Genomic DNA, 72,089 nt, shown 5'->3' with positions numbered 1-72,089 from the left:
TTTCACTGAAACTAAGGGGCCATGCCCAACTCCTGCAAAACAACTCCACACCACAATTCCTCTTCCATCAAATTCCACACCCAGCACAATGCAGTCCGAAATGTACCGTTCTCCTGGCAACCTCCAAACCCAGACTGGTGCATCAGATTTTCAGAAGGAAAAGCGTGATTCATCACTCCGGAGAACAAGTCTCCACTGCATCCGACGCTTTGCATTGGACTTGGTGATGTATGGCTTAGATGCAGCTGCTCGGCCATGGAAACCCATTCCATGAAGTTCTCTGCGTACTGTACGTGGGTTAATTGGAAGGTCACATGACGTTTGGAGCTCTGTAGCAACTGACTGTGCAGAAAGTCGGCGACCTCTTTGCACTATGCGCTTCAGCATCCGCTGACCCCTCTCTGTCAGTTTATGTGGACTACCACTTTGTGGCTGAGTTGCTGTTGTTCCCAAACTCTTCCATTTTCTTATACTAAAGCCGAAAGTTGACTTTGGAATATTTAGGAGTGAGGACATTTCACGACTGGATTTGTTGCACAGGTGGCATCCTATGACAGTTCCACGCTGGAAATCACTGAGCTCCTGAGAGCGGCCCATTCTTTCACAAATGTTTGTAGAAACAGTCTAAATGCCTAAGTGCTTGATTTTATACACCTGTGGCCGGGCCAAGTGATGAGAACACCTGATTCTGATCATTTGGATGGGTGGCCAAATACTTTTGGCAATATAGTGTATGCTCTTTCAGACTGTAGTATTGTTCATTTAAGGACACTTGTGTGCTATTGGGCGCTGAGCTGTTGTGTAGCAGCTCGCTCCTAGTAGCCTATTGACCAAGGGTGTCAAACTCATTTTTACCTAGGGGCCACATAGAGGTACAGTAAATCTATTCCCAAGTGGGCGGGACTGGTAAAATCATGGCATGATAACTTAAAAATAAAGAAAACTTAAAAATGTTGTCTTTGTTTAAAAAAAGACCAAACACATTCTGGAAATGTACAAACCATGATGTTATTAATTTTTTACACTTACATCAATCAATCAATCAATCAATGTTTACTTATATAGCCCTAAATCACAAGAGTCTCAAAGGGCTGCACAAGCCACAACTACAACCTCGGCTCAGATCCCATGCCAATACCATGTTTCGGTTAATAGTATTATATATATATATATATATATATATATATATATATATATATATATATATATATATATATATATATATATATATATATATATATATATATATATATATATATATATATACTTTCTGAATAAATGATGTGATAATAATTGGTGGATTTGAGTCCGACAGAGTTTTAAAATTCTCCCATTGGAGTTATGTTTTTAATCTAACAAAAAATTAAATGAATTCTAATATCATAATGAAATGACAAGATTTTACTAATGTAATTTACTCATTTTCATCAACTGATGTACTAACATCATATGGTTATTCTGTACATACGGAGCATCAACCTACAACAAAACTTGTGAATTTGGACTCATATCATTAATCTCACATGAAGTTAGAAGGGGATACATATCATTCAAGCATATTCATGTGCGCACAGTAAAACACGAAATGTACAGATTATCAAAGCATTTTTGGGGTTTTAAATGTCACAGGTTACATTATCAACAACGTCTTTGACAATCAGGGCATGAATGTAACGATCCACATCTGTAAACTATCACTAATAAGCAGCGTAAGTATGTAGTGTCCAAACACAGAAGTGTTGCCTCTATCTTAACACGGCACAAGGAATTAACAAATAATTGCTGTTGCGACTACCAGTGGACACATTTCCAGCTCATTTTTAAATATTTGGCAAACTCATCTCGCGGGCCGGAAAAAAACCTGTGCGTGGGCCTGATCCGGCCCCCGGGCTGTACGTTTGACACCCCTGCTATAGACTTTTGTGTTTGCCTTTTGTCAATGACTCGCATAACATACAAGAAAAGACCAACTCTGTGTGCTTGTTGGACGACATTTAAATGCTAGCAGCTTTGTTTTATTGGAGCTTACATTGGGCATTTCACATGCAAGCTCATATTAACCGATACATGTTGTTATTGCTAACATTGAACTGATATCAATGTGGGATCGGGAGAAAAATAAGATATCCATTTTTACTTAAAATCAGCCAATTTTCTGTGTGGCAAATGCTGAACATGCACGATCCATTCATACCTGGCAACATTTGCATTTGAAAAAATAATACTTTTGTTCCGTAAAATGGGGGGAATTCTGTTCTTTCCACCAACATTTCTATTTTCACAAGCCAGCCCCAGTTAATAGGAGTTGAAATACAATACATGTAATTAGTGTTACGGCGGGGTCCCATGTTAATGCGCGGATCGTTTTCCCAGGATGCAGACAGAACTCCGGAGGCAGTGTGCAGGTAGGATAATGATTTATTCTCCAAAATACAAAAGCACAGGAAAGCGTGCCAATAGCACGGGAAGCTAAGGAAAAAGCTAGCGCGAAAGCTTAGCATAGAAACAGGCAAACAAATAGCAAAGCTTAGCTCAGGGATCAAAAATGTATTCAACATAACTGTTGCTTGAAGCAAACAAGACAGCCAGACTGAATGTGGCAAAAAGCAGGGATAAATAGCTATCTGATTAGTGCCCGGGAGCAGGTGAGCGTCCCGAAAACTAATCAGAGGCAGGTGAAAATAATCAGCACCCATGGCAACCAAGAAAACACAAACCCAGGGGTGCTGAAAGAGAACTAAGGGAGTCTTTAACTAAACAAAACATGATCCAGACAACGGATCATGACAATTAGAGCTGAACGAGAGAGCGTAGGGAAAGGCAAAAAATAAAAACAAAGCTGAGGGTTGAGAGGTATGTGTATTAGCTAAATTGGGGCCCTAATCATAATTTTATTTGGAGGCCCCTCCACTACCATTAGAATTTGTTTCACAATTGTTTTATTCATGTTAAACTATTGTTATACTTTTTAAATCAAACTAGGATTTAAAATGAATGTATTGCAGCTGAGATAGGCTCCAGCACCCCCCGCGACCCCGAAAGGGATAAGCGGTAGAAAATGGATGGATGGATATTAAACTATAACTATTTTTATACTTTTTAAATCAAACTACGATTTAAAATGAATGTATTGCAGCTGAGATAGGCTCCAACACCCCCCCCCCCCCCCCCCCCCTTATTTTCACAAAAAATCTTATGGTACATTAAACATGTTTCTTATTGCAGTTAAGTCCTTAAATAAAATAGTGAACATAAAAGACAACTTGTCTTTTAGTAGTAAGTAAACAAACAAATGCTCCTAATTAGTCTGCTGACATATGCAGTAACATATCGTGTCATTTATCATTCTATTATTTTGTCAAAATTATTATGGACAAGTTGTAGAAAATGCATTATTAATCTACTCGTTCATTTACTGTTAATATCTGCTCACTTTCTCTTTTAACATGTTCTATCTACACTTCTGTTAAAATGGAATAATCACTTATTCTTCTGTTGTTTGAATACTTTATATTAGTTTTGGATGATACCACAAATTTGGGTATCAATTCGATACCAAGTAGTTACAGGATCATAAATTGGTCATATTCAAAGTCCTCATGTGTCCAGGGACATATATCCTAAATGTATAAACATAATATACACTTTTTTTTAAATGAAAGAAGATGTTATGATGCCAAAAAATATTGACGTAACCACAGTAGTATCGACTAGATACGTGCCTGTACTTGATATCATTATGGTGGATGTCAGATGTAGATCCACCCATGGCAATTGTTTACATTCCAGGTTAGCGGTGAGCTATTGTTTCCTCCTACGGTGTGTAGTATAGCATGTTTAGTTATTCCTCGTCCTACAGAGAGGATACTTGTAAGAAACGTACTTTATTTGTCGCCATGGAGGCCAGGATTAGTGATTTAGAAGTAGCTAAAACACTGCAGATGGCGGATGGACGTTAGCCGCTAGCTAGCTAGCCATGTCTTAAAGCACCTCTTTTTGAGGGTGTTTCAGTGTTATACCTTCACCTATATATTTAGTTTTTAAGCCAAAATGCATCCATTCTCCCTTTTCTGTCTACAGACTGTGTCTGCTTGTAAGTACTCCGTGAGTGTGCGCTGCCGGACATGCTCATCTGCTCGTAAAAGCGACGGGGGTGCAGGACCGGTACGTTTCAGAGGTGGTATAGTACCGAAAATTATTCATTAGTATCTCGGTACTATACTAATACCAGTATACCGTACAACCCTAATTGGCACAGAAAGAAGTTCCGGCATTAAATAATATAAACATTGCAAAAATACTATTATTTTGCACACTTTTATTGTTGTTGTGTGTTTCACTGTTTTTTATTTTCAACTTTTTTTTCACATTTCTCGGTTTCATTTCTTTTTTTCCCCCCGTTTTGCTTATCTCTTTTACACCTTTAAATTAATTTCACCTTGGGGCGCAGTTACCTGTCGGCGGGGCTTACAACAAGTTTACCCGCAAGCAGTTTTACTAGACATGTGCACCGTAGAAGAAGACAGGAGGATCCAGGTGGTCTAAATCAAGTTTAAAGAAACTTAAAAATTTTAAATGATGGTGCAAAAGTAAATACGACAACGGAGACCCGGACAACTTAAGCTGTACATCAAGCAAGAATGGGAAATAATTCCACCTGAAAAGCTTCAAAAATTGGTCTCCTCAGTTCCCAAACATTCATTGAGTGTTGTTAAAAGGAAAGGCCATGTAACACAGTGGTAAAAATTGCTTGCTGCCATTAAATTCTAAGTTAATGATTATTTGCAAAAAAAAATTTGTTTCCCAGTTCGAACATTAAATATATTATCTTTGCAGTATATTCAACTGAATATAAGTTGAAAAGGATTTGCAAATCATTGTATTCTGTTTTATATGTACGATTTACACAATGTGCCAACTTCACTGGTTTTGGGTTTTGTACATGTCTGGTGTTAAATGTTTTACATGAATAAATACATATGCTATACATATTTTTAAGTCGATTGTTTGGCTCTGTGAAGAAATGTAACAAAGCATTGTTTCATATGGAGTTTCGCCAAATATCATGAATATATAGAAACAAACATGGATAATTTACAAGTGCACATTCAATGTATGTATCACTATAGGTTAACACAAGTCATATCACATCATAAAACTTAAACTTGATGTAGAGTCCCTCTGTCTTCTTCTGCGGTGTTTTACCTGCAAGCCCAAGTCTAGTAAAACTGCTTCAGGGTAAACGTGTTGTAAGCCCCGCCCACAGGCACCCGCCTTCCATGTAAAACACTGCCATTAATTTGAAACCGTAAAAAAAGAGAAGCAAATGTGAAAAAGGAAAATTCAAAAATAAAAACCCTGCACATGTGAAACACACAAAAATAATAAAAGTGTACAGAAATATGAATAATGGCATCGAAAACATGTCATGACACAAAAAAATATCCACCAGAAATATATATTTTTTTCAACGTTTGTATTTATTTGTTGCCAAAACTTGTTTTAGTGCCATTACAACTTTTTCTACAATGTCAATTTTTGGCAATGTTTTGGTTCCATAAACGGGGCCCCTCACAAAACGTGCTGCCCAACGCATAGCGCGTGATCTGCATTATTCGTTGAACAGCTTTTCATTGGTAATTCACTTCAATTAATATTACTACGCTAACAATGTTTAACTCTTTACTAGGATTGCACGGTATACCGGCATTAGTATAGTACCGCGATACTAATAAATTGTATTCGGTACTATACTGCCTTTAAAAAAATACCGGTCCCCCACCCGTCGTCGTCACTTCATGTCATGCAGAGGAGCATGTTCGGCAGTGCACAATCACAGAGTACTTACAAGCAGACACAGTGTGTAGACAACAAAGGGAGAACGGACGAATTTTGGCTTAATAACTAACGATAAATATGAAGCTAAAACACTGAAACGCCCTCAGGAAGAGGTGTTTTAAAACATGGCTAGCTAGCTAGTGGCTAATATCTATCCGCAGTCAGCAGTGTAGCAACTGCTTCTGAATCACTAATCCTTGTCTCCATGGCGATTACTGAAGTACATTTATTTTTTTATTAGACGAGTGATGGGCTATACATGTTTCACTACACACACAGCACCCCGGACTCATAACATTGGATGTGTTAAAACTGCTTTATAGTTACTAAATTCAAGTCAAGACTTCACTACGTCCGATCATTATCCATTAAGTCGATCATCTTAACTTTAAACACATTACATATGAGTGAAAGAAGTGCATACTTAGTCAAAAGCTATACATTTCACACTAAGGGTGGCCATATGAAAAACGGCGACACTGTCATAAATATGTGCCATATAGTAAAATCACACTAAACAACAATGACAAACACATTTTGGAAGAATATTTGCACCGCAACACAACCAACGTTCCCTCTAAGGTGCGCGCCTGTGCAATTGCGCACTGCTCAAGCGTCCTCTGCGCACGGCAAATCTATGCTGCGCACAAAATCAAATACAAAAATAAGAGCATAACAATTTTCGACACACGGACACGACAGAGAAAACAGTTTTCGTCATCATTGTTCAAGTATTGTAACGTCTGTCGAGACGCTTTGAGGACATGAATTCCATCGATCACTTTACGAAGCAAAACTCTTTGTCGGCCATAAACACATCACCAAAACATTAGTAAAACAATTATATCTAGCAAAAGTGGTCATTTTCTGCAGTACAAACCAGACCAAAAGCAACTTTGTTATATCAACAGCAGCCGCTCGCTCTTTCTCACTTGCGCCAACACATGCACATATGGCACTTAGCCAGTGATGCGTTTACAGCCACACAAAAAGTCGGACAACTCCAACACCACACATAAAGTGTCATTCCAGGTCGTTACACTATGATTTACCAATAAAATGTGTGCTTATTCTATTGTCATTTATTAGGAATCTTAATTTATAAATATTAATCATGAAATGCTGTTAGTATATTAAAATAAATACAAATAAAAATATATTTTTTACAAACAGGAAGTTGCAGAAATGTACAATTGATCCCCTGCTTACATCTCATTGTGCAACATGTGAATGTTTTAATGGGAACTAAATGCAATGTCTGAAAGGGGTACAAATTATTTCCAAAGCAGGACCTCCACCCAGACAAACAATACAAGTACACAGTTCATGAAAAACAATATTTTTTGTTATTGTCATTGTAAGTGGGCCTAAACACTTATATTAGAAAAGGAAATGACTGCTGTTATTTGATTATAATAATAAGAAAATGTTGTTTGTCTATCTGTGTTGGCCCTGCGATGAGGTGGGGACTTGTCCAGGGTGTACTCCGCCTTCCGCCCGAATGCAGCTAAGATAGGCTCCAGCGACCCCGAAAGGGACAAGCGGTAGAAAATGGATGGATGGATGAAGATTGAACTTGTTATTTAGTCAGGTTTGGGACAGGTGTACTGCTGGTGTAGCCACAGTGTGCACGTCTGATGTTGCTCACATGGGCTCCACTGAATGCTCAGGGAGTTTTTGCGTTTGCTCACACACATGAAAAATTAGAGGGAACATTGAACACAACATAAACACTACAGAACAAATTCCAAGAATTCCCTGCAGCACCAACTCTTCCGGGACGCTACAATGTAAACGAACGCCTCTGGTGGATCTACACCTAACATCCACAGTAATGATACCAAGTATTTAGTCGATACTAATATGACATTGATTCTGCTATTGCAACTGTTTTGCGACGTTGATCGAATATTCATTCTTTAAAAGATAAACAGAGAACGGTTTTGAAAGCATTTATTGGTGGCAAGGATGTTTTGGCTCTTCTTCCGACCGGGTTTGGATTTCCCAGCGCCGCTCTCATCAGCGTCACAGGTTGATTTCGATGTGAGTGGTTGAAGTAGCACGTCATTCAAGATAACGGACAAGTGGTTTATCCAACCACATACAATTATTTTTTTACAAACCCCACCTTCTGAAATCCATCTCCTATTGAGTAGTCCCAGATTCTTGTGTGGAGCTCAGCGAACGACAACGATCTGACGAGAGTCAGCTTACAAATGTGTGGTATTGTCCGAAACTAATGTAAAGCATTTTGTACCACCTGTCCTTAATAATTTTGAGAAAATAATAGAATGATAAATGACCCAATATGTTACTGCATACGTCAGCAGCTAAATTAGGAGTCTTTCTTTGTTTACTTACTAATAAAAGACAAGTTGTCTTATATGTTCACTATATTATTTAAGGACGAACTTGCAATAAGAAACATATGTTTAATGTACTCGAAGATCTTTGGTTAAAATAAAGCCAATAATGACATTTTTTGTGGTCCCCTTTATTTACAAAAGTACCGAAAAGTACCAAAATACATTTTGGTACCGGTACCAAAATATTGGTATCGGGACAACACTACTCTTTACTTTCCTCTAACTTACTTGTACACTTCCCACACAATTGGAGCACAGACAGTTGTGGCAGATGACCTTTATCCTCCACTGACCTGCTCTCTCGAACACAAACACAAACAAACACTGTATGACACACACGCGAATAGGGATTGATCTTGCGCTCTGTCCTTCTCCCTCTTCCTCTCTCTCTCACACACACACACACACACACACACACACACACACACACACACACACACACACACACACACACACACACACACACACACACACACACACACACACACATGCAGACACACACACTGGGCTCCAAAGGGACCCATGGAGATGCACAGGGTCTGCAGAATGTGGCGCAATCCATCTCCACTAAGACCACCTCTTCATTTCATTACACTCCATCCATCCATCATTCTCTCCGCCTCACCCACCCTCCGCTCACCCTGTGTCATATCTTCAACCTCCCTCTTTTATGCTTTCATTCTTGTCTTCCTCTTCAACCTTTAAGCCAACCTCTGACTGGTGGTGTCACTAAGTTGTGCACCCTCCATCCATCTTAGCCCTGCCTCTCCTGTCCACTATCCTCGCCGTCGTCCATGTCGACCTAAAGAGTCCTTCTGCACGTTTGCCCGCTCGCATCAATTTATCTTCCTTCTCATCTTCCATGTAGTGCTCAGGACTTTCCCTTTTCAATGGTTTAATGAACGCCTCCTCGTGTGCGTCATCCCCCCTACCCCTCCTTAGTTATTTTGAGCCGACGTCTCATAACGTTCTTCTTCAGCATGCGTAGCGGAGATAAATCCCAGGCTGCTGTCAACATTAATATTGAGCTCATGGTTGTTAGTGCTTCAAAATTGAAAAACTGCATTGAGCTCCAAACTTCATTGATTGTTAAACGGAATCAGCATATGATTGAAATGTGATATCATCAGTTTCAATTGAAGAACTTTACCTGAATCTTCCAGACTGGTGTATAAACTGCACCTACAATGTTTAGAAGAAAACAATTTATATAAATGTAATGAATATAATACATGGACTATAAGCCGAGATACAGGATATACATTGTGAAATCAGTTGTTTACACAGAACGGTTTTGTAAATGTTTATTTACATACCTTAATTGTTTCCAAGCGGTGTCTGTAACGCGGCAGTAAAACGGCTGATCAAACAAAACAGATGTCATTGTCATGGACCCACAAGCTGTGTAAACTAGCTCTCCAGTCAGCTAAACCAGCGGTGTCAAAGTCCAGGCCCTGTGGCCCAAATCTGGCCCCGCGAATGAATTATATTTGGCCCCCGGGATGATATTTAATTAGTATTAGAACCGGCCAGCAGGCCACAGCCGCCCGCTGATATTTTGCACACACCAATACTCCATCAGTGTTGGCGCTAGGAATTTTCAAAATGGGGTCCCTAGCCAATAAGTCATAAAAATAGGGTCCCACAGTACATTTTTGGGGTCCCATTTTTTTGTAACTGTTTTGAAAACAAATGATAAATGTATGCATTATCCTGTTATATCTCACATTCTATATTGTGTTTTGGAAATGGTATTATTTTCTTCATTTTTATTGTAATATTTTCAGTGTTTGTTGTATTTTTGGCCAAAGTAAGGCAAATAAGTTGTCTTTATTTTTTAGTATTAATGCCATGATTTAAAAAGTTTGGCCCGCGTGTGCACAGATGTTCCTCCATGCGGCCCCTGAGCTAAAATTAGTTTGACACCCCTGAGCTAAACAGACTCAATAACTCCACGGTGAAGTCTTGGTGAATTTACTGAAGAATTTGCGAAACTGAAACAATACAAACAGAACGCCATTGTAAGTTAATAATACTGCCATACGCACTTGTACATAGGTTAACATATTAGCTAATGCTAACGACACTACTATCAAACATGTGACGGTTTAGTACTATAAGTGTGTATTGTTTTTCGTTGTATTGTAAAACTTACAAACGTTGCTTGGAGTGATGAATGAAGAATCCATACAAGTAGTAACGCTGTGGATGACTAGAATATGTAATAGCACTAAACAGAAGGAAATACTGTCAATGTCAACCCAACAGTAAGCAAACTCGTCCAAAAATTAGCGCCATAGCACAAACAATAACACAGCTTTTCAGTGTTTCTCTGTCTTATGTACAAAACTACTTGTTGAATACAAAACATTATGGCCGTTAGCGAAGACAAATCCATTAAACAGCCGCACCATTTTATTAGCCGCAGCGTACAAAGGGTAGGAAAAATGTAGCGGCTTATAGTTTGTTCCGATCAGGGTATTATTGTTATGTGCACAGGAGGAGGAGACGGCACAGACAGGAGTCTGTTGTTTTAGCTCTATTTATTTATATTTATATACTATATATATATAAATAATAAATGACGTGTGTGTACAAATCCAAAATGTGTGTGTGGTGTGTGAACTAACTAGAGAGTGTTACCGGGAGTGTTGAGCGAGGCGTGCGGAAGTCCAAGGGGGCGAGGCAGGCTCGTAGGTCCGTGAGCACAGGCAAGAAGTCGGGGGCGATAGCGAGTCGTCAAAAGTCTGTGTCCAGGCGGGAGGTTGAAATCCAAGATGCAGCCAGGGAACCAGAGGGAACGTGGGGAGATGAAACACATAGCTTGTGACGTGGAAACGAAGGTAGGCTGCAGAGAGGCGACAAGGAGAAACACGAGACAATTGATCACAAAGGGGGAGAAAACACAGAGAGAGCAAAAGTGCATAGTGCTAGATTTTCGGCTTACTGTGCTGGAACAGATGACTACGTTCTGGCGCGGGATAGCAGGTTGTGCTGGCTTATGAAGGCAGGTCTCATCATCAGCTTCAGGTGTGCAGATTGCTGGTCATTGAATGCAGCTGTGCACCGGCGCAGTATGTGCAGGAGTGCTCTTGGAGGTGCGCTCAGATGAATGCCCATTGGAATGCATCCGGGCCGTGACAATTATACTGCTGATTACGATCACATTGAATGTGTTCTGTTTTCATAATTGTGGATTTCTAAAATTAATTCATTGGATTTACATTATTTCTTCTGGGAAAAAAAATCGGTTCGGTTTTCGTACGATTTTGGTCGAACATTTTGGAACGGAATAGTGACAAAAACCAAAGCACTGCTGTATTTATGGCGGCGCTTTTTGTGGTGTTTTATTTTTTATGTTTGTGGGTGTTGTGAGGTCGGACGTGTGTGTTTGGTTTAATATTGTAGTCCTCCCTCGTGTGCACGCCTCCACACACACACAGTCTGATTTCATTGAGGCCTGCAGCGGTCGGAACACAGGCCAAATAATCGATGTGAAATGAAGAAAGTGGCCGAAGACAAGGGCCAAGGTGAAACTCGCAGCAGGCTGCTGATATTTCACCAGGATCAGGCTGATTGGACGCCACCTAGTGTTTTCACACACCACTATAACACATGCATGGGCATGTCTGCCCTAAATGAATCCCATTCTTGGAACTAAAAGAGGTTTTGCTTCTGAGCTCCGCCCTCATCCCATCTCACTATCTTCCTCTCACGCAGCAAGAGCGATAAGAGGCGTTGATTAATCCCCAAGTTTGTCCCCTGGAGTAAGCGCCACTTTGCTATGTCGAACACGGACCAGGGTTCCGTGTTGAGGACGGAGATGAAGGGTGCATTTACTTTAAGCTGATGGAGTTTAGAGGAGATGACAACAAATGAGCAATGAAAAAAAAAAAAGAGTCATTAAAGTGAAACATGCTGAGAAGGCTCGTATTTCAGAAACTGGAAAGGTGGAGCAGTCGTTGGCTGTATTTCCCTTCAGATGTCCAATCAAATAACGCGGCCATGTTCTTATTGTCTTTATTACTTGATTGCAATGGTTGCACAACATTATACAAATTATTGTCCTTTGATATTGCTTTTTTTTTTTTTTTTTTAAAGCAAAATCAATATTTACAGGGATTGTCATTTATTTTAAAATGTATAGTTGTTTTTTTTAATATATAAATAACGGGAGAACAGAAACAATAAATTAATAAATAACAACAAAAACATTCCCATCTCTACATACTCATATGTATAGGAGCCGATCTACATTTCTGCCAGCGAGTGCTCGGTGTGTGTGTATTAGTGTTGTCCTGATACTAATATTTTGGGACCGGTACCAAAAGTATTTCAGTACTTTTCGGTACTTTTCCAAATAAAGGGAACCACGAAAAATGTCATTATTGGCTTTATTTTAACAAAAATCTTATGGTACATATGTTTCTCATTGCAATTTTGTCCTTAAATAAAATAGTGAACATATCAGACAACTTGTCTTTTAGTAGTAAGTAAACAAACAAAGACTCCTAATTAGTCTGCTGACACATGCAGTGTGTCATTTATCGTTCTATTATTTTGTCAACATTATGAGGGACAAACTGTAAAAATTAATTATTAATCTACTTGTTCATTTATTGTTAATATCTGCTTATTTTCTATTTCAACATGTTCTATCTACACTTCTGTTAAAATGTAATAATCACTTATTCTTCTGTTGTTTGATACTTTACATTAGTTTTGGATGATACCACAAATTTGGGTATCAATTCGATACCCAGTAGTTACAGGATCATACATTGGTCCTATTTAAAGTCATCATGTGTCCAGGGACATATTTCCTGAGTTTATAAACATACTATAAATTAAAAAAAACGAAAGAAGATTTTGTGATGTTAAAAAATATCGATGTAATCATAGTATCATCGACTAGATACGCTATTGTACGTGGTATCATTACAGTGGATGTTAGGTGTACATCCACCAATGCCGTTTGTTTATATCGTAGCGTCCCGAAAGAGTTGGTGCTGCAGGGAATTCTGGGAATTTGTTCTGTAGTGTTTATGTTGTGTTGCGGTGCAATTATTCTTCCAAAATGTGTTTGTCGTTGTTGTTTAGTGTGGTTCACTATATGGCACATGTTTATGACAGTGTCGGCGTTGTTCATACTGCCACCCTTAGTGTGACATGTATGGCTGTTGAGTAAGTATGCCCTTCATGCATTCGTTGGCAGTGTGTTCAAAGTCAAAATGATCGTATTATTAGCAAGTTATCGGACACAATAAAGCCTTGGTTAGATTTTGTTGGTTAGAAAGTAATTGATTTGTGACTCTTTTATTATGTGAAACAAACCAAATACGCCTCTAAATTAACAATAGGGCTATTTTTTTTTTAAATTTGTAAAATAATTAAAGTTGCCATCAATCCCTTGTGGGTGCTTGGCATTGTCCGTGGGTGCTCGGGCACCGAACCTCCACGGGATGGGCGACTATGCTCATATGCATACATATACATAAAGTCATACCTGTCTTAATTGTACAACATATTAGCCTTAGACAAACTTTAATGATCCACAAGGGAAATTGTTCCACACAGGAGCTCAGTTTCAAAGGATGGAAAGGGTAAGGCTGGAAAGGATAATGCAGGTATAAAGTAGACTAAAAATGTACTGTAGTAGCAATGTAAAATATAACATATATGTAATATTTACATATTATATATACAGTATATAACATATACTGACATATTATATTATATTATATTTGTATATATTACAATATAACAAATCCGGTTTACCATGTACAATATTACAGTATATATAACAGCTGCAGCAAAAGAAAGGGCAGCATAAAATAAAGAGTAGATCCAGCAGAAAGTATACATTATAGTAGAGATGGCGTGTTCACCTAAACTTATCATATATGTTAGTGCTGTCAAATGATACATTTTTAAAATCAGATTAATCACAGGTTATTATTACCTGCCTGCATATTTTAAAACAATTAGAAAAAGACACTAATATTTTGACACTATTTTATTGCCAGAATATCATAAAGGAACACGTTTTAAATGGTTTACTTGAACGCACTACATTTATTTGCTCAAAACTTGCCAACAGTTTTATTTTAAGTCCAATCTGTTTGTTTTGTTTTAAGTACAATTTGCAGCCCGAGTCTCCTCACTCTTCTTTGCACCAACGAACGTATTGACCTGACACTGACCGTATAACGCACACCTTTCAGGTAACCATCCACGGTTAAGGTAAAGGAGCATGTATGTTTAAAATAAATGGTGTTATTAATCTGCGTACGTATATAATTATTGCCAAAAAAATGAGTGATTAATCTCAAGAGTTAACTTGTTATTTTTGACAGCCCTAATATATATATATATATATATATATATATATATATATATATATATATATATATATATATATATATATATATATATATATATATATATATATATATATACACTACCGTTCAAAAGTTTCGGGTCACATTGAAATGTCCTTATTTTTTTAAGGAAAAGCACTGTACTTTTCAATGAAGATAACTTTAAACTAGTCTTAACTTTAAAGAAATACACTCTATACATTGCTAATGTGGTAAATGACTGTTCTAGCTGTAAATGTCTGGTTTTTGGTGCAATATCTACATAGGTGTATAGAGGCCCATTTCCAGCAACTATCACTCTAGTGTTCTAATGGTACAATGTGTTTGCTCATTGGCTCAGAAGGCTAATTGATGATTAGAAAACCCTTGTGCAATCATGTTCACACATCGGTAAACAGTTTAGCTCGTTACAGAAGCTACAAAACTGACCTTCCTTTGAACAGAATGAGTTTCTGGAGCATCATATTTGTGGGGTCAATTAAACGCTCAAAATGGCCAGAAAAAGAGAACTTTCATCTGAAACTCGACAGTCTATTCTTGTTCTTAGAAATGAAGGCTATTCCACAAAATTGTTTGGGTGACCCCAAACTTTTGAACGGAAGTGTATATATATATATATATATATATATATATATATATATATATATGTGTATGTATATATATATATATATATACATGTATATATATATATATATATATATATATATATATATATATATATATATATATATATATATATATATATATATAGTCTAGGTATCTGTGTTTTGTACCGTTATACAGTGCTCAATACCGGGGTAGAGCGGAATATGCGTTAGGTCAGGAAAAAACACAGAGGCTATTTCATCCCTACAAGCCTGTTTTCCCCTGAAGAGCAGGGAAACCTGCGAAACAGGCTTGTAGGGATGAAATAGCCTCTGTTTTTTCCTGACCTAACGTATATATATATATATATATATATATATATATATATATATATATATATATATATATATATATATATATATATATATATATATATATATACATATTTAAATATACAGTAAGAGTACAAATATATATATATATATATATATATATATATATATATATATATATATATATATATATATATATATATATATAAAAATATATATATATATATATATATATATATATATATATATATATATATATATTTGTACTCTTTCTGTATATTGTAATATGTATATATATATATATATATATATATATATATATATATATATATATATATATATATATATAAATATATATATATATATATATATATATATATATATATATATATATATATATATATATATGTATATATATATATATATATATATTTGTACTCTTTCTGTATATTGTAATATATATATATATATATATATATATATATATATATATATATATATATATATATATATATATATATATATATATATATATATATATATATATATATATATATATATATATATATTTGTACTCTTTCTGTATATTGTAATATGTATATATATATATATATATATATATATATATATATATATATATATATATATATATATATATATATATATATATATATATATATATATTCCACTGAAACAATTATTTTTATGTTAATCACAGCTAAGAAATGCTTTAAGCTGATTGCTGAATATTTGATCTGTACTAAGAACAGAACCTCATCCAACTTTATTTTCATAATTTTGAAAACACGACACGTTTTTTTCGCTGTCCTCTGAAGGGATGCGTTTAAATCCATCTGCTATTAAAATGGTCTTATCTTTATTGAGTGATGCAGACAGGATGGTGTCATGGAAATAAGGGCAAGGACACCCTCGTCGCCTCTGAGCAAGTCATTATCTGGGCTTTAAAGCCATTGATAAGTTCTTTTGTGAACAAATCCCTGACTTTGTGCACATAATCCGGTTTGTGTTGTGTCCCACCTCTCATTTAGTCTCATTCCTGCCAGACAAGGAGGGAGTGTGATGGCATTTGTCTGCCTTAACTTGTCAGTGAGGGAGACGATCTTGGTTAGTTCATACAAATGGAACATTTTTGGTTGGATGCTTTCTGTTACATTTCTTGATTGCTTTTACTAATTTTCGACCATTTTCTAATGTACAGTTGTGCTGCAACGATTAGTCGACATTGTCGACGATAAAATTTGATGCCTACAATTATATTTGTCAACAATAGTGGTGATGTCATCAAAAATCGCCAGTGATAACATGTACAGTTTGAGGATATTTCCTCTTATTGTTGTTAAAAACATGAATACCTTGCTCATTTTGCAAAGTGGACCTGGTTATTATGGCAGTATATCTGTGATACGCCAACATTTAAAGCAAAGATGTGATGCCGGACATTTGGAGGGAGGAGCGTACACAACCACAAAACTGTTAACTATCATTTTAGCCAAAGTCAGCTAAACTTTGTCTAAATCAATTCAAATAATTTTTAAAGCAGCACACACACGCACACACACAATCTTGTATTTGTTACCTTCTTGAGACCTCCGAAAAATGCCTACCTCTTTAGGGCCACCCTTTCTAGATATATGAAGATTTGTGTTTACATTATTAATACATACATACTATGCAAATATAAAAAAAGGTAAACTTTAAGTACATTTTTTGTAATCGGTTTTTAATCTTCATTATTTACTTAAAGTTATTACAGTATGTCTCTACATGCATATGTATTTTTTTTTTAATCAATTTTGGCCAAAGGGGGGCATTTTAATTTCTTACACACACTTGTTATTACATATGTTGGCCAGAAGGGGGAGCACTTCAAATTTTTACACACAGTTGTTATTTCATATGTTGACCAGAGGGGAAGCACTTTTAAAACCGACACACAGTCATTTTGTAAAATCCCTCCTTTTTGGGACCACCCTAATTTTGATAGATTTCACCACCAGGGGTGCAAATGAGACATTCTCTATTAGATGCATTGGTTTTTCGTATTGGGACCATGATTTCGGTCCTAGCATGTTCACCGGTCCTCACATGGAAGGTACTTTTCCTTGATTCCCGAACGTGGCCACCTCTGCTGCTCACTGCTCCCCTCACCTCCCAGGGGGTGGAACAAAGGGATGGGTCAAATGCAGGGGGTAATTTCACCACACCTAGTGTGTGTGTGTGTGTGTGTGTGTGTGTGTGTGTGTGTGTGTGTGTGTGTGTGTGTGTGTGTGTGTGTGTGTGTGTGTGTGTGTGTGTGACTATCAGTGGTACTTTAACTTAACTTTAACTTTGTTGATTTCCCAAGAAGGGTAAAAATACAATAACACACACACACACACACACACACACACACACACACACACACACACACACACACACACACACACGCACACCCACACACACGCACAGACAGGCACCAACGCGGAGGTATCATAAGATTAAACACACAATCTATTAATAATTTTAAGAATTAATCAAAGATACATTAGAGTGCAAAAACTGCCAAGAGTTAATCAATAGTCAATATACCAGTGTGCAGCTTTTTAAACATCACAAAATGCTTTATTTCTTTTTGAAGAAATTAGATTTTGTGTTTTGTAGTTTGTTTTCATTGCTGCTATTTTAACTGGGTTTTTTTTAATACATAAACAAGGTTAATTGTTGGGTTTTTTTAGCACTTTGCTTTTCCTTTCTTTTAAAAGGACAACTTGTATTAGTCATTTAAATTTTTGTAACAGCAAAGTTACAGTATAAATAAATATGTATGAATGAATTAGTCATCTTTGTTGTCACATGCCAACACATGCCAAATACCTTAAGCTGCATTTAGAAGTTGATGGAAAAGAGCCATTAAATATGTGTATGCTTTATTATCCAATTAGTCGACTATCAAAACAATGGTTTGTTGCAGCCCTAATGTATAGTAAGTCCACTAAGGTCTTCAACTCAGCATTTTCCTAATAAAATATGATTTGTTAGTTATTAATTTTTATTTTTTTTATTTTTATGCTAGCATTTACGTTACACGTATGCCAGGAAGAGCACAGCTAATGAAGATGCTCAGAAATATACAAATATCATCGGTGACTTTATATACCTCAAAAAAGGTTCCATGTTTGCTAGCAAGGTTAAAATGGCAATGCAAGGATCAGCCAATGTGTTTACTGTGGTCCAAGTTTCTCGACACAACAGGAGCATTCTAATGTTTTTATGAGTTTACTGCAAAAAATTTTGTCTCCCAAGTTTTGAAATGAAGTCGAGGTATGGTATCATTCCTTGGCCCCTAAGTAGCCAATTGAATAGATACTCAGGATCCTGACGTTGATTGGGATGGTTCACGGTATACCGGTATTAGTATAGTACCACGATACTAATGAATCATATTCGGTACTATACCACCTCTAAAAAGTACGGGCCCTCCATACCCCCGTTTCCCCGTCGTCGTCACGTCGTGACATTGCTGGTTTTACGAGCTGAGGAGCATGTTCAACAGCGCACAGTCACAGAGTACTTAGGAGCAGACACAGTGTGTAGACAGAAAAGGGAGAACGAACGCATTTTGGCTTAAAAACTAACAATAAAGGTGACGTTAAAACACTGAAACACCCTCAGGAAGAGGTGCTTTAAGACATGGCTAGCTAGCTAGCGGCTAATGTCCATCCGCAGTCTGCAGTGTTTTAGCTACTTCTAAATCACTAATCCTGGTGTCCATGACGACAAATAAAGTATGTTTCTTACAAGTATCATCCCTGCAGGACGAGGAATAGCTAAACATGCTTCATTACACACCGTAGCTCACCGGTGTCAAAATGTAAACAAACGCCCTTGGTGGATCCGACATCCACTGTAATGATATAAAGTACAGGAGCGTATCTAGTCAATGATGACATCAGTATTTTTTAGCATCACAAAATATTATTATTATTTTATTTTTTTAATATATTATGTTTATAAACTCAGGAAATATGTCCCTGGACACATTTGGACTTTGAATATGACCAATGTATGATACTGTAACGACTTGGTATCAGATTGATACCCAAATTGGTGGTATCATCCAAAACTAAAGTAAAGCATCCAAATAACAGAAGAATAAATGATTATTACATTTTAACAGAAGTGTAGATAGAACATGTTAAAAGAGAAAGTAAGCAGATATTAACAGTAAAGGGACAAGTGGATTAATAATAAATGTTCTACCACTTGTCCTTAATAATGTTGACAAAATAATATAATGATAAATGACACAATATGTTACTACATATGTCAGTAGACTAAATTAGGAGCCTTTGTTTGTTTACTTACTAATAAAAGACAAGTTGACTTGTATGTTCACTATTTTATTTAAGGACAAACTTGCAATAAGAAACATGTGTTTAATGTACCTGTGGAAGTCGCTTCCTAGCAGGTTCCGCTGATCACACACGCCCACAGGAGTCCGGCGTTCAGAGTTGAACAAGGTTTTATTCACCATCAGTGATCTCAATATTCGACTTTTCAGTCCGTGTCATTCCTCTCCAAACACTCCAAGCCCTCCTTCTCCTGCTGTTCCCGACCGCTACTGTTAAAGACAACAGGTGATTAGACAACTCGTACCACTTGGGAAATCTAATCACGCCCCTGTCTGCCAGCACGCTGTCTTCAGCACCTTGGACAGCGATGGCGACCTTCACTCCCGTAGGCAGCGCTGGCCACGCCTCCCTCCACAGTACCCTAAGATTTTTTTGTTAAAATAAAGCCAATAATGGTATTTTTTGTGGTACCATTTATTTAGAAAAGTATCGAAAAGTATCGAAAAGTATCGAAATCTATTTTTGTACCGGTTTCCGGTACCAAAATATTGGTATCGGGACAACACTATGCCCTCGTGTTGCAACATCTTCCCAACACTCCTGCCGTTTGCGGGATGCCTCAGGTACTGAACTCCACAGAGAAGGGGAGGTTTGATGACTCCGCGAGGTTGATAGTGTCTTCCGGATGCGATCGATGAATAGTTGCCTATTTTAAGACATCCATGAAGTCCACATAACTTGTCAGGGACATTCTTTCATTTTCTGCAGGACAATATATCTGCCAATTAAAGAAATGTGAGGGCAACTGGAGCGTAGAGGGTACAGGACGGAGAGCAAACGTTATATTTACGACATTGTGACACGTCATCATTGTGTGTCTGCGTGTGTGTGTGTCTGTGTGTTTTGACAGTGGGGATTGGTGAGTTTAGTCCATCTGTCAGAAAGCCCCCAGCCCAAGGCTAAAGGTGCTATCTGTCAAAGCAGATGACACTGAGACTGGGAGTCCATGACAGGGTGGTAGAAAGTGGAGGTTATCACACCACAGCAGCTATGAGGTAAATGAAGACAGCTCTAATGACGACAAGGAGGCGAGGATTTCAAAATGAGAGAAACTTAGGGATGGAGGTATCGTAGTGCAGTGCAGGAGCGTTGCATTTAGTTTGTGACACGGGTGTAAAAGAAATGGAAAGAATACACTCAAAGAGAAAGAAGCAATACTGAATTTAAACCGCAGAATGAGAAGCAGTTACGGCGTGGAGACGACGGCTGCGACTGGAGCGGCATTAAAATCAGAGATTTGTTTCACGGTGCTTTCAAATGGCGCATAGGTGTAACTCTCTTTTCAATTACGCGCGACAGCCGCTGTCCCCCCGATCCGTGCACTTACTGTGACAAGAATGATGGCGGCGCTGACAGCCGGGAGAGAGAGACGGTGAGGGAGGGAGAGGGAGAGGGAGAGAGAGAAGGGGGGAGAGGATGGTGAAGGCTGAGCTGAAGATGCTCGTGCTGGAAAGATTGTGCCGGAAATAATCGAACATGTATATTTGCACTACTCACAAAAAGTTAGGGAGGTTTTGTTTCCAAAATATCAAAATGCACATAAAATACTAAAAAAAACTTAATTTGACTTCTTTTGTACCAAACATTTTAGAATTTTTGTTCAATTTGTGACAGGCAGGAAATAGTTTGGTAACACTTTAGTATGGGGAACACATATTCACCATTAATTAGTTGCTTATTAACATGCAAATTAGTAACATACTGGCTCTTAATTAGTCATTATTAAGCATTTAATAATGCCTTATTCTGCATGGCCTTTTTATACAACCAGTAAGCCATTAACTAAGAGTATTCCCTCAATAACCTCAAAATTATTGCTGATAAGTAACCCTAACCCTAACCCTAACCCTTATATGTTACCCTAGTGTCCAAATAACTCTAAATTAAGTCTTTGTTACTTTAATAAGAAACTAATTAATGGTGAATATGTTCCCCATACTAAAGTGTTACCAAGAGTTTTTATTATACTCAAACAAGGAAGAAGCAGTCATGCATGCAGAGGTCCTAAACATAATCAATCCTCGAGCACTGAGGAACAGGCGAGGCAGGCATAAATCAGAATCAGAATCATAGCAGCCAGCTGATTGACACCAGGTGTGGCCAGGCTGCCGATCAGCCGCAGGTGAGGGGAAACAGCGCTCAGGGAGACAATCAAGAAATGGAACCAAAAAAGGAGCACTGACAGGAAACAAACACCAAACCCAAGAAACACAACCCAACGTGAACGTGACAGATCGTCATAGTTTTACAACTGTTTACCAAAATTATCAAAGTAAACGCATGTAATTAATCACAGAAATATATTGCATTTATCATGTATTAATCATGCATAAATGCAGATTAATCATCCAATAATGTACCGTAAACTGCAGACTATAAGCTGCTACTTTTTTTCCACACTTTGAACCTTGTGTCATGTCTGTGATTATGTTTTGTTTTAGTCATGTTCGGAATTGGTTTTGGACTTTTTGTGCACTTTATTTGTCACCATAGCAACCATTAGTTTCACCTGGTTCACATTGTCATGTCACGCACCTGTTCACCTGTCTTGTCACGCACCTGTTTTCACTGATCACGTCACCATTTAAATCTGTCTGTTTCTGTTGTTCGTCCTGGCGTCCTCGCACTTTTTGATCCCTCCACTTCATGTCATGTCACAGTTCTTTGCCAAGTAAGTTTTGTTCATTTATGCCACAGTTAGTGTTTTTGTTTTATTGTTCATAGTTTCTGCCTTTGTGCAAGTTTTGTGTTTCTACCCAAGTTTTGTATTTCCGCCCTCGTGCAAGTCTTTTGTTTTGTATAGCCAAGTTTTCTACCTCCACTGTGAGCGCCTTTTGTTTATTCCTTTTTTATTGTTAAATAAACATGTATTTAAATTCACGCCTCGCACGGGCCAATTTTCCTTTGCCTTCCGGAGAAGCAAAACCCAAGAACCCAGTCGTGACAGTAGGACGCCAGCAGAAGAGTTTCTCCGCAAAAAAATTGGACAATTTTGACGAGGCAACGTGGGAGGTCCTCCGCGCGATGGAGGAAGAGACGCTGCGTTATTCCTCCGGTAAGCGCAGAGACCTGATGTGGGGGCCAGATGGAAATCTGGTGCCATTGAGCTCCAGTTGGTCCGAGGACGGCGCTGCGTCACCGCAGTCCCGGAAGCGCCGCTCCAGACCAAGGACATCAGGGAAGGCGAGCGGACAGCATGCGGCGCTGCCGCAGGCTCCTCCCACCCCGGGCGGAAGCAGGTTGCTGCCAGCTCCACAGCTCCAAAATGACATCACAGACCAGGATTTTTTTTCTGAACTCTTTTTCTTTTCATCATCCGCCTCCAACCAAAGACTCTAAAAACATGATAAGACATTACCAAGACATGTTTTTAGAAATAAGAGCATGTCAAGCCAAGCCACCCAAATTGCATGCCCCGCCCCCCAAGACTCAAGCCATGCCCATGTCACAACAGGTTTCTTTTTTTTCACCCACTCAATCACATGTAGAAAAAAAATGACATTTTTGGACAGTTTGGAGGGGAAGATTCTGCCCCCCCCCCCCCCCTGACCTCCCTCCACCCACCCCAAAAGACGGTTCCAGACCGCAGGGAGCGCGTCTGGGATCCGCTCCTTGAGGGGGGGGCTAGGGCTGGGGACTGTTCAGGTGGGGTCGCTTTTCGTCACGCCAAGCCACAGCCTCCAGCACGACCACCACCACCACCAGTATTTCGTCACGCCAAGCCACAGCCTCCAGCACGACCACCACCACCAGTCTTTCGGCCTGCTAAGCCGCAACCTCCGGTTCGGTCACCACCACCACCGACCGGTGGTGGTGGTGACCGAACCGGCCTGCCAAGCCACATCCTCCAGCTAGGCCACCTCCACCTGCTCCACGCCCAGCTCCACGCCAAGCTCCAGCACGCCAAGCGCCACCAGTACCTGCTCCACGCCAGGCACCTGTCGCAGCTTCACGACGCCAAGTGCCGCCAGTCGCAGCTTCACGACGCCAAGTGCCGCCAGTCGCAGCTTCACGACGCCAAGTGCCGCCAGTCGCAGCTTCACGACACCAAGCGCCGCCAGTCGCAGCTTCACGACGCCAAGAGCCGCCAGTCGCAGCTTCACGACGCCAAGCGCCGCCAGTCGCAGCTTCACGACGCCAAGCGCCGCCAGTCGCAGCTTCACGACGCCAAGCGCCGCCAGTCGCAGCTTCACGACGCCAAGCGCCGCCAGTCGCGGCTTCACGACGCCAAGCGCCGCCAGTCGCAGCTTCACGACGCCAAGCGCCGCCAGTCGCAGCTTCACGACGCCAAGCGCCGCCAGTCGCAGGTTCACGACGCCAAGCGCCGGCAGTCGCAGCTTCACGACGCCTAGCGCCGCCAGTCGCAGCTCCACGACGCCTAGCGCCGCCAGTCGCAGCTCCACGACGCCTAGCGCCGCCAGTCACAGCTCCACGACGCCTAGTGCCGCCAGTCGCAGCTCCATGCCAAGACCAAGAACCGCCATGCCAAGACCAAGAACCGCCATGCCAAGACCAAGACCCTCCAAGTGACCAAGACCCTCCAAGTGACCATGTCCAAGACACACCATGCCAAGACCAAGTCCAAGACCCCTCAAGCCAAGACCAAGTCCAAGACCCCTCAAGCCAAGACCAAGTCCAAGACCCCTCACGCCAAGTCCAAGACCCCTCACGCCAAGTCCAAGACACACCACGCCAAGTCCAAGACACACCACGCCAAGTCCAAGACACACCACGCCAAGTCCAAGACACACCACCCAAAGACCAAGACTGCCAAGACCAACACCAAGACTACCAAGACCAACACCAAGACTGCCAAGACCAAGACTGCCAAAACCAACACCAAGACCCACGCTGCCAAGACCAAGACCCACGCTGCCAGGACACGCCACGCCAAGCTTTGCTGCCCGACGCACCACGCCAAGCTTCGTCATCTGCGACTGCCACGTCGACGAAACGCCTGCCTTCTCGTCGGCCATGGATGTGGCCAGTCCATGGGCGTCCGCCACGCCAGGTACGCCGACCTCCTCGTCGGCCACAGATGTGGCCACTACCTGGTCGGCCGCCACGCCAAGTGCGCCCACCTCCCCGTCGGCCATGGATATGGCCATTCCCGGGTCGCCCACCTCGTCAGGTACAGCGGCGGTCTACGCGTCGCCGCCACCTGATCCTGCCCCGGTGGATTCGGGGACACCTGGTCTGGCGACCTACCGCCATGTCCCCCTCCCGCCCTCCCATGACTCTCGATCCTGCCTTGTTTTGTTTGTTTTGGACATCTGGGATCTGTCCGTAAGGGTGGGGGGGGGGGGCTCTGTCATGTCTGTGATTATGTTTTGTTTTAGTCATGTTCGGAATTGGTTTTGGACTTTTTGTGCACTTTATTTGTCACCATAGCAACCATTAGTTTCACCTGGTTCACATTGTCATGTCACGCACCTGTTCACCTGTCTTGTCATGCACCTGTTTTCACTGATCACGTCACTATTTAAATCTGTCTGTTTCTGTTGTTCGTCCTGGCGTCCTCGCACTTTTTGATCCCTCCACTTCATGTCATGTCACAGTTCTTTGCCAAGTAAGTTTTGTTCATTTATGCCACAGTTAGTGTTTTTGTTTTATTGTTCATAGTTTCTGCCTTTGTGCAAGTTTTGTGTTTCTACCCAAGTTTTGTATTTCCGCCCTCGTGCAAGTCTTTTGTTTTGTATAGCCAAGTTTTCTACCTCCACTGTGAGCGCCTTTTGTTTATTCCTTTTTTATTGTTAAATAAACATGTATTTAAATTCACGCCTCGCACGGGCCAATTTTCCTTTGCCTTCCGGAGAAGCAAAACCCAAGAACCCAGTCGTGACACCTTGCTGCTTATAAAACGGTACGTCTAATTTATGGACGTTTCTTCGCTGTCGGCCATAATAAAAAAAAGTGTTTCTCCTGGTATGGATACTTCATTCACAAGTCCAAGCATGATTTGTTAGTTTTACAGTGTAACAAACTGTTTATACTCACTAAACTGTCCCATGTGTGATGTCTGTAGGAGTGTTTCTCATGCATATTTGTTATCATAATGTAATAACTCTCGCATTGATAACATGAGCTAATGATAACATGTTTACGAGTGTCTGTGTTAGTATTATTAACTTACAACGGCATTATTTTTGTATCGTTTCGGTTCCACAAATTACGCAGTAAATTCACCAAGACGTCACCGTAAAGTTATTGAGTCTGTTTAGCTGATTGGAAAGCTTGATTAATCAGATTTAAAAAAATGAATCTTGACAGCAATGCTTTTTATTAGAGCTGTCGAATTTTTAACTTGCAATGACTCGCAATAAATTATCGCATTAATCAATTCACATATTTTTTAAATTCAATTTAAATTCGGCAAGCAGATAACCAACTGAGATTATTCACAATTAATCAAAATTCAAAAGTGTAATTAATCTGATTGTTTTAAAAAAATCTTTAGAGAGCACTACTTTTTACCAGGGCTGTCAAATATAGTGCATTTACTTTCACGATTAATTAAAATTATCAGATTAAACATATATGAAATCAAATGTATTGTGCAATTTTAAAGTTCATTTAAATTAGGCAGGCAAATTATCAACTGTGATTATTTAAGATTAATAAAATTGTAAAAGTCTGATTAATCTGGTTCTGAACAATAATCTTTTGACATCTTTATATTTTAGTGGAGCTGCCAAATTTAATGGATTAACTCATGCGATTAATCATACGAAAATACTGTATAGATGCAGATTAAACACGCAGTTATTGGTGTCTTTTTTGAAGTTATTTCAAATAATACAGGCAAGTAATCAACTGATAATCTAAACTGCAGTTCTTGAACAGGGAACTGAACAGAAAAATTCAGCTGAATTTTATTACAGACATGCTGTAAACTTTTATGTGACTCTTCTGTTTTAACCTGCGGTGACACATAAACTCAGTAGCCACTTCCCTCAACCCAATCCCCTCTGTGTCCTAATAGTAGATTGTTTTTATTATTATAGCTAGTTAATCATCCAAAAGCCGAATATCCCTAACTTTTTGTAAATTGTTTACGACAGGGCTATTTAACTACCACCCACGGGCCACATCCGGCCGGCTACAGCTTCTCATTTGGCCCGCCAAACATCACCCAAATAGGCTTGATGAAACCAGTCAACCTTGGGTTAGTAATGTATGCAGAACTCCCGCCACCCCACAGGGGGCAACAGCAAGCTCAGTGAAGCAGCAGTGGGTTGAGTAGATGGAGACTACTCATTCGAACCAAAAATGGCACTCTCAACCCTGAAAAATGAATAAATAAATTACAAAAATCAGATTTTTAACAGCAAATGTATCAAATTTGCCGACTTCGTGATGTCTTTTGTATTCGGGGTTGTGTTATATGTCTGAGTAACTTTGGCGATCAAAGCTTGTTTAATTTTAATTTGACCAGTAGATGGCGAAAACGCTACCCTGTAGGTTTATTGTGTTCAGCCACATTAATTGTGTGCAATGTTTGCTGTGGGTGTTGTTTAAGGGTGGCCCCTGAAGAGGTTCCACGCCATTGTCTGCTGGGGTGGAGGAGCATGGCCAGAGACAGGAGCAGACCCAACAAAGCAACCAAGAGAGCCGACTCCACCCTCGGCCGCCAACTAACTCTCGGCCAGTGTCTAGTCCGCATGGATGAGCGAGGATGCGTCCAAGGAGACTGAGATGTCCGATACCTGCTCATTCAGCCAAGACACTGTGAAGCTTGTCCGTCCCGCCGCTCAGCGCCAGCTCCGCAGCCCTGTCTCTTCATCCGCATCTCCTCCAGTCTCTCCAAACGGAGACCCAGCAGCTGATCTCCATGGCCAAAAGGCTCCCGGGAAGCTGATCCAGAAGTTCACAAAAAGCACCACAGAAGTCACGAAAGTGCCACCCCTTGTCACCCAGTCCCGAAGGGTCCCGAACCAAAAGGCAAAAAAAACCACATGAAAACGAGAGGGAAACATCAGGAATACAAAGGGATGATACAAGAGCACAGAGCTCTTGCCAACAGCAGCCACTACAGCGGCGCCATCTTGGAAAAAAATAAATAATAATAATAATAAAACATTTTCTTCATGCTGTTAAATATCTGTCTTGCTGCACACGCTGGAAAAGAGAAGGGAGGGCAGAATAATGAATTATTTGACAGTGCAGTGTGAAAGCCGATGTGTTTAAGGAATCTAACCTTGTGGAGACACTTTCTGACAAAACATCCACACTTCGATGTCTGACCCCGGAGCCCTTGTCTTGAAACTGTGGCCCTCTTCATTATGTAGTCAACCCTTGTGTGGTGTTCGGGTCTGTGGGACCCGTTTTCGATTTTTATTAAAAGAAAAATGATACAATTAATACATTTTTCAAACTGGGACTTGGCTCTGGCTCATTTTCTGTGAAGAACATATATCAGAATACATATTTAATGAACACACACCATACACCCCCCCTACACATTTCTATTACATATAAGATGTCCGGGTCCACTGGACCTGGGGCTAATAGAAGTGTGGAAATTGATGTTCTGTGTACCACACGCACAAGAATCTTTGTAGGGATGCAGAAACTGGCAGAGAAATTTCCATGCACCGTTCATATTGTTGTTACTCAGTCAGTGTTTGTGGGTCTTAAACTTAGACTTAGACTTACTTTTTATTGTCATTCAAATTTGAACTTTACAGTACAGATAAGAACAACATTTTGTTACATTAGCTCATGGTAGTGCAGGATAAAAAAGCAATAAGGTGCAGATATAAATAAATAGATTACTGTACAGATAAATATATTGCACTTTTGCATATGCATCCACGTTTATGTATGTATGTTACATTAGACTTAGACTTAGACTTAGACTTAGACTTCCTTTTTATTGTCATTCCAATTTGAACTTTACAGCAAAGATAAGAACAACATTTCGTTACATAAGCTCATGGTAGTGCAGGATAAAAAAGCAACACGGTGCATATGTAAATAAATAATATTTATGAATAAATATATTGTCTTTATATTCCAGCGAGTTAATCCATTTTTGGGGGGAATTGAGGGGATTATAATGATGCGTTCAAGAGTCTTACGGCCTGAGGGAAGAAGCTGTTACAGAACCTGGAGGTTCTGCTACGGAGGCTGCGGAACCTTTTTCTAGAGTCCAGCAGTGAAAACAGTCCTTGGTGGGGGTGGGAGGAGTCTCTGCAGATTTCCTGAGCCCTGGTCAGGCAGCGGCTTTTTGCCATCTCCTGGATAGGAGGAAGAGGAGTCCTGATGATCTTTTCCGCCGTCCTCACCACTCTCTGGAGAGACTTCCGGTCTGAGGCACTGCAGGCTCAAGTCCAGACAGAGATGCTGTTGTGTCAGTAGGCTCTCTATAGTGCCTCTGTAGAATGTGGTGAGAATGGTGGGAGGGAGCTGTGCTCTTTTCATCCGCCGCAAAAAGTGCATGCGCTGCTGAGCTCTTTTTACAAGACTGGGACCAGGTCATATTGTCAGTTATCTGCACCCCCAGGAACTTGGTGCTGCTTACCATCTCCACCGCTGTGCCGTTGATGAAGAGTGGAGTGTGGCTGGACTGGTGCTTCTGAAGTCGACGATGATCTTCTTGGTCTTGTCGACGTTCAGGACCAGGTTGTTGGTTCTGCACCAGTCAACCAGATGTTCCACCTCCTCCCTGTAGTCCATGTCGTTGTTGTCACGGATGAGGCCCACTACTATCGTGTTGTCCGCATACTTCACAATGTGGTTAGTAGTGGACCTGGCGCAGCAGTCATGGGTCATCAACGTGAACAGCAGCGGACTCAGGACGCAGCCGTGGGGGGAGCGGGTGCTCAGGGAGATGGCACTGGAGGTGTTGTTGCCCACTCTCACAGACTGGGGTCTGTCTGTGAGGAAGTCAAGCAGCCAGTTGCATAGGGGGGTACTGAATCCAAGGGGGGCCAGTTTGCTCACCAAGTGCTGCGGGATGATGGTGTTGAATGCCGAGCTGAAGTCCAGAAACAACATCTGCACGTGTGTGTCCTTTCCTTCCCGATATTCTGAGCTCAGGTGGAGTGCAGAGGAGATGGAGTCCTCTGTGGAGCGGTTAGGGCGATAAGCAAACTGGTATGGGTCGAATGTGGGTGGGAGTCTGGAGACAATGTATTCCTTTACCAGCCTCTCTAAGCACTTCATTACAGATGTTTTTTGGGATAAGGCAAACATCGGTTCAGTATTTTAACATAAAAGTGTTTGATTGTGAGGCATTAAAAGCCACAAAATGCAACGGGTCCATCAGACCCACAAACACTGGCTGAGTAACAACAATATGAACACCACACAAGGGTTAAATAGCCCTGGTTTACAATAAGGGTGACTTCGAACAGTCGACTTGGAGAAGTTTGACAAGTAACATTTATCCAAAATGTTACTCATGTGAATGTAACACAGTGATGTAGTGCGTTACTACCGACCTCTGATGATAACTGAGATGGTATGCGGCAACCAGGGCAACATTTTGGGAAATAACTTTGGTCGAAAGTCAAATCATACGAAAAGTGGGGTGTACAAAAGCTGAGGTATCAATGGTACTTGTGTGTGTTTAGAGACAAGAGCTGTCTCATGGCTAATTGTTATGCTTTAAGTTGCAATCAAAAGCTACAAGCGTCCCTGCGAACCCATTAAGAGCAAAATATCCAGTCTTCCTGGCTTGCATTATAGTTGAAGACAGACATAACTCTGTTTTTCCAAGCATAGGAAAAAAGAAAATAAGTGTGAAGGACAGTGCTGGGAAGAATAAGTGGATGATATTCATTGAATTAAAGAAAGAAATCATCCAAACGTGACTAGCTAGCTAACTTGTTAGAGCGTATCACGTGTCGATAACGTCAGCCAAGGGCGTTAAAATAACATCCAAACGGTAGACATGTATCCATGAAAATATGGAGACGCTGCTATGTTTGACAGAAAAGCAGCTGGGAGGAGATACCGTGGAAGTGTGCTCTCCAATGTTGTACATTATTACTACTGTACTTCAAAAAATTACAATAGTTGTTTTTACTCCATTCTATAGTCTTGTTTTCATACAATATTGTTTGTTTATCATTTGAAAAGCCACATTACATGTTAAAATTGTGGCGGTTTGGTGGGGCCAATTGATTCAATTTAACTCAATGGGATCCCCAAGTGTTTTGTGTTATTAGCTCTGTCACAGAACCAATTAAACTCATAAGATTAGGTACTACTGTGTTTAAAACCTGTGGGTACCTTAGATAGCTTCAATAATCCTAACTTTTTGTACAAGGTAAGCCACATTACACAAGTACTTGCTTTGAGGGGTATAGTACTAAAATAAATACATGTACTTTTGTTCATAATCAATTAGCTTCTAAAGATGTTTCTGCAGTTAACATTTTTTTTCATCAAGTATAATTTCCTGCAGATTTACATATCCAGTATAGTAATGACGTCACGGTGAGCTCTGCACTGTTCGCGTGACATTTTGTGCTTGTGCTCTGCACTGTTGCCTACTTGTTTGTTCCCGAGGGCATCTTCGCCCTTTTACCGCTCGCATATTGAATATTAAAAGCCTGCATTACCTGAACAGGAAGTCTCCTTCATCACATAAAACCCGAAGTACATGCAGGAACATGTTCTCCTCTGCTTGGCAAATAGAATGCAAGCAGTCCGGAAAATACATTATAGGGCTGATCTACTAAAGGTTTGTGTGTAAAAAAATGGTGAATGGATTTTACTGGCATTGCTGAAGGATACTTCGACATGGTCCCAAGGGTTTATTGTTCTATGTTCTCAATAAAACATCAAAAGTGTGTCTTCTTGTGCTAGTACATTTAACAAAATGCCAAGGCACACACTTTTTCTACTCCTGTTGTCAACCTGCAGTCCACATGTACAGTATATCTTATGTGAGTGCTATCTACAGGTAGATTACATAACAAGGGGGACTGAGGTTGTCTCCCCAACCTGAGGTTGGGAGACAGCCACTCTATCACCTGAGCCATGCTGCCCTAGACCATGTGTACTGTGTACTAAGACACATGCAAACTTGATAGCACACGCAAAGCAGATCTACTCAACTTGTGCGCACAGGATTGTGTCTCTTAAATGAGCAAACTTAGGAGTTCAATCGGTTTAGTGTGTATGTCGTCATGGATATGCAGAACATCTGAACGCCCACAATAATGGGAGAATACAATGCAAATATAATCATTTAGCATGCGCAGTGTGATTTATCAAGACTAAAACTGTTTTGCGGTCGCTGTTTTGCATCTTTAGTTAGTACGTTTAGAAAGGACGTGCAAACTGCAGCACTACTTCTAAAATGCCTAGAAAAAAAGGTTTGAAAACGTAGCAAAATGCCACAGGTAAGAGCATGATAAGATAAATGTGCAGTAAATGAGTGTATCCATGGTGAAAGATGCATAGTACACTCAAAACTTCATTTAAATAAGGCACCACTTAGTAGATCATATGCAACACGCCCACTAACAGTACACATACTAAAACACATGCAAACGAACAGGGTTGTGTCTTTTAAATGAGCAAAATTAGGAGTACAATCCGTTTAGCGTGTATGTCTTCATGGATATGCAGAATACGTGCTGATCATCTGAACGCCCACAATAATGGGAGAATAAAATGCAAATATAATCATTTAGCACGCGCAGTGTGATTTATCAAGACCAAAACTGTTCTGCGGTCGCCGTTTTGCGTCTTTAGTTAGTACGTCTAGAAAGGACGTGCAAACTGGCAGTTGCGCTGAAAAGACTGTGAGAAAGGAGGTCATCTCGCTGCAAAAGAAGTGGGTTCCATTGTAGATGCCCTGCTTCTAAAATGCCTCGAAAAAGAGGTTTGAAAACGTAGCAAAATGCCACAGGTAGGAGCATGATCAATCAATAAAATAAATTAGATTTTAAAGTACCTCTGCATTTGACACATCTCCTTGTTCCACCCCCTGTGAGGTGAGAGGAGCAGTGAGCAGCAGCTGTGGCCGCGCTCTGTAATCATTTTGGTGATTTAACCCCCAATTCCAACCCTTGATGATGAGAGCCAAGCAGGGAGGTAATGGGTCCCATTTTTATAGTCCTTGGTATGACTCGGCCGGGGTTTGAACTCACGACCTACCGATCTCAGGGCTAACCACAAGGCCACTGAGCAGGCTATGTGCAGTAAAATGTGCAGTAAATGAGTGTATCCATGGTGAAAGACGCATAGTACACTCACAACTTCATTTAAATAAGGCGCTCTGCACCACTTTTCAAATTGTACATGCAGTCTTAGTAGATCACATGCAACACGCCCATTGACAGTACACACAAGTTTTTTAGTTTGCCCACGCTGTTTAGCACGTGGTATTTGGATCTTAATAGACCAGGCCCTGTATGTTGTAATATTATTTGTTGAACATAATTTGTGTATCAATGTTTGTATTTTGTCTTATTACATCAAAGTGGATTCGTTTATGTTGTTTTTCCAGTAGGAAGGAGGGCCAACATACAAGAAAGGGAACAAGACACCACAGATGTGTCCACATGGACCCAAGCTTGTTTAGTTCCACACAAGTTTTCATGTTCAAGAAGAAAAAAAAAACAATGTTGTGTAGTCACCGCCGCCTTTGTTTTCTGATGGCTGCAGAACAAATCGACAGCAGCGGGGACCGTTGGAGCTGGAAACTGAACGCAGGGTTAAAAGCACAGGGGATGGACACATGCAGAGGCTTTGTGTCTTAGTTGTGTTACAGTGCTGCAGGAACTCTGATGTTTGGAACAACACAGTGCTGTCATGGCGTGCAGAGGGTGGATGGCAGAAGAAGCATTTGTATATTCATTAGCGTACCACCAGTGATGCCCGTAACGTGTTTTTCAGTAAGGAGTAATCTAGCTACTATTTCCAAACCAGTAATCAGATTAAAGTTACTTATCCAAGTCACTGTACAATACTACAGTATCTGTGTGATTTTCCTAGGCACAAAATATATATATTTACTTTTTTCTTAGGTATCGGGGGCTGATATCAAGTCAGGTTTTCAGCACAAAAACAAGTGACGTGTAACAAACTAAGCACGTAAGCAGCAAGTGTGGAGGAAGGAGAGAAATTGGAATTTTCTTTCTATAAACACAGCCATTATTTTAAGTCCTTGTCAGCCTATGACAACAATCTAAAGCACAGGTGTCAAAATCAAGGCCCGGGGGTCAAATCTGGCCCGCCAAATTATTTTATGTGGCCTGGAAATAATATGCGTTAATAAAATGGTTAATCTTTTCTTACTAAATATATTTGTTCTTTCCCTTTTTACATTAAAAATAATGTACTGCATGCAATTGCATATCTTTTAAAATTCAATATTATCAAAATCAAAATATTATATTAGCATGTATTCCAAAAATATTTGTTGTTAATATAAAGATGAATACTGTCCTTAAATATCTGCTTGACTAATGATTTCAAAACAAATTATCAATCAAATTGTAGACTGTAAAATTGACAATATATTTTATGGTTAAATTCCGCCGAGTTAGTTTTTTTTACCGTAAAATCAACTTTGGTACGTTTTTTTTTCATATACAGTAAGACACTAAAACTTTAAAAAAAAATAACAAAAAAATCATTAAAACAACAAGTAAATGGTAAATGGGGTTATACTTGTATAGCGCTTTTCTACCTTCAAGGTACTCAAAGCGCTTTGACACTATTTCCACATTCACCCATTCACACACACATTCACACACTGATGGCGGGAGCTGCCATGCAAAACCAGTTTGACACCCCTGATTTGAAGGTTCGTTGTACACACAATGCTGGCGACATCCTCACATTTGCCTCACATCCCAGCCCTCTCGACACGCGGCCACACTGCTGCGCACCTTGTCTCGCAAACATGCGTTGCATGGCGTGCACATCATAAAACATCATCAAGCTGTGCCAATGCATTAAAGCAGAGCACACTTTTTCTGCAGGCGAGCTACTTTTCAATTGATCAAGTCGAAGGGATCGACCTCATTCATATACATAATTTATATTTATTTATTTATGAAAGAGACGTTTTGTTAACAAGTTGAAGGTGTTTAATGATAATACACACATGTTTAACACATATAGATTCCTTTCTTTCATGAAAACAAGAATATAAATTGGTGTCTTAGCTGATTCTGATGACTTGCATTGATTGGATTCAGACAGTAGTGCTGATAACGTCCGCATTTTCAAATGGAGGAGAAAAAAAGTCCTTCTTTCTGTCCAATACCACATGAAAGTGGTTGGTTTTTGGCATCTTATTTGTCCAGCTTCCATACTCGTTTTTATACACTTTACAAGAAATACATTGGCAGCAAACTCCGTAGCTTGCTAGCTTGTGCACGCCAACTTTCTGAGACTCTTATTTTGTTAGTGCAGGCAGGATGAAGCAGCGCTTTTATTGTGAAGACAGGAACTGTGCAGAGTTTTGACGGTAGGTACGGCACGAGGGTCTGTTGAAATAAAAAGTGTTTCCCGTTTTTAATAATGAGCTCGCAGCAGCCAGCGTCATCTCAGAAGACCCTCAGGTGCCGTGAATGTCAATCAAGTGACGAAAGTGACGTCTTAGTGAAGATTGATGATCGCTAATTTTTAGGTCTATTTTTTTAATGCCTGGCTGGCGATCGACTGACACACCCTCCACAATCGACCGGTAGCTCGCGATCGACGTAATGTGCACCCCTGCATTAAAGAGGTCATATTATGAGGAAGTGACGTAAGAAAGAACGCGCCACAGCCAGTTTCATAATAAAGCAGTTTTGGAACTTGGAGTTAACCACTGGAAATATGGAGGCGAGTCATCGAGACATGCCCGTGGTTCTCTTTCCGTCTGTACAGACGCTTGTGGAAATCACACATGAATACCTTAAGAGAAGAAAATGTGCGATTGCAGCTATTTCGGATACAACACATCTCAGACGGCAAGATAACTTTTGAATGTCCAGGTCAGCTGTGATTCTACTTACCGAAAAACTCTGCCCATGTGTCGAAGGAGAGACGACGAGAATGCGGGCTCCCGTGGATGTGATTAAAAAAAAGGTAGCGTGTGTGTTACAGGTCCCGGCTTGGGTACCTGGTTACAGCTTATAATTATCCTGCAGTATGGACACAAGGATCACAAATTGAAACGTGTTGTCGCTTTCCCAAATTCCACAGGATTGTGTTTTTATTGAACCACACAAAATATATTCTGTCTCTTTCTTTTGTTTTTTTCCATTGTCTTTTCAATGTTCATATTTTTTATATTATCACAATAATAATCAATATAACAATCATTCTGTCATTATTCAAATTCACACTACATAACACATAACACCATTCTCATTTTACATCATTTGTTCTCCTCATCAATATCTATCATTTTCATTTCCAGCATAATACTGTTACTACAGTGTCCGCATCATTGTAGTATCACTACATAGCTTTGGCAAAGCCCACGTGTGAGTAGCTGCACCACTACAGTGCACACAGAAAGCAGACAGTGGCTAATGCTAACAACATTGGCAGAACTGGACCAATAAACAATATAGAAAGTTATAATACAAAAACAAACTCATATTGTGCACATTTAGGCTCATTGCACTTGTCACTTTTACAGAAGTGATTAGAAAAATATTAATAGAAAAATAAACTGCAGCAGCCCACTTTGCATTACATTACAATGTCCCAAAACGAACACCAAACGTCATCATCCTCACATCAAACTAAAGCTCAGTGACTGCACTTTATCACAAAATTATTTGTGTTTCAAATATAGCTGCTTTAAGGTCATTACTAACCTGCAGTATGGACACAAGGATCACAAATTGAAACGTGTTGTCGCTTTCCCAAATTCCACAGGATTGTGAAGTTTGGGCGGAAGTACGTCTGTGTACAGGAGACTCCCACGGTGAAACAGACCTACACTGCCCCCTGCTGTCAGTAGTTAGCTGTTGTTTAACAATCTGTTGTGTTGAAGACAGCACGTAAGGCTGGGGAAGATTGTCTCGGACAGTCGAACCACAAACACTGGTACTCCTCAGGGCTGTGTACTCTCCCCCTGGCTCTTCTCCCTGTATACAAACTGCTGCACCTCCAGTCACCAATCCGTAAAACTGCTCAAGTTTGCGGATGACACCACCCTCATCGGGCTCATCTCTAATGGCGATGAGTCCGCCTACAGGAGAGAGGTAGACCGGCTGACGTCCTGGTGCAGCCTCAACAACCTGGAGCTGAACGCCCAGAAAACAGTGGAGATGATCATTGACTTCAGGAAAGTCACAGCCCCACCATCCCCCCTCACCCTGATTGACTCTCCCACCCCCGTCCCCATTGTGGACTCCTTCCGTTTCTTGGGCACCACCATCACCCAGGACCTCAAGTGGGAGCTGACCGAGATGCTGGTGCAGTTTTACTCAGCCATCATAGAGTCCATCCTGACCTCCTCCATCACAGTGTGGTTCCCCGGCGCCACAGTCCAGGATAAGAATAGACTGGAGCGCATCGTACGTGCTGCTGAGAAGGTGATTGGCTGAAAGCTCCCATCCCTCCAGGACTTGTTCTCCTCCAGGACCAGGAGGCGTGTGGGTCGGATCACAGCTGACTCTTCTCAACCTGGACACACACTATTCTCCCCTCTCCCCTCAGGCAGGAGACTACGCTCCATCCAGACCCACACCTACCGCCACCTGAACAGTTTTTTCCCCTCGGCCATCAGGCAAATGAACAATAACTCCTAACAGCAGCTCCTTGAATTCCTTGAATCCCTTCTAAGTCTATCTGATAGCTCAGTCACAGCTCTTTTTATACCAAATATGTGTTATATGTGTTTTATGTCGCACGTTTGCACCAAGAAAAATTCCTAGTTTGTGAACCCGTTCTCAAACAATGGCAATAAAACTATTCTGATTCTGATTCTAGTGTCACCATTAAATATTATTCACCTGAATATTATCAAAACAAATTATAAAAATACACAATGACAACTTTTTGTGGGTGTCACATTTGCATTGTATTACTTGGCCGTCGAGGGAAGACTGTGGAAAACGACGAATGCTTTCGGACTGACAAAGCAGACTGTATCATTTATTGTCCGCCATGTATGTCGCGGACTCAACGTCTAGATCCAGAGTATATAAAGTCACCAAAAACGAATGGACAATGAAGGTGAAGGCAAAAGAGTGAGGAGTGTCCTGACCAGATATCGAGATATAGATTGATGTAAAATGTTCTTTATCACATTGTTTACTTTCACATATCTATTAAATATTTGATTAATTTATGATGGCTCAGGTGTGATTCACTACAATATGGCCTCACAGCACACTAGATTCCAGTTAATTGAAATACCACAACACTGGATATTGTTCAGATTGTTATGGGTCACACTTCTGCTGCGTCTCCTCCTGTTGCGTGCCCTGACGAGCGCACCGCAGGCCACGCCCACGGGCGCTCTCTCTCTGCTGCAAGCGCGCTTCCGCGCGGCTGCAAACGCTCGGCAATCTACGCACCTGTCCATGATGAGCGATCAGCCTTCTTAAACCAGCGCAACCTGAGATCCGACGCCAGAACGTAGCTTCTCGTATCCAGTACAGTAAGCCCATACGTTTCTCGCTCTCCTACATGTGCATTTGTTCTCCCTGTGCTTCCTTCCCGTCGTGCTCATCGTCTCCTGTGTTGTGTCTTCTCCAGCTCCCCGTCATCCTTCCTCGTGGTTAGTGATGGGTTGATGAGGCCTCATGAAGCGTTTCGACACATTGCAAAACTGTATTGATACTGTGTCGATACTGTGTCACTAAATACTGACATCTGCTGGACATTAAAAATCCCTACAGGCAACATATGGACCGACTCAACTGACACTGATTTTATAACCTAGTATATACAATAATATAAACCAAGTCATTGTATTTCATTTAGGATTATTTCATATCTTCATTTAAATAAAAATATATTTTTATCTTTTTTAGATACAGTCAAATAATGTGAACATGTATCATGACTAGGATGGTAGAAGGTGGGGATTGAACCCCAGTAACCGATTGCTGGCACAGCCACGCTACCAACTTCGCCACGCCGTCATTCCTGTACCTTCTCTAGAAACAGTAGTGATGGGTCCTGCAACACCGATGCATCGGCGCATGCGTCGAGCTCATAGAGCGAAACCCTGTGTCGGTGCGCGTACCGCTTTTAGAAAGTCACGTGACCGATCATGAGTTGCTTTGGTCACGTGACCGATACGCGAACTGTATCGCACTGACGCCTCTGTGCCCTGTGAGCAACATTCCCTCTAAGGTGCGCGCCTGCGCAATTGCGCAGTGCTCAAGCGTCCTCCGCGCACACCGTGCGCCGCACAGCCAATATATGCCGCGCACCAAATCAAACCCATCTGAATTCTAAACAAAATAAACACATTTATTCTGTGTAATTTTGAAATGCAACTTTGAGTGACAGTGACAACAAGCGGCCCTAATGGTGTTCGTCAACAACACGCATTGCGCCGCTTCCTAATAAACACAGTTTGGCGCGCAGGCGTCAGTGCGATACAGTTCATGAGCGGTCACGTGACCAGAACAGCTCATGAGCGGTCACGTGACCAAAACAACTCGTGTTCGGTCACGTGACTTTCTAAAAGCGATACGCGCACCGACACAGGGTATCGCTCTATGAGCTCGACGCATGCGCCGATGCATCGGTGTTGCCGGACCCATCACTACTCGTGGTCAAGCTGTGTGCTTTGTCACTTTGGACCTCCCTGTGGAACCCCCTTGCCTTCCTGGATTTTCGACCTCACGCCTGTCACCCGACCACGACGCCGCGCTCCTGTCCTTGACTATCCGCCTGTCCTCCGACACTCGAGCCTGCCTTGCCCTTATTTGGACTTCCGCCTGGATCAACACTCACCTTCAACACCCTCTGACAACCACGCTCAGATAAGTGCTCACATTTAGTCACACCACATCTCTTTGGTTTAATTACACATCTCATTTACACACCAAGCTGTTAATAAACAAGCTGACAGCTAAACGACGTCATATCTCTGTCGTCTTCTTCTCCCGATATCACGTCACACAGATAAGTTAGGTGACTATGACATGCACATTTTCCGTGCATGCTTACTAGGTAACATTGCGCCGGTGGACGGAGGGGAGAAAGGGGTCTTAAACAACTATTGTGTGGACAAGGATAAGCTTAGGTGGGATTTACCCTGGATAGAGGGGAAGTTGTTGGATGCAAATGAACCCCTCCTTACCACGTTTCCTCACACAGACTTTGCCCTGCTGCCGCAGCCTTGTTTTGTAGTTGTTGTCTTTTTGCTTTGCTTGGACTATAAGGAATATGGGCACCGGTGAAGTTGATGTGTGTGTTTAAGCACTTCTCTAAGACAATTCCATGAGCAAAAATTACGCTTATTGTCCAAAATGTGCGGAGAAGTTGCGGCATTGGACAAAATTGCAAGGCTGCACATAATTTGCAGGGATTGATTGGATTTGATTGGATTTGCCTGAATTGGCGCGATGGAGACGTCTTGTGGGGATGAGTGCTGCACAAACAGAACAACCACACGGCAACATAGGAGATAATTATTGTTCTCTATTACACATTGTTTTAATTTATTGTTCAGCTAAACCAGTTCACTTGGAGAAGTGCTCAATTACTACAAAATAGTGTCTTCTTTATAAGTGGTCAAAATGAGAATTTTGTCTCAGCTTGTAAGTCTTTGGTTCATTTTGGCTCCAACACTCTGAGCCTACCCAGGGAAGCAGTTAAGAGGCAGAAGGCAAGAGGAAGTCTTTACTTTTACTCCCATCAAATCCTTCATGGAGCCCAGAGCTCTGTCTTTCCATTATTTTGGGATATCTCTGCCTGTGAAAGCATTAAGTTCAGGCGGTTGCATTGCTCTCCCTGGTTTCCTGGGAGCTTTCACTCTGACCCATACCGTATGTTACACTACATCACCTAGAATTCAAAAAGGTAAAAAAAAAAAAAAACCCTGTTTCTTTCCACCTTGGCCATTTTTTGTAGAGGTTTGCACCCCTAATTTGAAAGCAGTTGACACAACATTCCACTACTGTGTTTCTTTGAAATGTGACAGGTTGTATTTGCTGGAAGCCACTGTCAAAAGTTGAAAAGTTTTCAAAAGTTATTGTGTTTTTCATTCATATAAAATATGGACATTTTCGGGGGATCAAAAGTGTTTGGACATATAATACAATGGAACCTCGATTTACGAAAGTAAATCACACATAACATGATAAAGGTGTTTATTAAACATTTAAACATAGGACAGGATAGAATAAAATGGCTATTTTATTTCCAGCGCCGCCTCCCAGAATGCTTTGCATGGGGACGTGCGTCTGACGTCACGTATACAGAAAATTCAAAATGGCTGCACGCGGTAGGTGAGGCCCGAGCAAAGAAAAGTGGAAAAGAGTGTTATTCGTCAAAAAAACCACACAACGACGGTCATTTTTTCGCCGTGCTATTGTAAAATTGTCTTTTATCTGTGTTTTGTGTTCCGGGGGACCCCGACTCCAGAATGTGAAAGTTTCCCGCGTGAAGCCGGTGAGTAAAAAGTTCAATACAGTTATCTTAGGCCATCTTTTGTTAGACGCTGTGAATGTGTGTAGGTTACATGCTACGATATTCCACATATTTCCAACTGCTTGAAACGAAAGCGTATTACTTTATTGTCAGTGTTGTTTAGGCCCAGGTCGCTAACGTTACTGCGTTAGTCAACAACGTAACGTTAACGGAGTGGAAACAGCCGTTCTTTGCCATTAATATGAGTGTGTATTATTTCTTTCTTTGTTCTTTAGTGGAGCTTGAGATCCTGTTTACTGTGGACTAGCTGTGTGTGACGCCATGTTTTTGTTTACATTAAAAAAAAAAGGTATGTCTATGTGTTTTTTGGCATAGTTAATTGTAGAAGAAAATATAAAATGAGGTGATGTGAGTGGGAAAAATTGCTGCACATATTAAGGATCCTTTTTCTTGATCTATATTTTTGTTATTTGCTGATGTATATATTTTATATGCTGTTTTTTATTTAATTAATTTATTAGAGACTATTTTATGCTTTATTTACCTTTTTTTATTATTACTATTTTATTTACTATTATTATTATTATTTTATTTACTATTATTATTATTATTTCCACATGTAAGCATAAATAATTGATCATATTAGTACATTGTTTGATTGCTTTGCTTAATGCATTCCATAATTTAATTCCACATACTGATATACTGAAGATCTTAAGTGTTGTACGTGCGTACAAATGTTTTAAATTACATTTCTCTCTAAGATTATTTTTCTCCTCTTTTTTTGAGAAGAATTTTTGTATATTCTTGGGTAGCAGGTTATAGTTTGCTTTGTTTATAATTTTAGCTGTTTGCAAATTCACTATGTCGTGGAATTTCAGTATCTTTGATTCAATAAATAACGGATTTGTGTGTTCTCTATATCCAACATTATATATTATTCTAACTGATCTTTTTTGTAACACCGTTAATGAATGAAGTGTACTTTTGTAATTATTTCCCCATATTTCTACACAATAACTCAGATATGTAACACTAGTGAACAGTAGAGAATATGAAGTGATTTTTTTGTCTAGAACATGTTTTGCTTTATTCATTATTGACATGTTTCTTGCTACTTTATGTTATATATTTTTTACTTGAGATTTCCAGTTCAATTTATCATCAATCATTATACCTAGAAATTTGGTTTCATTTATTCTTTCAATTTCTATTCCGTCTATTTGTATTTGTGTTTGACTTTCTTTTCTACTGTTACCAAATAGCATTATTTTAGTTTTACTGAGATTCAAAGAGTCTGTTTTTGTCAAACCATCTTTTTAATTTGTTAATTTCTTCCGTTATTATTTGTATTATCTTCTGTGTGTTCTCTCCTGAACAAAACGCTGTTGTATCATCTGCAAATAATACTAACTTTAAATCTTTTGTAACTTTACAATTGTCATTTATCTAGACATTGAATAATTTAGGTCCTATATTGATCCCTGAGGTACACCACAGGATATATTTAGCGTTGTAGACGAAACCACCACATTAATATTAAAGATATGGTTAACATTCTTAGTGCTAAAGATATTCCCCTCTCCTTGTATCCCTTCTCCCAGCTCCACCGTCTCGCCGAGTGCCAGCAAGAGTCATGAGTACTTGTCAACTCGACTCCTCAACTGGAGATAACTTTCTAGGTAAAGACTGATCTCCAAAATAATATCTCAGCATCCAGTAACCATGGTTAACAGATCACAACCATTTAATACCAATGTATTTCCCTTAGCACCTCACCATGGGGAAGGATGTATTCATATGCCTTCACCAGCACATGCATTAAACATGCAGAGAGTTACACAAGGTAGGGACTGATCTCTGTATACACTACACCCATAATTTCAAACCCTACTTTACGATTGAGCTGAAGTTCTGACTATTGTAACCTGTACTTTTACCTTTCTTATAGTTCTTACCACCTTGGGGCACCATTCAGGTAAAATCTCAGCTCATCTTACTTGCTTATTTGTATACACTAACACCTGTGCATGCTTTTGTCCACGTTATTCCTTTGACGATGAATAAATACCCCTTTTCTTTCTTTCTATATTAAGGGTGCCTTTTCATCTGATTAAATTTATAATGAACAGGGACATTGCGGTTGTCCCAAGTGGATGGTATGATGATAGGAGGGATTTCTGGCCCAGCTATAAAAACACCGACAGAATTGAAAGGGCCGCTTTAAATGAGGAGCAGCATGAGCCAAACTGGCCAAGTTTTGACTTTTCTGTTGTCCGAACTTGTGGTATGCAAATTCATAATCTTCTTGTTTAAAAATAACGTCATAGTTGCTTCTCTTTATGCTTGGAATAACCTATTGTGTCTATGTTCTGACCAGGTCTCTTGTAAGAGAGAGACCTGATTTATCATCATCAATAATAATAATATTCTGTTCAGCTCTACAGCTAATTTGAAACTCATGTTCATTTTAACATATTCAATTTTAGACAACTACAAAGACGCATTAAAAATAATGCAACAATATGGAAAGGGCTGCAACACCTCAGACCTGCAATCTGAGGCAGAGAACGAGGAGCTGCCAGAAAAAAGGAACAGGAAGCCAGTGTAAGTGTGTTCCGTCTTGTTTTTGTCATGTTTCTACAGTAATAGGAAGGTTATTTCCGGTAGCATTCAAAAATAGACCAGAGATGCTTGTACTATATGTATATTTGGCAATTTTGGTATTGCAATAATCCTATTGATATGGTTACCCAACAGCCATCGTCTCGGGGACTCAGATGATAGCGAAGAAGACCCGGGAAATAGTGACCTCACATCTCTGGGGTTGGCAAGCCAATTGCACAGGCAGAGTAAGGAATAATCTCTTAACATCGAAAACAACAAAACCACCACATTAATATTAAAGATATGGTTAACATTCTTAGTGCTAAAGATATTCCCCTGTCCTTGTATCCCTTCTCCCAGCTCCACCGTCTCACCGAGTGCCAGCAAGAGTCATGAGTACTTGTCAACTCGACTCCTCAACTGGAGATAACTTTCTAGGTAAAGACTGATCTCCAAAATAATATCTCAGCATCCAGTAACCATGGTTAACAGATCTCAACCATTTAATACCAATTTATCTCCCTTAGCACCTCACCATGGGGAAGGACGCATTCATATGCCTTCACCAGCACCTGCATTAAACATGCAGAGAGTTACACAAGGTAGGGACTGATCTCTGAAATACTAGTGTATAGATAAGCCCCTTGGGTATTACCAGTCATGGAATTGATGGCTCTCTCACAATGCCCACCTCACTAGGAACGGCAGTCCCTCCTCGACTACCTCCACCCCCCTCACCAGCAGCCCTCAACATGTGGCAGACAGAGGAGCCTGGATCCAGCCTGGCCTACAGGCCAACATGGCGAGGGGAAAGAATGGCCGACAACATTTCCTGCTCTGGTGAGCAATAACTGACAAATACCAGATGGTCATTCTGTGCCACAAATTTTGGAAAAAATTCTAATTCACAAGCAATCACATATTTTCTTCAAACTTTGTCAAAAACTTTTGTCATTAACTAAGGTCAATAGCTAATGTCAGGATTATGAGTAATGAGGATAAACACTGAAACATGTTAATTTTATACTGCTGTTTGTCAACAGCGCCTGAGGTAATCCACATCCTTAGCCTGCTGGAAACTATTAAGCACAACCAAGACCAGCTGATTGCGAAGGTAAACTTCTTAAGCATTGAATAGGTCAATAATTCATAATGACATTGATTTTGATTCATTATTATTTTTTAAAGAAAGAAACAGCCTACATGGCAGCTTTGTGTGATTAGAGTAAACATTGCTACATTTTCTTGTTACATTTCACCTGTTTGCTCTTTAAATACCACTTTTAATGTTTTTTATTTATTTCGATCATATTTTTTAAAAATGTGCCCTGGGGCCGTTAAAAAATGACCTGCAGGCCGCAAATGGCCCCCGGGCCGCACTTTGGACACCCCTGGCCTACACGAATACAAACATAGAATGATAGTACAAATATAATAAGAAAAAAATGTCAACCTCCCAAAGTTGGGTTATGGATATTTATTTATGCCCCCCACCCCCAACCCCCCGCCGCCATCATCCAACAGATCCAAACAAGTACTCTGATCAAGGAACCAAATAACGATATTGTTTAAACATTTTGGATGTCTTGCACACCTATACCCTGATCACAAATTCATAGTTTATGCACCTTATTTTAATCACCTCCAGTAACTTTAAGTCATGTTTTTTTTTTCAAATGTAATCTCCTTAATACCTATCACATATTTTGTATTGTGTAAGCATACTTGGCTTTGGATGCTTCCTACCATAAACATAAACGTATCTGTCTTGTAATCTTGTTTGATTACAGGTGCTGTGAGTAAAAATGTGTTGACAAGGTCAGCCACGGACGCTGAGGTCACCAAACACGCCATCAGGTGGTTCAACTTGGCGGGGGATCGGGCCACGAGGAGACGAGTCCCGCTTCCACCTCCTCAGGAGGAATAGAGATGTATATGTATAAATAAACAACCTTTTATTGGACTTCTTGTCATTCACCAGTTATTCATTTTCTGATATGTTAGCTGTGCATGGAGCAGCGTTTCCTTGAAGTTGTAGCCTAATAGATTAAATATGTATATTTACTTTTTAAATATATATTATACATATTTACTTTATAGAGTGAATTGACCATTTTCTGTTTCTGCCTATTGACAATATTGTTAGTTTAAAAATACAAGGCAATGCATATGTAAGCCTATATTGCTGTAGTAGGGCTTAGTGAATTTTATAGTTTCCTATTTTATCCTACAGCAAGAACAGAAGGGATTTTGAAAATAAGATAAAGGGGTCCAAAACGGCCAGATGAGCCAGGGTTTTTATGAGTCCGTTGCTGGTCCGCGGCGGGAGGTTAGGCTTTGATCTTGGGTGCGGAGTGGATGCAGCGCGCCGTCACGGCGCACCCGCCGCGGAAATAAGGCTTTGATCATGGGTGCGGAGCGCATTCAGCGCGCCGCCACGGCGGATCCGCTACCTGCCGCCGTGGCGGATACGTTCCTGAGTGCAAATGGACGCCGATGCTGGTCCGTTTCGCGGTTCCGTTCCGGAAAGCGCGATACCTGCGCGGGGGACCCGCCGCGGAGTGTTTTTGCTGTGTGGGTTATTATTTATTTGTGTGTGGCATCAAGCGGGTCTCGCTTCCTGTTGGGTGGGGTCCGTGCCCGTGTGGCCCGACCTTGCGCCGTGGGGTCTGTGTTGGTGACTTGATGCGGTAGCGGCGCGGCCCCCTTGTCTTGTCTAAATGCTGTGTCTCTGTTGTTTGGGCGGTGGTGTGTTTGTGCGGGTTTGGGTTGGGGTGATGGGGTCTTTTGGTGGGGGAGGTGTTGATGTCTCTTGTTTGCATGTTGGTGTTTGGGCTGACTGGCGGGCTGGCGCTGGCTGGTCTCCGTGATCCTGTTGCCGTGTGGTTGTGTAATCGCCCTGAGAAGGGAGATGTTTGAGTATACAGATACAAGGACACAACTTCGTTCTGCTCACGTCTGTATTGACTGCCAACAAATTAAACACCAAACATGTACAAGTACACAGTATTGCAACAAACATAAAATGCACTCCAGTATTATCATACAGATTTTACATTCAAATAATCGAGTAGGTTTTCCTGTTCTTTGCACTAATAGACTTTACCTTAGTGTAACAGTATTTGAAGATGTCTCAACAAGTAAATACAAAGGTACACCCAATACAGTAAGCCTATATTGTTTTAGTAACAAAAGTCACTTATCATACCTTAAGATTAAACAAACTACACTGAATTAGTCCCAGAAACTGTAGTAAATACACATTTGATCAGCAATATAAACAGATGAATAATTAACTACACACAGTACCTTTCTATATATTTAACACTGTTGATGCAGTTAGCATCTGCTTCGTCATCGGCATTGCAATTAGCTTTAGCATTAGCTTGATCATGTATAAAGCCTTGTCGACTGAAAAGACACATATCATAAAAATATACTCTTTCAAACATGTTTAAACACTAAAAAGATACATTCGGGGGTAAAACTATTTACATAAAGACACTTGTACCTGAGAAGGGAGATGTTTGAGTATACAGATACGAGGACACAACTTCGTTCTGCTCACTCTGTATTAACTGCAAGCAGGAAGTCAGGCATCCTCTAGTATAGCTCCCAGCACAACACGCCCCCTGCTGGAGCCGTCCAGTACTACAATGGTTTTTATTAATGCTGGCATTACAATAACATTAGCTCCATATTCTACAAATAATGGTGCTTTACTGTTGTCATTAACAATAAACATTTTTAAGTTGCGAATATAAAATGACATAGTAATACAACTTAAGAGCTTACTTTGCTACTTACAATCACTGTTGGGGGAAGAGATCGGCTGGTTCTCAGTGGGCAGTGGGTGCCGGGAATTGATCGCTGTCCCGCCGGCCTGTGTATGGATTTGTTGTTGTATATATATGAGTGTGTGTGTGCATGTGGATGGATAGATGTAGGTATGTAAATGTGTGTATGTATGTGTATGTATGTATATGTGTGTGCATGTATGAGTATAGGTATGTGTGTGTTTATAGATGTGTATATGTATATATGCATATGTGTGTATATGTATGTATATATGCGTGTGTGTGTATGTATGTATGTATGTATATATGTGTATATATATATATATATATATATATATATATATATATATATATATATATATATATATATATATGTATATATATATATATATACATATATATATATATATATATATATATATATATATATATATATATATATATATATATATATATATATATATATATACACATACACCCTATATATATATATATATATATATATATATATATATATATATATATATAGTGTGTATGTGTGTGTATATATATATATATATATATATATATATATATACAGTGGGGCAAAAAATGTATTTAGTCAGCCACCCATTGACAATCAATGGGTGGCTGACTAAATATTTTTTTGCCCCACTGTATATATATATATATATATATATGTATGTATATTTCTGGGAGTACGCTCTGGGCCTGCTTGTCAGGCGGGGGTTGGCGCCTCAGGCTACTGCATGCGGACTGCGTGTCTGGAGCTCCTGGGTCCCACCGTCCATCCCTTCCGGGTGCCTGTCTTGGTTGGGGCCTGATGGGTCTAGTACCCGCATATATTGTGGTAGCTTGCTGCTGCAAGGTATTCCGAGGTGCTGCGAGTCGGCCAGCTGCTGGGGTAGTGACCTTGTGTGTATTGACTGCATAGCATGTCTGTGATCTTTTAATTCTTTTTTTTTAATATATGTATAATAATGTTATAGGCGCAAAGTTCAAAAGCCTGGCTCTGTGATGGTATGGGGGTGTATTAGTTCCCAAGGCATGGGTAATTTACACATCTGTGAAGGCACCATTAATGCTGAAAGGTACATACAGGTTTTGGAGCAACATATGTTGCCATCCTAGCAACATCTTATACATGGACCGCCCTGCTTATTTCAGCAAGACAATGCCAAGCCAAATTCTGCAGGTGTTACAACAGCGTGGCTTCGTAGTGAAAGAGTGCAAGTACTAGACTGGCCTGCCTGTAGTCCAGACCCGTCTCCAATTGAAAATGTGTGGCACATTATGAAGCGTAAAATACCACAACGGAGACCCCAGACTGTTGAACAACTTAAGTTGTACATCAAGCAATAATGGGAAAGAATTCCACCTAAAATGCTTCTAAAATTGTTCTCCTCAGTTCCCAAATGTTTACTGAGTGTTGTCAAAAGGAAAGGCCATGTAACACAGTGGTAAAAATGCCCCTGTGCCAACTTTTTTGCAATGTGTTGCTGCCATTTAATTCTAAGTTAATCATTATTTGCAAAAAAAAAAACAAGTTTCAGTCTCTTCAATTGAATATAAGTTGAAAAGGATTTGCAAATTATTGTATTCTGTTTTTATTTACGATTTACACAACGTGCCAACTTCACTGGTTTTGGGGTTTGTACATCAACAATATGATCTGCGCGAGTGGCTGGATAGGACATGTTCAAAAAAGAATCAGATTTACTTGCCAAGTTTGTTTAAGACAATTAATTTTACTTGGTAGACGGTGCTCTCTTTGTTTAATGCAAGAAACAAAGAAAAATGCAAAAACTAGGAGAGACACAGTGCCATGGTGGCTATCCACGGCGCCATCTTGGTATGAAAAAAGGAGGGAAAATTGAAGAAAACAAAAGACATGCAAGATAATAAAAGAGCACAGAGCTAATGCAATCAGCTGCCAATAAATAATACATCAGAATTAGAGTCAGATTTACATTAATGGCCAAGTATATTTAAAACACGAGCAATTTGACTTGGTAGACTGTGCTCTCTTTTTTACATGCAAAAACAAACACAAATGCAGCGACTACAAGGGAGAACAGTAGGCCTACAGTGGCGGCCATCCATGGTGCTATGTTATGCATATACGATTGCAGAAAAACAAGAACACAAAACAAAAACACAATTTCAACAATCACATACGCCGTGGTGACCACTGCACATTTTTTGGAATGTTGCCTGTCGTTCACAATCATTATGAAAGACATGACAATGGATGTTATTTAATATCTAGTATGCATAAAAAAATAAGAAAATAGCCGTCGTCATGTCTTTAATAATGATTGTGAATCTTAGGCAAAATTCCCAATGTGCAGTTCCCCTTTATCCAGTCCCTTCACTCGGTGTCAGTAGATTTCCTAATGTTCCCCCCTTCCAGTCGTGTACATCTCCTCTACTTTGGCTACACTCACTCTTCTCGTTTCCTGTGGCGGTTGTTGTGTTAATTGTTATTCGCCACACCTTCTGTGTGCTATATCCGTTTCTCATACCTTATGTGTGCATCCTTAATTATTTTTTCCTTACTCCTTAAAGAGTGCTCTTTTTTTTTTTTGTCCTGTCCAGCTTCTCAGGCAAATCATACAGTTAATGTAAATAATAAAGAAATAAATGGGTTGTACTTGTATAGCGCTTTTCTACCTTCAAGGTACTCAAAGCACTTTGACAGTATTTCCACATTCACCCATTCACACACACATTCACACACTGATGGAGGGAGCTGCCATGCAAGGCGCTACCAGCACCCATCAGGAGCAAGGGTGAAGTGTCTTGCCCAAGGACACATTGGACGTGACTAGGATGGTAGAAGGTGGGGATTGAACCCCAGTAACCAGCAACCCTCCGATTGCTGGCACGGCCACTCTACCAACTTCGCCACGCCGTCCCCTCATATTGGCTGTTCAGATTTACTTTACAAAAGAGAAATGTAGGATACTTCTCTTGTTGCCTTATTTGTATTTGACTTTATTTAATGTATTTATATTATCATTTAGTGCAGCCGGGCCGGAGCAGGAGGGGATAGAAAGAGACAAAAAGGAAGACAGAAGGGGAAATTGTGGGGACAAGAGGGGGATTAGACAGAGAGACAAAAACAACAACAGCAAACACAACAGTAACAACAACAACAATAGAGCAACTTTAGCAAATACGATATGTACAAATATGATGGTAAAACTGATAGCAAAGAAGCAGTTAGCGAAATAAATAATAATACAGAAATGACAATGAGCATTATTACACTACAAATGGAGCAATGCAAATACCAATAAAAATAGGGCTATTGATAATGAACAATACCAATTATTTACCTCTATTATCAACAATTCAGTTGTTCAAATGCAACAATACATATATGTAATGATAACTAGAGATACAAAAGAGTTTTGACTTGCACTTACAGATGTAGCAACAAACAGTAGTTACTGACAGTGGTTTTCTGAAGTGATCCTGAGCCCATGTGGTGATATCCTTTACACACTGATGTCGGTTTTTGATGCAGTACCGCCTGAGTTATGGAAGGTCACAGGCATTCAATGTTGGTTTTCAGCCATGCCGTGATTTCTCCAGATTATCTGAACCTTTTGATGATATTACGGATGGACGATGGTGAAATCCCTAAATTCCTAAATCCCTAAATTCCTTGCAATAGCTTGTTGAGAAATGTTGTTGTTAAACTGTTCGATAATTTGCTCGCGCATTTGTTCACAAAGTGGTGACCCTCGCCCCATCCTTGTTTGTGAATGACTTCCATGGAAGCTGCTTTTTACCCAATCATAGCACCTGTTCCCAATTAGATTGTTCACCTGTGGGATGTTCCAAATAAGTGTTTGATGAGCATTCCTCAACTTTGTCAGTCTTTTTTGCCACTTGTGCCAGCTTTTTTGGGACATGTTGCAGGCATCAAATTCCAAATTAGCTAATATTTGCAAAAAATAACAAACTTTAGCAGTTCAAACGTTAAGTATCTTGCCTTTGCAATCTATTCAATTGAATATAGGTTGAAAAGAATTTGCAAATCATTGTATTCTGTTTTTAGTTGCGATTTACACAACGTGCCAACTTCACTGGTTTTGGGTTTTGTAGATGCCTATATCTGCTGTACAGATTTATTTTACAAAATACAAGTGTGGGATAATTATGTTGCTTTATTTGTATTTGACTTTATTAAATGGATATATTTAATGTTTGGCACAACTGATGCAACTGGACCGGAGCAGGAGGGAATAGAAAGAAGAAGAAAAATAAGACAGATGGGGAAATTGCGGAGACAAGGGGGATATAACACAGAGAGAAAGCAACAACAACAACAACAGAACGTTATATTTACTTTATTATGTTATATACAAATATAATACCAAAATATTTAGCAAATAACCAATTAATGAAGTAGATCGTAATAACACTGAAATGGCAATGAACATTATTGCACTACAAATGGAGCAATACAAATACCAATATAAATAACACTATTTATAATGAATTATGATAATAAATGCTTCTATTATCTACAAAACAATTGCTTCAAATGCAACAATACATATAAGTAATGAATACTTGAATTACAAAAGACACATATTTAAGGCGTGTCTTTTCTAAATGGACAGCCACGGCCCTGTCATCCGAAAAGGTATATACTCTTGTTTGTTTAAACAACTTGTTAAACTAAGGAAGAATAAATGCTAATGTAAATGGTGCACTATGTAAAGTTGTTTATTGGTGTCTTTATTACTTTATATATTAATACAATTTAAATATGTACAGAGTTTGCTATATTATTGCAAAGACTTCCAACATTTGCATTTAATTCTTACTATACTTACTGTCACCAAGTTTTGAGCAAATGACTTGCAATTCAGTAAGACATTTTACAAATGTTCCTGTATGACATTCTGACTACAAAATTGCATTTGTATCCAAATATTGGGGTATTTTGTTAATAATTGTATTTGTATTACATTTTATTTATGCAAGCAAATAATAACCTGTGATTAATCATGATTAATCACAGTTCAAGAATGTACTTAGTGATGGAACATACTCGAAAACTCATGTATTTTTCATTTGCTGTTTTGTCTAAAAGCTTGCATGTAGCTTGCAACACTGGGGTAAAACCGACTTAACACATGCTGTAGCTTCAAAATAAAAGCACAGTAATAAAATACTCTTAATGTTACTGTTTCCTGTTAATGTATGATATAAGGACATCTTTCTTGGATGTACTGTACATATTATTGATGATTTTACTGTACACCATCCAGGGTCACTTTCGCAGTGACCAGTGTTTGGGAAAACGGTGTTACTTTTACTGCGGCCTGCTACTTTGATGTGGTGGTATGTCAACAAGAGTAGAGAAGATGTATACGACTGGAAGGGGGAAACATCAGGAAATTTACTGGCGCCGGGTGAAGAGCCTGGAGAGCTTAAAGGGGAACTGCACTTTTTGGGGGGAAATTTTGCCTGTCGTTCACGATCATTATGAAAGACATGACGACGGAATTTTTTAAATTTTTTCAGGCATTGTAGATATTAAATACACGTAAATAAAAGTCTGCTTACAGCGGAGCCAATGGGAGCTCCCCTATTCCGCCCATAAAATCCAATAATCATTCAAAAAAAGACAACAATACTCCATTTACATCTCGTGACTTGAATAATAACCAATATTAACCAAGTATTAGTGATAAATATATAGTGATATAAGCACAGCAAGTTCAATGCAGGAACTAAGTATTTACTAATGAAAACAACCAGCACAACACTAAAATGAACACGTAGGTTAAGTATACACACACACACACACAAAAACAAATACACTCCTACTACTACTCTGAGGGAATAATGAACAACAAATCAATGATTGCAGTGACAAGCTTGCAATCCTACAATACCCCGTTGGTGGAGAAAAGACGACTATCGAAGCACATTCAATCTCTTTAATAACCAGAGGTAACACAAAGCAGTGAAAAGATTCAACAGAGCTGCCATCACTGATAACAAACTGCCGCTGCTAAGCTAACACAACTGAGCTAAAATGCTGCTCTGAGCGCTCTCTCGCTGAAGTCACAATAACACATTAATTACTTTCCATAGTAATTAATTACATTTGTTAAAGAGTAATTATGTCAGTACAAACCCCAAAACTAGTGAAGTTGGCAAGTTGTATAAATCGTAAAAAAAACTAATTACAATATTTTGCAAATCCTTTTCAACCTATATTCAATTGAATAGACTGCAAAGACAAGATACTTAACGTTCGAACTGGAAAACTGTGTTATTTTTTGCAAATATTAGCTCATTTGGAATTTGATGCCTGCAACATGTTTCAAAAAAGCTGGCACAAGTGGAAAAAAAGACTGAGAAAGTTAAAGAATGCTCATCAAACACTTATTTGGAACATCCCACAGGTGAACAGGCTAATTGGGAACAGGTGGGTGCCTGTTCCCAATTGGGTATAAAAGCAGCTTCCATGAAATTCTCAGTCATTAACAAACAAGGATGGGGCGAGGGTCACCACTGTGTGAACAAATGCGTGAGCAAATTGTCCACCAGTTTAAGAACAACATTTATCAACAAGCTATTACAAGGAATTTAGGGATTTCACCATCTGCGGTCCATAATATCATCTAAAGGTTCAGAATTTGGAGAAATCACTGCACATAAGCAGCAAGGCTGAAAACCAACATTGAATGCCTGTGACCTTCAATCCCTCAGGCGGTACCGGATCAAAAAGTGACCTGTGTAAAGGATATCACCACATTGGCTCAGGAACACTTCAGAAAGCTTTCTGTCTTGCCTCTTGGTGAGGGTGGTCGCATTTTTCCCTGCTCCTCCTCCTTCCCGCTTGCTTTCTTGTGTCCTTGTCTTTGTCTGAACTTTTTTGAAGCCTCTTTTCTTGAGCTGTCCTCAAATCTAAACATCAAAATGAATTTGATCAACTGGACTCTCGACGCAATTGACACAGTCTTTTCGACAAGGAAAAGCGGTTCGGGGGAGCCTGGCTGCCCTGATGGAACCATTGCTGCGGGGTACGTGAGAGATTACTGGAATACTTGGAGAATCATGTGCCTCTCAGTCCTTTCCGTCGAGGACGTGGAAGACATCTACCTATTTGGAGCTGTGATCGCAGGGCATTTGCTGATTGGGCTGGGCATTGCTCTGGTGTATCGTCAAATTCGGAAGACGATGGCAGCCACTCAAGGGGCCAACAGGCTGTTCAACGCAATGGAAGGATTGGGTTGTGCTGTGGGATCACAGACTGGCAAAATGGATTCCATCTTGATGAAGTTTGCAGAGAAAGAATAAATTGGAATTGTCGAAGCCAGCACACAAGAGCAGGAATGTCATTGTTTTGACTGCTCGAAGAAAAAACATCTTAATCTACAATTTGACTCCCTCGAATGGCCTTGAGGAACAGGCTGTTTGAAAACACTCCCCTAAGGACTCCTCAAAGATGGACGCTTTTGACCTTCCCTTTTTTTCAAAAGCACCTGAGTCGGACTCTTGAACTCTTGAACTCTTAGGGCCGGCCTCGGCCCATAAAGACAATTCCAACATCTCACCCAAGTTAATTGGGCATACATGCACGCACCCGCCCCTCCTCAAATCAACGCCTTCACCACTGCTTGATTCCTCCGGGGTTGTGGGGGCTGAGTAGCGCTCAACAGCGGCTGCCGGCCTCCAGGGTCCTGTTGGATGACTCTGTTGCGAGTTGTTGTGATTACATGTACCATGTTTATGTGTGCCATGCTATGTGAGGTTTTTTCCTCGGACTCAGTCTGGACCACTCCTGAGGGTCCAGCCTCAGACTGATATTTTTTTTTACTCTTCCCCCTTTCCTAATGTCACCTTTTTCCCACCTTTTTAAGGAGCGCCCTAAGTGGCTGATCCGTTGGCGGTCCCGTCTTGTCTCCCTGTAACGTATGTCTGCTCTTAGCGGGATTGTGCCGAAAATGTAATTTCAGTTCTTATGTGTCTTGTACATGTTAAGAATGGACAAATAAAGCGCTCTGCTCTGCTCTGCTCTGAAAACCACTGTCAGTAACTACAGTTTGTCGCTACATCTGTAAGTGCAAGTTAAAACTCTACTATGCAAAGCCAAAGCCATTTATCAACAACACCCAGAAATGCCGACGGCTTCGCTTGGCCTGAGCTCATCTAAGATGGACTGATGCAAAGTGGAAAAGTGTTTTGTGGTCTGACGAGTCCAAATTTCAAATTGTTTTTTGTAAACTGTGGACGTTGTGTCCTCCGGACCAAAGAGGAAAATTCAGCAAGACAATGCCAAGCCACGTGTTACAACAGCGTGGCTTCATAGTAAAAGAGGGCGGGTACTAGACTGGCCTGCCTGTAGTAGAAAATGTGTGCCGCAATATGAAGCCTAAAATACCACAACGAAGACCCCGGACTGTTGAACAACTTAAGCTGTACATCAAGCAAGAATGGGAAATAATTCCACCTGAAAAGCTTCAAAAATTGGTCTCTTCAGTTCCCAAACGTTTACTGAGTGTTGTTAAAAGGAAAGGCCATGTAACACAATAGTAAAAATGCCCCTGTGCCAACTTTTTTGCAATGTGTTGCTGACATTAAATTCTAAGTTAATGATTATTTGCAAAAAAAATTTGTTTCTCAGTTCGAACATTAAATATCTTGTCTTTGCAGTCTATTCAATTAAATATAAGTTGAAAAGGATTTGCAAATCATTGTATTCCGTTTTTATTTATAAATTACACAACGTGCCAACTTCACTGGTTTTGGGGTGTTTTAATTAAATTACTTCTTTGGTTAAGTAATAACTAACAATTGACTATAATTCCTTACTTATTAAAAATAATTTTCCGAACACTGGCAGTGACACACTGAGCCAATTTTATTTTAAATCACAAGTCATAGTGTTATATAGAGGTTAAATTATTACATAGCACATCCATGAATGTGAAATATAGAAAACAAATTAGTTCTACCAATTACACAATCTATTTCGCTCAGTACTCAACAATAAATAGCATTGTTCATCATGTAGTTCCAATGGAATAACGTTCCCTCTATTTCATAGTCACACCTTTGCTCACATTTTAAATTGCTACACTCACTCTTTCTGTCCCCCTCCCCCTCTGTGCCTCTTGCTCTCTTTCTCTCGGTGTCTCGCTCTCTCTCACACACACACACACACACACACACACACACACACACACACACACACACACACACACACACACACACACACACACACACACACACAAAAACCCGGACGCAGGAGTACTTTGCAGCTATTCTCTCCGCTGTTGCTGAGCTCCTTGGCGTGGACAGCTCCATCCATTGTGTGTGTGTGAGTAATGTCCAAGGTCTCTGTGTACTCAGAGGGTGATCATGAAAATCGTACTGTTGCAAACCACGGGCCCGACCGCTGAATTTGACAGACGCTGGGCGGGACGGGAAGGCAAGAAAAAGTAAGTAAGGTGAAGGTCACTGTGGTGAATGTGCTGAGCAAGGACCTGGGATGATGGCATGGCGAGCACATCAGAAGCAAAGTACAGGAAAGGAAGGTATAACAGAGTCGGTGAGAGGGAATTTCCAAAGGGGATTGGTAGGGCCCTATAATATCAGCTTTAATGGAATTGCGGAAGGAATCAATAATTGACTAAAACGGAATCTACTAATATACGCGGAGTATCACAGATATTGACATACATGTGAGAGAAATGCTGTTGTACTTGTGCAATGACAACAAAGATCCATCCATTCTTGAAGTGAAGGAACGTTTTTCTGGTGAAATCATGTGTCTGAGAACGCTCAGGTCCGGAAATGGCAATCCTTTTATATTTATTTTTTGCTCATATTGTCACCTGACCATTAAAGGCCTACTGAAACCTACTACTACCGACCACGCAGTCTGATAGTTTATATATCAATGATGAAATCTTAACATTGCAATACATGCCAATACGGCCGGGTTAACTTATAAAGTGCAATTTTAAATTTCCCGCCACACTTCCGGTTAAAAACGTCTAGATATGATGACGTATGCGCGTGACGTCAACGGTTGATACGGAAGTATTGGTACCCCATTGAATACAATACAAAAAACCTCTGTTTTCATTTCAAAATTCCACAGTATTCTGGACATCTGTGTTGGTGAATCTTTTGCAATTTGTTTAATGAACAATGAAGACTGCAAAGAAGAAAGTTGTAGGTGGGATCGGTGTATTAGTGGCTGGCTGTAGCAACCCAACCAGGAGGACTTACTTGGATAGCAGACGCGCTAGCCGTCGCTAGCCGCCAACCGCACGGATGATCGGGTGAAGTCCTTCGTCCTTCGTCCTTGCGTCAATCGCTGGAACGCAGGTGAGCACGGATGTTGATGAGCAGATGAGGGCTGGCGTAGGTAGAGCGCTAATGTTTTTATCATAGCTCTGTGAGGTCCCGTTGCTAAGTTAGCTTCAATGGCGTGGTTAGCAACAGCATTGTTAAGCGTTGCAGGCTGTTAATTATTAACCGTGTAGTTACATGTACATGGTTTAATAGTATTGTTGATCTTCTGTCTATCCTTCCAGTCAAGAATTTATTTATTTTGTTTCTATCTGCATTTGAGCCCGATGCTATCACGTTAGCTAAGTAGCTAAAGAGCTTCGCCGATGTATTGTCGTGGAGATAAAAGTCACTGTAAATGTCCATTTTGCGTTCTCGACTCTCATTTTCAAGAGGATATAGTATCCGAGGTGGTTTAAAATACAAATCCGTGATCCACAATAGAAAAAGGAGAGAGTGTGGAATCCAATGAGCCAGCTTGTACCTAAGTTACGGTCAGAGCGAAAAAAGAACGTTCCTCATCCACAAATCTTTCATCCTCGCTCAAATTAATGGGGTAATCGTCACTTTCTCGGTCCGAATCTCTCTCGCTGCTGGTGTAAACAATCGGAAAATATGAGCAGTCCTTCCTCCGGTGTCGTCACGTTACTTCCGGTAGGGGCAAGGCTTTTTTTAATCAGAGACCAAAAGTTGCGAACTTTATCGTCGTTGTTCTATACTAAATCCTTTCAGCAAAAATATGGCAATATTGTGACATAATCAAGTATGACACATAAAATGGATCTGCTATCCCCGTTTAAATAAAAAAAAATCATTTCAGTAGACCTTTAAGTCACCTCAAACTTGCACTATCTAACACCCCTTCCCTCAACAACAAAATGTTGCCCGTAAATCACGGACAATAACCTGTACTTTCTCTGCATCACTGAAACATTGCACAAGCATCTGGATTACTTTTCACTTTATCAGGCCACACCTCGTGGATTCACCTTTTATGACAAACCACGCTCTGATTGCAGTTTCAGAAAAGACATCAAGACCACCAACATGTCAACCTACTGTCCCTTTGAAATTGTAGTTCTTAAACTCTCTGGCCCCACCCCTCTAGTTATCGCTGTTATCTACCGTCCACTTAGGCCTAATCACTCATTTCTCTCTGATTTTCTAACCGTTTCACCCTCCGTCCTCAGTGATTTTAACCTCCACATTGACAACCCCGATTCCATACCTGCCACTGATTTTCTGGACCTACTTCAATGCTGCAATACTCATCAACATATTTATTTCCCCACTCACAGCCATGGACACAGCCTGGATTTAATCAGCTCAACTGTTATCATCCTCAACAGCATTTTAAGGACTAACCTCCACCTTTCTGACCACCTTGCCATCACTATAGAAATTGACATCCCTCTGCACACAGCACTATTACATTCAGAATGTCTGTGTCCTGGTTTACTCCCACTCTACGACAGATGAATACCAGAAAACGCCAGCTGGAACACCAACACAGAAAAACTGGTCTCACTCACCACCATTAAGCTTACACACCTCAAACATACTGGTTTCACTGACCCCAATACCATGTTCTCCATCATCAACAAACTCCTCAAACCCATTGATAATATCTCATCATTATTTAATATCAGTATATGTCCCTGTTTCCTCCTATTCTTAATACAGACATTGAACATATTTACAGCACTCGAGCCATTCCGTCCATCCCTCTTTCTCCCTACTCCCCACATTCTCCTTTCCATTGCCCCTTTTATAACTACTCAAGTGTTTTCCCGGACTGACATCTCTTCTATCTTGAAAGGCCTTAAAAACTACCTGTCTACTCGACCGCATTCCATCCAGCTTCATCAAAGACTGTCTCCACACAATCTTCACTCTCATCACATCAATCATCAACACGTCCCTTTACTTTGGTTCTGACCCATCTTCACTGAAACTTGCTGCCATCAACTTCATCCTGAAAAAACCTAGTCTCAACCCTGTCAGGATAGAAAACTTACAGCCAATCTCTGAACTCCCATTCCTCTCCAAACTCCTAGAGTGCATCTTTGCTGCTCAGTTCAAAATCCACCTCAACTCCAATAACCTTTTTGAACCATTTCAATCTAGATTCTGCTCACACCATAGTACCGAAACAGCTCTTCTCAAAACCACAAACGACCTTCTTCTGGCATTGGATTTGGACCACCTCACCATCCTCCTTCTCCTGGACTTCACCGCAACCTTTGACACTATCAATCAGTCCATCCTTGTCTCCTGCCTCTCATCCAGCCTTAATTTCACCGGAACAGTACTCTCCTGGATTCTGTCTCATCTCAGAGACTGTCATCAATTTATTCACATTAACGACTGCTCTTCCGCTACTACCCTCATCCACGCCTTCATAACCACCAGACCAGTTTACTGATAACAATCTCTATGGACTGCCGTGCAAAACTCTCAATGAACTTCAGTATACTCAAAACTCTGCCGCCCGCCTCCTCACTCGCACCTGCTTTTGCGAACACATCACCCCTGTACTCCAAAACTTCCAATGGCTTCCGACTCAACATCGAAACCAATTTAAAATCATCCTACTAACTTTTAAAGCACTACACAATCAGGCTCCCCCCTATCTAACCCACCTTCTGCCTTTGTGCTCCCCATCTTGTACCCTCTACTCCTCTGACGCCAACTTCCTGTCCCCACACTCAATGGCCAAGCATCGGGCGAGGAGTGACAAATCCCGCCCTTCAAGACTCATGCAAAAACCCACCTTTTAAATCTAGCTTTTAATCGTTGATGCTTTTTACTTTATTCAATGCCAAGTTGTTTTCAGTGTATTAGTTATTTTTGAATGCATTATTTTTTGTTTTCTATCAATTCTACTTTTTTGATGACTGCAAAGTGTACTTGAGTTTTAAGAAAAGCAATTCTAAATAAAATATGTTATTTTTATAATGATTATTATAATGTTAACCATGTCAGTTTTGAATTAATCATGCATGGACCAGGGTGCCAAAAACATTCATTGAAGTGATCAAAATAATAGTTGAATGTCTTTATCCACACCGCCTATATGGAGAAATGTGCTCCAGTTGTGTAGATTAAATCACAGCAAGAGTCTGGTGATGGAAAGGGGGCCTTCTAAGTACAGTAAATTATCTACCGATTACTCAAAAACGAATTGATCTCATGGAAAATGACTGCCATATTCATTTTTAAGAGCAAAAAATACACAAAGAGTACTTGTGAGTGAAATTTCGGTCATCTGGTCGCTATTGGTCCTTTGATACCAGCAGCGCACTTCCAGCTTTCAAAATAAAATTGATGTGCGACTGCGCTAACAAAATAAAAGTTTTACAAAGTACCTTACATAAGCACTTTGTACTTGAGGCACAAACTTATTAAAGGCCTACTGAAACCCACTACTACCGACCACGCAGTCTGATAGTTTATATATCAATGATGAAATCTTAACATTGCAACACATGCCAATACGGTCGGGTTAACTTATAAAGTGCAATTTTAAATTTCCCGTTAAACTTCCGGTTGAAAACTTCTAGATATGATGACGTATGCGCGTGACATCAATCGTTGAACCGGAAGTATTGGTACCCCATAGAATCCAATACAAAAAAGCTCTGTTTTCATCTCAAAATTCCATATTATTCTGGACATCTGTGTTGGTGAATCTTTTGCAATTTGTTTAATGAACAACGAAGACTGCAAAGAAGAAAGTTGTAGGTGGGATCGGTGTCTTAGCGGCTGGCTATAACAACACAACCAGGAGGACTTTGACTTGGATAGCAGACGCGCTAGCCGACGGTAGCCGCCGACCGCAAGGATGATCGGGTGAAGTCTTTCGTCCTTCCGTCGATCGCTGGAACGCAGGTGAGCACGGGTGTTGATGAGCAGATGAGGGCTAGCGTAGGTGGAGCGCTAATGTTTTCATCATAGCTCTGTGATGTCCCGTGGCTAAGTTAGCTTCAATGGCGTCGTTAGCAACAGCATTGTTAAGCTTCGCCAAGCTGGGAATTATTAACCGTGTAGTTACATGTACATGGTTTAATAGTATTGTTGATCTTTTGTCTATCCTTCCAGTCAGGGATTTATTTATTTTGTTTCTATCTGCATTTGAGCCTGATGCTATCACGTTAGCTCAGTAGCTAAGGAGCTTCGCCGATGTATTGTCGTGGGGATAAAAGTCACTGTGAATGTCCATTTCGCGTTCTCGACTCTCATTTTCAAGAGGATATAGTATCCAAGGTGGTTTAAAATACAAATCCGTGATCCACAATAGAAAAAGGAGAAAGTGTGGAATCCAATGAACCCTTGTACCTAAGTTACGGTCAGAGCGAAAAAAGATACGTCCTGCACTGCACTGTAGTCCTTCACTCTCACTTTCCTCATCCACGAATCTTTCATCCTCACTCAAATTAATGGGGTAATCTTCGCCTTCTCGGTCCGAATCTCTCTCGCTGCATTGTAAACAATGGGAAAATGTGAGGAGTCCTTCCTCCGGTGACGTCACGCTACTTCCGGTATAGGCAAGGCTTTTTTTTATCAGCAACCAAAAGTTGCGACCTTTATCGTCGTTGTTCTCTACTAAATCCTTTCAACAAAAATATGGCAATATCGCGAAATGATCAAGTATGACACATAGAATGGATCTGCTATCCCCGTTTAAATTTTTTAAAAACCATTTCAGTAGGCCTTTAAGCTTTAACTTAAAACACTGAGCAACATTGTCTAATGATATAGTGCACCAATAATTAATTTCACATTTTGTGAAATTGTATTTTATACACAACAAACACACACTGTTTGGTGGTCAAATAAGTGTAAAAGCTATACATCAAAATTAGGGAAAAAAATTATATGGAAATTAGAAAAAAAATACAAGGATTTCAACAGGCCCAAAAATTGATTGAGCCAGAAGGAAAAACAAGCAGTTCTCAGAACACTCACATTGGACCTGCAGTATGAATATAGACTGAGTCGCCAAGGTGTGGGATTTTTTAATTGGACACTCCATCCGCCATCAGTGTGTAAATGTGTGTGTGAATGGGTTAATGAGTCGTATAATGTAAAGCACTTTCAGTATTATTCCAGGTGTAGTGAAGCGCTACATAAATACAGACCATTTACCATTACTCCATTCTGGTAATGATACTCGGACAAACAGATTAGTTTAGGGCTGCAGCTATCGATTATGTTAGTAATCACGTAATTTATGGATTAATTTGTATAAATACATGAAATAAAACACACCTTAGAGCCTTGATGAGTCTTTTAGGGAGATAGTTTAAATAAACAAGGGTTTTTTCCTAATGGCCTTTTATTTTTATAAATGCACATAATATTCAAATTGCACTTTTACCAGAGAGCATCACTGCACCGTATCTATATGCTTTCAAAATAAGAACCTGTGTAGCCTAAAACTAGGTAATGGCTGGCGTCCTGGTGCAGCCTCAACAACCTAGAGCTGAATGCCCAGAAAACAGTGAAGATGATCTTGGACTTCAGGAAAGTCACAGCCCCACCATCCCCCCCACCCCTGTCTCCATTGTGGACTCCATCCGTTTCTTGGGCACCACCATCACCCAGGACCTCAAGTGGAAGCTGACCATCAGCTCCCTCATCAAGAAGGCCCAGCAGAGGATGTACTTCCTGTGGCAGCTGAATAAACTGAAGAGATGCTGGTGCAGTTCTACTCAGCCATCATCGAGTCCATCCTCACCTCCTCCATCACCGTGTGGTTCCCCGGCGCCACAAGCATCGACTGCAGCGCATCGTACGTGCTGCTGAGAAGGTGATTGGCTGCAAGCTCCCACCCCTCCAGGACCTGTTCTCCTCCAGGACCAAGAGGCGTGTGGGTCGGATCACAGCTGACTCTTCTCACCCTGGACACAAACTATTCTCCACTCTCCCCACAGGCAGGAGACTACGGTCCATCCAGACCCACACCTCCCGCCACCTGAACAGTTTTTTCCCCTCGGCCATCAGGCACATGAACAATAACAAGATCTGATAGCTCAGTTACAGCTCATGTTATTCTATTCTGTGTTGTATGTGTTTTATGTTGCGCCAAGTAAAATTCCTAGTTTGTGAACCCGTTCTCAAACAATGGCAGTAAAAACTCTTCTGATTCTGATTCTGAATAAATAAAGAAACAGTCTAAACAAAAAGACTGATAAAGTATGATAAAATGAGTGACAATATATTTAACAATTTAATATATACAGATCTGAAAAACTATTAGTTGGAGGAGTGGTGTTTGATTATTCGACAAACAACTGGTTAGCATTAACATACTAACTGTAGAGGCTAAAGTGTCCTCACATCTGTTTGAATCACATGTGTTTCGTTTTGCAAGTCATACATATAAGATGGCGTTAGCTAAAAAAAATAGCATTTTACCATGTTTCTGTTTGTTTGCTGCTCTGAAATATGCAATATGCTTTCTGGTAGTGTGCTGCATCATTGATAGTGATATTGAGAAATGTCACTGTATTCTTTGGGCCCTTTGCTCTCTTTCCACCTTGTCCTTGTTTTTCTTTGAATCATCTCTCTTGCACCCCGCCACACACACACCCGGACCATGACCCCCATCACCAATAGGTGCACCTAGGTGCACCGCTCTTTGGAGTAGTTTTGCAGGAACAATGGGCCCTATTCAGCAATAAGTTCCTAACTTTTCCTCTTATCTTTCTTCCTAAGTGATTTCCTAAGAGGAGTCCATTCAAATTCATGACGTGTTCTTAAGTGGGCCAATTGTTCCCACCTGCTGTTCTTAAGTTGCTGAATGCCAAATGGTTAGCGCGTGCGTGTCAATCATTATTTGCATATGAACACGCCCTTATTTCCCCAATATGCAAAGGTAAACACCCTTAATTCCGTAATTTGCATAGGTAAACGCCCTTAATTCCCCATATAACATACTTGCCAACCCTTCCGGATTTTCCGGGAGACTCCTGAAATTCAGCGCATCTCCCGAAAACCTCCCGGGACAAATTTTCTCCTGAAAATCTCCCGAAATTCAGGCCGAGCTGGAGGCCGAGCTGGAGGCCACGCCCCCTCCAGCTCCATGTGGACCTGACCTGTTTCCCACAATATAAACTGCGTGCCTGCCCAATCACCTTATAACTGTAGAATGATCGAGGGCGAGTTCTTGGTTTCTTATGTGGATTTATTGTTAGGCAGTTTCATTAATGTCCTCCCAGCGCGGTAACAACACACAACAACAGCAGTCACGTTTTCGTCTACCGTAAAGCAGTTTGTTTGCCGTAAACAGCAATGTTGTGACACTCTTAAACAGGACAATACTGCCATCTGCTGTACACGCATATGTGACAATAACATTTACGGCTTTTAGAGAATGCAGTGCACAACTGTGCACACAACAAGGAGACGAAGCAGAAGAACGAGGAAGATACAGCCATGGCGACGCCGACGACGAGTAAGATGAAGAAATACGCTTGTAAGTTCCAAGCCGCAGCTGCGATTTGACCTGGATAGCCTCCGGGAAGAAGTAGTGGACTACCAAGTGCTTGGCAGTGAAGATCTTCCTCAGGAAGCAAAGATTGACCGGTTTTGGGCCATGCTAGGGAGAGATGGAAGATTCCAGACTATAGTGCATTTGATGAAAGCACTGTTGTGCGTGCCACACAGCAATGCATCATCAGAGAGGGTGTTCAGCATGGTTAGAAAAATAGTGACAGAGAATAGAACAAGGATGGACAATTCAACCCTTAACTCAACAATGAGTAAATGAGTGTTATGTGTGTGTGTATATGTGTAAATAAAGTCTCAAGGTTGGCAAGTATGCCATATAAGGGCACGATTCCGGCGGAAAAGAAAGAAAACACAAACAGATTACAGAAGAGAAATGTGTATTATCCCGCGGGGGGGAAATACATAATGTCAAAACTAAAGTTTAAGAAAGGGGCAGACTGCCTAAAGCGTTCAAATAAATATTCGCCACTTCGGGCAAATAGGTCTACATCAGACCTGGGCATTCTGCGGCCCGCGGGCCGCATCCGGCCCTTTGTGTGTCCCTGTCCGGCCCGCGTGAGGCCAATTATAAATTACAAAATACATTTTAAAAAGTATCTATGTCGAGTGTGCAATACAACGGTGCTGCTTTTGTTTTGAAAATCGTTATTTGTATTACTTCCGTGTGGACGTATGCGTGTGCGTGATTGTGAGTGAATGTGAACAGCTGCAATCATTAATTACAAAATAAAGTTGAAAAAACATCTATGTTGTGCGCGCAATACAACTGTGCTGCTTTTATTTTGAAAATTATTATTTATGGGCGTGTGTCAGTGTGTAACCTGCGAGTGAAGGTGCACATGCAGCGACAAGTGATGCACGGTTTACACCCGAGACGCTAAAAAGAGAAAAGTTGATGAAGAATGGCGTGTTTCCAACAAGACATGGACTGCCATGCAACGTTCCCTCTAAGGTGCGTGCCTGCGCAATTGCGCACTGCTCAAGCGTCTGCTGCGCGCAGCAAATATATGCCGCGCACCAAATCAAATCCCATCTGAATTCTAAACAAAATAAACATATTTATTCTATGTAATTTTGCAATGCAACTTTGAGTGACAGTGACAACAAGCGGCCCTAACGGTGTTCGTCAACACTGTTCAATTGAACACCGTTCAATTATTGTAACGTCTATCGAGATGCTTCGAGGCCAGGAATTATATCGATCACTTTATTGAGCAAAACTGTTTATATTCGGCCATAACCACACCAAAAACATAAGTAAAACACTTCTATCTCGAAAAACTAGTCATTTTCTGCCGTACAAACCAGGCCAAAACCAACTTGTCATCTGTCACCAACACGCATAGCACTAAACCACTGGTGCGTTTATGGCCACACAAAAAGTCGGACAACTCAAACATCACACAAAGTTACACTATGACTCCTCAGTCATACGTGTGCTTATTTTACTGTCATTTATTATTAATGTTAATTTATTTATATTAGTCATGGAATGCTGTTACATACACTATGTTGAAGTATTACTATTATTATTAATTATTATTATTATTATTATTATTATTTATCTTACGGTATATATCAAAAATAATATTGAGCAAAATTTAATTGAAATATTGTCGATGTGGCCCTCCAGCAGTGCTCGGGTTGCTCATGCGGCCCCCGGTAAAAATTAATTGCCCACCCCTGGTCTACATGGTCATGAAATATGCGCTCCGTCCCAGGGGACGGCGTGGCACGGTTGAGAGAGTGGCCGTGCCATCAACCTGAGGGTTCCTGGTTCAATCCCCACCTTCTACTATCCTAGTCACGTCCGTTGTGTCCTTGAGCAAGACACTTCACCCTTGCTCCTGATGGGTCCTGGTTAGCGCCTTGCATGGCAGCTCCCGCCATCAGTGTGTGAATGTGCGTGTGAATGTGGAAATAGTGTCAAAGCGCTTTGAGTTCCTTAAAAAAGGTAGAAAAGCGCTATACCAGGGGTCAGCAACCCGCGGCTCCGGAGCCGCATGCGGCTCTTTGACCACTCTGATGCGGCTCAGCTGCATACTTGCCGACCCCCCGATTTTCCCAGGAGACTTGTGGATCTCAGTGCCTGTCTAAGAAATCTCCAAGGGCAATTATAATCCTATTTTCACTCGAATTACTAAATAAAGGGCGTGCCCTGAATGCACTGCAGTAATTGTCCTCTACAGCATTTACTAACAGCGTGCCAACCCGGCCACATGTTGTATGTAGCTTTTACTTGCACACGTAGGAGACAGCAAAGCATACTTACTCATCAGCCACACAGCTTACACTGACGGTAGTGTAACACAACACAACCAATACCCAGAATCCCATGCAGCCCTAACTCTTCCGGTCTAGATTATACACCCCCGCTACCACCAAACCCCCCCACACATCAACCCTCCCCCCTCCGTGCGTCGGTTGAGCGGAAGAGTTAGGGCTGCATGGGATTCTGGGTATTTATTGTGTTGTGTTTATGTTGTGTTACAGTGCAGATGTTCTCCAGAAATGTGTTTGTCATTCTTTTTTGGTGTGGGTTCAAAGTGTGGCGCATATTTGTAACGTAACAGTGTTAAAGTTGTTTTTGTACGGCTACCGTCAGTGTAAGCCAGGGGTGGGCAATTAATTTTCACCGGGGGCCGCATAAGCAACCCGAGCACTGCTGGAGGGCCACACGACAATATTTCAATTAAATTTTGCTCAATATTATTTTTGATATACCGTAAGATAAATAATAATGATGATAATAATAATAATAATTAATAATAATAACAATAATTTAATTTAACCTAACTTAACTTTATACAAAAGCAGATTGCTTTTGATGGTCACTTTATCCTGCATTATCCAACATTTTTCCCCATCAGATTTGGACAACCATCTGTTGTTAAAAATAGTTTTTAATCATATTTATTTTATATTGTTTTTTATATTGGTTTTATATGTAATTGTTTTTTCTTTTTATTCAGTCATTGGTGGAGCTAAGGATAATATTTGAATATTGTTTGTAATATTGTTGTGCAGCACTTTGGAAACATTTTGTTGTTTAAATGTGCTATATAAATAAAGTGGATTGGATTGTCACACCTGCCAGCTTGTCCCAACACGCATTTACCTCTGTGAACAAGTCATTACCTGTGGTTGTCTCTTTAATTGACTGCATCAGAGCTCTCATCCAAAGTTAGCGAAAAACAGTCCATGTCTCCGGGCATTATCAGCGCAACAAAGTCCAATAAGCACTCCTTAATAAACTCTCCGTCAGAAAACGCCTTACTTTTTCTGGCGCTTTTGTGAGAAATGACGAAACTTGTCCTGACGGCTGCATCTCTGGGGGTGTGAAATATGGCACAAAGTCCTTGTTGGGTTTGCAGTTTTACCATCAACGCATCAGCCTCCCTTGCGCGCGCTTCATCAGACACATTCCGGTATTTTCCCTCGTGTTTCTTCGTGTAGTGGCGATTTAAATGATATTTAAACACAGCAACCTGTGTACCACACATTAAGCACACTGCTTTACCATTAATATATGTAAAGAAATACTTGGCAGTCCATGTCTTGTTGGAAACACGCCATTCCTCATCAACTTTTCTTTTTTTAGCGTCTCATCACTTGTCTCTATGCACCTTCACTCACAGGTTCCCCCCGGACATACGGCATAAATAACACATTTCAAAATAAAAGCAGCACAGTTGTATTGCGCGCACGACATAGATGTTTTTTAAACTTTATTTTGTAATTTGTAATTGCGCCGTTCAATTCACTCACAATCGCACACGCGCATACGTCCACACGGAAGTAATACAAATAACGCTTTTCAAAACAAAAGCAGCACCGTTGTATTGCACACTCGACATAGATACTTTTTGAAATGTATTTTGCAATTTATGATTGGCCTCACGCGGGCCGGACAGGGATGCGCAAAGGGCCGGATGCGGCCCGCGGGCCGTACAATGCCCAGGTCTGGTGTAAGCTGTGTGGCTGTTGAAGTAGTACGCCTTGCTGTCACTTACGTGAGCAAGCTGAAGTTGCATTCTACATGTGGTCGAGCAGGCACACTGTTTTGGCAGACTGTAGAGGGCGCCAAAAGCAATGCCATCACGCCCTGATATTCGGGAGTCGACCGGAAATAATGAGAGGATTGGCAAATATGATGCTATCAAACGCCATTCATTCAAAACTCGCGGACCGCACTAACATCAAATTTCCATATTAAGGTGCGTGCCAGTGCGTGTGTCTGAGAGGTTAACATAGCACAAAGCAATTTAAGCTTTGTATGCGGTGTTTTTCATTTTACTTTTTTTTTTTGTGGCTCCCATTGTTTTCTTTAATTTGTGAAACTTGCCAAAATGGCTCTTTGAGTGGTAAAGGTTGCCGACCCCTGGGCTATACAAGTACAACCCATTTACGATCTGCGGCAGTGTGCATGTATGTGTGCGTGTGTGCGCGCGTGCACACACACAGATTTGGAATGTCTATATATTGCTCATTTTGCATCTGTTTGTCTTATCTATATCTATCTATCTATCTATCTATCTATCTATCTATCTATCTATCTATCTATCTATCTATCTATCTATCTATCTATCTATCTATCTATCTATCTATCTCTATATATATCTATCTATCTCTATCTATCTATGATATTAATTTAACATTAGACAATAGAAGTAAGGGAACTTGTCACACTTAAGAACAAATGGGCCACCCTAAGAGAGCTCTGGAGCACTCGCAGATTTTGTTCATACTTACGAACAAATCCCAGCTATGAAAGAAGAATACAAAAATCTCCTTAAGAGTTGGGGTAGGTGGGTTGGCGGCCTCTGTGGTAGCTGGGGGTGTGCGTTGTTGTGGTTTACGGGGTAGGTCGCTTTTTTTTGTTTCAGGTTTCGGCGGCCGTGGGTGTTTGCACTGCGGACGGGCGGTGGTGGTGATGGTTGATGTGGTACTGCCGGCGGTTGGCGTCGCTGTGTTGGGTTGGAGTGGTTGGGGGACTGTGGCTGGTATCTGTGCGCTTGTGGGGTTGTGGGGGATGGCTGGCGTTGGCTTGACGGCTGGTTTGGGGGCTGGCGTGCGGACGGGGTGCATTGACTTCTTCCCCGGTTGGGGGGCACCATCCCCTGGCCGGAACTCGTATGGGTGCGTTGCTGTGTGGATGGCCGGGATGCGGTGTTTGCATTGGGCATGGGGCTGTGCAGTTTTTCTGCGTTTGGTTGCTGGTATGGGCTCTGCGGGGTTGGGTTGGGGCGGGCGGGGGCTGGCTTTGTTTGGCGGGGGGTGGGCTCGCGTGACGTCACGCTAAAGTGGTCTGGTGTGGGTCACGGGCCGTGGGGGGGGCGGCTTCCTGGCCATAGTTCCTGGTTGTCGGCCGCATGGACTGGGGGGGATGTCCGGGCCCTCTACTCCTCCTACTTATAGCACACACAGTCACAAAAATATAGGACTTTGGGGGATTGTCCTGCGGGGAGGCATGGCGGGGGGTTGAGGATGCTTCCTATGGGGCTCCGGTCCTCCTGTCTTGTCCCCTGCTCGTCCATCCCTCAATCTTAGCTGCATATTAGACACTTAGGATTTGGAGGGCTCGGCTTGGTTGGGACCCACCAAGACCTTGATGTCCCCCAATTTTAATCGCATTATTAGTTCCCACAAGCATACATATCTCACTCACGCTACAGTACACGCATCAATAGGGACTGGAGGTCGACTGTAATGGCTGACCTCCTAATTTTAACTACACAGTAGACACTCTGGGGGCCTTGTACACATGCATGTGGGGGGGTTGGGGTCCGGCGCACCCCTCATTGCCTCGTCGGCCGGCGCGGATTCCGGGGACTGCGTTCTGGTGGCCTGCCAGGCTTTTATTAATTTATTATTATTATTATTATTTTTATTTTTTTATTTTTTTATTTTTTTTAATGTGTATATATATGTATATATATATATATATATATATATATATATATATATATATATATATATATATATATATATATATATATATATATATATATGTGTGTATGTGTGTATGTATGTATGTGTATGTGTATACGTATGTATGTGTATGTATATATGTATATATATATATTTATTTATTTATTTTTTATTTTATAATTTTTTTTTTTTTAAATAATTTTTATTATTTACTTACTTTATTTTATTTTATTATTTGTATTTGTTATTTTTAATTTAATTTGTATTTCATTTTATTATTATTATTATTTTTTTTTAAATTATTGTTATTTTTGTTTAATCTTATTATTTATTTGTGTGTGGCGTCGCGCGGGTCTCGCTTCCTGTTGGGTGGGGCCACACGGGACCTTGCGCTGTGGGGTCTCTGTTGGCGACTTGATGTGGTGGCGGCCGTGTCTGGTCTGGATACTGTGTCTCGGTT

The 72,089-nt window shown here is 40.6% G+C and overlaps 1 protein-coding gene and 1 long non-coding RNA gene across 3 annotated transcripts; both read left to right on the top strand.

The window, feature by feature from the left end:
- Positions 1 to 41,287: 41,287 nt before the first annotated feature.
- On the top strand, positions 41,288 to 43,613 carry LOC133633544 (uncharacterized). Its single transcript, XR_009821778.1, has 5 exons — positions 41,288 to 41,462; positions 43,046 to 43,123; positions 43,213 to 43,287; positions 43,393 to 43,419; positions 43,538 to 43,613. It is a non-coding gene; the product is annotated as an uncharacterized LOC133633544 (long non-coding RNA).
- Positions 43,614 to 43,641: 28 nt separating this feature from the next.
- Positions 43,642 to 46,090, top strand: LOC133633541 (uncharacterized). Of its 2 annotated transcripts, none has more exons than XM_062026090.1 (7): positions 43,642 to 44,052; positions 44,202 to 44,293; positions 44,409 to 44,486; positions 44,576 to 44,650; positions 44,748 to 44,888; positions 45,092 to 45,162; positions 45,839 to 46,090. In XM_062026090.1, exons 1-7 carry the CDS (start codon positions 43,967 to 43,969, stop codon positions 45,845 to 45,847), a joined length of 552 nt encoding a protein of 183 aa, XP_061882074.1. In that variant the 5' UTR covers positions 43,642 to 43,966; the 3' UTR covers positions 45,848 to 46,090. The 2 variants fall into 2 exon arrangements, with proteins under 2 accessions (XP_061882074.1, XP_061882073.1); XM_062026089.1 differs by having other exon boundaries at positions 43,642 to 44,048; positions 45,839 to 46,085.
- Positions 46,091 to 72,089: the final 25,999 nt, after the last annotated feature.

Source organism: Entelurus aequoreus, linkage group LG18 (genome assembly GCF_033978785.1).
Source record: "Entelurus aequoreus isolate RoL-2023_Sb linkage group LG18, RoL_Eaeq_v1.1, whole genome shotgun sequence".
Lineage (NCBI taxonomy): Eukaryota > Metazoa > Chordata > Actinopteri > Syngnathiformes > Syngnathidae > Entelurus > Entelurus aequoreus.
The sequence above is the reverse complement of the archived record's forward strand: the minus strand, read 5'-3'. Positions and strand labels throughout refer to the sequence as shown.

Bases quoted from the DNA above. Each gene is read 5' to 3' on its own strand.
- LOC133633541 (XM_062026089.1), top strand. From the start codon at position 43,903: ATGTTCATTTTAACATATTCAATTTTAGACAACTACAAAGACGCATTA. The intron at 44,294-44,408 runs GTAAGGAATAAT...CCCTTCTCCCAG, and splicing joins AAGCCAATTGCACAGGCAGA to CTCCACCGTCTCACCGAGTG. The intron at 44,889-45,091 runs GTGAGCAATAAC...GTTTGTCAACAG, and splicing joins CGACAACATTTCCTGCTCTG to CGCCTGAGGTAATCCACATC.